This window comes from Lutjanus erythropterus, chromosome 8 (assembly GCF_056507025.1).
Source record: "Lutjanus erythropterus isolate fLutEry1 chromosome 8, fLutEry1.hap2, whole genome shotgun sequence".
Taxonomy (NCBI): Eukaryota; Metazoa; Chordata; class Actinopteri; order Lutjaniformes; family Lutjanidae; genus Lutjanus; species Lutjanus erythropterus.
This window is the reverse complement of record NC_139324.1, coordinates 30121371-30193459: the sequence shown is the minus strand read 5'-3', so window position 1 is coordinate 30193459 and position 72089 is coordinate 30121371. Positions and strand designations below refer to the sequence as shown.

Genomic DNA, 72089 nt, shown 5'->3' with positions numbered 1-72089 from the left:
GTCTGATGACATATCACGGTTATTTTATAATTTAATACAGTAAATATGTTTTGTTACTCCTTTAAAACTTTTTTTCTCTCATTCAGAACCTGCTGAGGACACAAAATCCATTGAGGTTGTTTTGTGTTACAATTAGTGTGAGGTTCACCCACACTTTTGGATAAAATGCCTGGGCAGCAGCAGTGTCTCACTCACTGTGGAACCAGTGAAACAGTTTCAGGCTGGTTTGTTCAAGCGCTTACTGATATTTCACACAGAATACGATGTCCCATTTGTTTTCAGCAGAGACGCGTGAAAGAGGTGTAAAAAATATACAGAGCAGACATTGCGCAGGCAGCAAGCACATTTCTCATGCCTTTTCCCCCACGCATTATTAGCATTCTGCAAACAAAAAAAAAAGAGGAGAGAAATCTGGAGTGGTGTGTGTTGCAATCAGTTGTTTTTGTGCTTTCTGCCCTGCTTCACATTCTTATTCATGTGAGTGGATCAGCATATATACCATACATCAATAGTGTAAACACCGCTCAACACTTTGCCTCGCCCTGCAGATGACGAGGATTGTTCTTAAACAAACTCAAATGAATAAATAATATGTCAAGGAAGTGCTTATACTCAGATCCATAAATTACCTCCGCAGCCCCCACGCTATCCTCCATGACACTGGTGTGAGTGAGAGTCCCGCCTGTGATTACGTCCCTCTTCTTCTTATGCACCAGACTGACAAGCCCGTGTCGGAGAAATGGGGGGTGTGAGTGGAGGAGGGTCGGGAGCGGAGGGGTAGACAAGCCCCTCGCTCTGAGTGCTAATGGATGATTGGAGGCAGGATAGGAGGCTTCAGTTCTCTCTTTCATCCTGGCCTGCTTTTGACCCGGAGAGCCAGCAGTAATCGGTCCGGCAGAGGGGTAATCATTCCCCGCGTGCAGACTCTGATAAGTTGGAACACCTTCCCCCGGCAGCGGAGGGAGCTCCCGCGGCCTCCCTGGTTATCGCAGTCCCCGGCACCCCTTCAAGAGGCTGCGTTGCCTCCTCTCCCAGGCTCAAAGGCTCCATCAACAGCGGCTCTCTGCTCCACTTTCATCTGACAGAGCACATAAGCCGGTGAAAGGGAGGGAAAAATAAACTGGGTTCTATCTCTCAAATTGTGATCTTATGAATTCGATTTGGCCACTTTTAAAATGTAACTGCACAATTTGTTATTTTCCCCTGTTTCCCTTTCTCTGTTAATATCTGTGGCGATAAATTGCTTCGATTGACAGGCTCATTTTATTTGTTGTGCGCCTCTGTATGTGTGATAAGGCGGCAAAACCGTGGTCACCTGAAGGGGCCGAGAAGTTCTCTGAGGCTCGAGCGCTGTTGCTCGACACCTTTCATGTAAGCCGCTGTGAAAATTGTTTGGCTTTTTTTTTTGTAGAGGAAAATCCCAATGTTGTGCTTGATTACATTTTGTTATGGTTTTCCTCCCATTTTTCAGAGAACTTCTTAAGCCTGCCGAGATTACTGTTTAATAGGGATGATATTGTGCTGGCTTTATTGGCTATTTGCAGCTGCACCGCCGGTTCATTTAATAGCCCCGTCGGTTGTTAAAGGGATTACACAGCTGCCACACTCTAGTGTGTACAGTGGGCCTCTGGTGTGGAAAAAAAAGCCTATTGCCTGAAATGGGAAGACAGAAAGAAAAATAATTTTCTGTAGTTTTTCAGAAATGTGTGATCATACATGCAAAGTTTGCCTGCCACATTCAAATTACCTGCTCGCCCCCATTGTGATCTGACTCTGATGATTTCCCATTCCATATCTAAGTGACCTTTAGAAGGCCAGAGGCACTACCCAACATTGATTAAATAAATTGATCCCCACACATTCAAAGGATATTAATTAGACATGGAAAACAAGTGAATGAACACAAATAGCTCTTAGTTTAAATGCAATAGCAAATAAAACATTGAGGGGGATTTGAGAAAGCCCAATAACAAATAAAGAGCCGAAGCCTCTTGTTGTCATTTGAATATGGAGAAGCTCGTGCACAAACTTCCCCTGTGTGGATTGAAAAACCAGTTGAGCTTAGCATGAAATCATTTTTAAAATGGCTTTGTTTTTCTTCATTCTTATGATTGTTTTATGGCTTCATGTGAATTATTTCCTTATCTACACTTGCCAACCAGTATTTATCTACACTTAAAGGCATAATAATGTGCAACATTTTCTTTAAAAGAAAAAAAAACATGTTTAGACTCAGAAACATAATCCATTTCAAACATCGCTTTATGATCCACTTGTACTGACTGTATCTGCAGAGACTCCATCCCCTGCCAGTATTTCTCATTATTTTGCTGTGTTCAGGATGTTTCACCAACCCAAAACGCCGGTATCTTTCCGGTGCGTTTACAAACAGCTCTGACAAATCCAACGATTCTACCTTTAAGATACTTTTTCTAAACTCTGAACACAACAACACACCCGCATTACACAATCAGCCAAATATTTAATTTTCTGCTCAAAACCACATTTTGTTGATTAAATACCAACTTGACGTTTAAAAATGCAAAAAAAAAAAACTTTCTCAACAGACACTAACTCAACAACGACTCAACATCAAATCTTTTTCAAAACACAAGCACAAGTTTTCTAATAAAGAGGAACATGCAGTCAATCATAGGATGACTGTCAAAATACTAACAGTTGATGTCGTTATAAATACTACATTACGTTTCATGTTTCAGTTCTACCCGTATACAATGGACAATATCACAATATGTTTTTTTTTAAATTCAGCATGTTTTATACTATAAACCACTTTACATTGTTTTGGTTGAATGTCGAATGTGTGCATGTTTTCTAAAAGTGAAAGAATTATCTTCACTTTGCCTCCAAGTTGCAATGTTCTGATCGCAACAAATAATGCAAATTCATCTAATCCCTGTGTTGTATTCTGCACAATCTTGTGATTTTCTCTAATCACAGCAACATTTCTGCAAATTTGACCAATCATTGTAGCTTCCCGTGACTTCCACCAATCATAGCAGTCTCCCATGCAGACATCATACATGTATGTTTCAGTGAACCGATGTTTTTCGTATTTTTTTTATTTTGTCATGAATACTGAAAACAACATCAGGTTTGGCATTTTATTGGCATTTATCAATACTCTGAACTTTTGTGTTTTGACTGAGTTTGAGCTCTAAAAAGATTTTGTTCCTTTTGTAAGGTTACTTAGAACTCAGAACAGAATGCAGTTTTATTCTTGCTGGTAGAAGCTACCTTTAATTTTTATTAATTTGTATCCAAAAAAAAAAAAAAAAAGAAAGAAAGAAAAGAAATAATCAACTTGCTCCAGCTAATTTCATTCTAAAAAATGCTCAGAACACTACAACAAATATCACAATTTACTGCTCTGAAATCAGGCAGGCATTTTAGGCTGCGAAACCCACCCCCCCACCCAAAAAAAAAAACCTGGAAAATCCTGGAGAAACTGAGTATTACAGAGGAGTATCTATAATTTATAGAATACAGTAAAAGCTTTACTGGCAACATGAAATCGCTTCAACAAAAAATTCATCATACATGGCCTTTGGTTCCAGATGTGTAAAAACACTGTAAAATACACAGATTTAGTAAAAACAAAAGTGCTCAGACCTGTTCTAATCTATACATTGTTCTGTATTCACATTCAATCCAAAAAGTCACATTTTTACGGCACAAGTTCATGTAATTGAAAGAAGTGGAACACCTGGCCATGTCTCCGGTGGAGAATGCAACCAGCTGTGGTTGGTCTGTTTTACACAGCTCACATAAATGAGCTGTTTGTCAGTGTTTGAATAATCTGTTTGTTCAAAAACGCTTGTCAGCTGTTGTTGCAAAGGTAGAGGCTTTATACTATACTTAAGGTTCTGAACATTAGGGTGTCATTGTGTTGAGTGCTTGCATTTGAAAATAAGACAAGAATGATCCTAAACTTATTGGGTGAGCTTAAAGAAAATTTAAGCATTTTATAAACATGTTATTTGACTGCATATTATTTGACACAACAACATGAATTGTATTAATGGTGTAGTCCACAACAGACGGATGTTGTGCAAATTGTGTTTAGAGTCTTGAAAATGTGACTACAGTTTGCACGGAAGGATGTTAGCTATTGTAAAAAAAACTGTGAATGGTTTGTGTCTACAGCAAAACAAATCAGCCTGATTACTGCCTTGAGATCAATACGTATCGTGACTGAATGTGTCATGTTTGAGGCAGGATGCATGCTGAGATGTCGTACTTTGGCGGCCTGTGACTTGTCCGTGTCAGCAGCAGCTGCCAAATAGGTTTCAATCGAGAGGGCAGAGTCATACAATATGTGCCAAAGCTAACAGCTGTTAACTATGCAACCTGCAGGCTATGAACTGCGGCTCTGTCCATTGTCAGTCTCTCCACAGTTAAATATTCCAGGAGGAATTTGTTACAACAAGGCCATACATAACGGGTGAAAACCCTTTACACCAATATTGCTCTCAAAATTGGCAGCCTGAGAAGGAGGGACATGAGGGATGCTTGAGAGCGGTACCCTATCCCTCTCAGCCCCCTGGGAGCCACTTGGCCAGCTTTCATCCACATAATTATAATAAATTTGACATTTCATAGATAATATTGATTTCTTTATTTTAGCATTTCACCATAGGTGACAGTCCAGTGTCAAGAATGAAATTTCTATTGATCTTCTGCGCATTAATCCCTCATGTGTATGTGATCATTTTTATAAGACCTTTTACTGCACATAAATCAATATTTCATATTTCCAGCCATGGCAGAGGAGATGTCATATTTGTAAACTGTGTCTTGACACTAGCAATTCCTTTCTTGTTCAGCTGCAACTGTGCAAGACCAGTCAATTTGGGGTGGTGGGAGCAGAGGCACAAGGGAAGAGGGGAGGATGAGGAGGAGGGGGGGTGAAGGAGGACAGGGAAGAGAATTTGCAGTCTGCGGCTTCGGTCTGGCTGGGAGGAGGAGCTGAGTCTTTCTTCAGATACGTATTGCAGCATTGATGAGGAAATATCATAGTTTGAATTAATTAGCCTCCAAAATGATGGGGGGCTGTTAATGATGAAAATAAACTGACAAATCAGTCAAACTGATTAACTGGGAACAGGATATTGAACATCACTTTAAATTTCTCTCATTTCTGGCAATATGTTTTCTTAGATTTTTTTAAAGTGCATACTGAAATTCCAGAAGTGTGCTGATGTTAATCAGGAAAGAAAACACACACGTCTTCTGCCACGTGCCTTACAGATATATCACTTATTCTTGAGAACTGAGACAAAGCTGTATTTTTATGGGGTTTTGAATTTCTGTCTTCAGTTATGGTGAAAAAATATATTTGAAAAGATCAGCCTCTTGGCTGTTGAAACTTGTAATGGGCCAACCTTCTTGTGATTTAATTTTTTATGAAATAGCATTTTTTTTAGTAGCTGAGGATTTGAATTTTGTCACCTCCATCATGCACACGAAAAGTCATAGTATTATTATATAAACCATGTAGGGATTTTTTTAAATGTTTTTTGTTGCATTAAATATAAGATTATTTTTTTGCTGACTTAAACTCGTTTCATAAAACCTTATGAACACATATTTGATGAATATAACTTCTCTATGACAGAGCTGACAGCCAAATGATGGAGGTGACGTCTCATACAGGGGCGTTACCAAATTTATTTTGACTGGGTGTACTGGGTAAACACACACATGTACATACTGTTGTCCCAGACAAGACAAATTCAAATAATTAAAAATGCATTTAATTCTGTTATAAAAATGTTTGTTTTAAAATTGATTTTTAAAAAGAAAATGTTGGTCCTTTAAAGTTGTGTCCCAGATTTTCTCAACTCAGGTCAGATTTTTACAAAAACATAATTTAATCAGGCATAAAAAAAAATTGAGCTATATCTCTGTCTTGCTTCCTGGTTTATAAAAGACAGGAATACTGCGCGAGCACTGGCAGGCTTTCTATTTTTGGACAAATTCATTAAATTATATTGCTGTCAGATAAATACAATATATTCATTCACTAGAATTAATTCATTTTTTCCGAAGAAGCTACACTTATTGGTGTGCTTTAATAATATGTACAGTGCGATCAAATTATTTTTAAACAAAACATAGCGGTATGGAATATTTCAAACACAGCAGATATTTTCAAGGGCTACGCGTCCAGTATGCCTTATATCTGGGACGTGTCAGAATGACTGACTTGTTTTCCGCAGTGATTTGAAATAAAAAATTTCCACACATACTGGAATGTTGCTCTCAGCTGCAGTATAACATGACAATAGCCATGGAGAATGCACAACTGTTTGGTGAAAAATATGATCACCTGAATGGTGCAGACACCTGACCTTTTCTCAGTCTCCCTTAACATGTCCCTTCCATACAATCAGTGTGAGAGCGCCGCACAAGAAAGGCCAGTCCATTAAGAGAATATGCTAATTTTGCCATCCGCTCCTAATTGATGCCATTTTACCAAGTAAACAAGACTTCTGTCTACAATGGATGTGTTTCTGCCAGTTAAAAGGATATTTCAGATCGGCTTTTTCCTGTAATTTTCTCTCTGAGAGCTACTGGTGTGCCATTATTGCAAATTATAAGTCTCTCCTTTTGAGGAGAGGTGCTATTCTTGCTGTGTCTTTTTCCCCTCCTTAAAGGCCATCCACTATTTTTTGTCAGTCACTGGAGAATCTTCATTCACGTGAAAAGGTGTCAGTGCCTGACCGTTTGAGCATGATGACAGACACCCAGTGGAAGTGTGAGTGACTGCCTGACACCATAGAGGTTTGTCAATGATGTCAACGGCACTCTGGCAGCTAGCACAGTATTGTCCCAGACACTCTACAGGACAGCATCATAATATGGGACGCAGACAGGGCGTGATGTGTTATCTCCACAACCTCTCTCCCATCCTTCAGCCTTTACCACAGGCCATGACTGAAGGTCTATGAGGATCCCCGATGCGCCGGCTCGCCCAGATTCATCTTCCCTGTCAGCCACGTAATGCTGTATGAGCTTGTTCCTCCATTCAAGTAATGCTGATGAATCTGCTGTCCAGACGCCGCTCGCTCCACTTTGTTGAAACAGGGGGATGGACCCATTACAATGTACCTTTTGGTCTGACCATACATGATCATTTCTCCCCTACTGCCAAATCATTCTTCAGCACAGAGGCTATCAAAGTGCAGGGTTGAGTCAGATTACTTTGAAATGTTATCAGTTAACTGCAAATTACATGGCAAGTTTTGTAACTAGTAACATAATCCAATAAATCATAAAAATGTCATATAATTTTTTGGATTACTTCATAAATGAAAATATTTCACCTTATACTAAAAAAATAGATGCAGCCACAAAAATGTTGTTTCTGTTTTTCTTTTTAAACTTTTTTTTAGTGCAAAATAAAATGCTTTTTTTTTGCACAAGGTTCTTTTTCACAGAGCATTATTCATGATAATCCACAGACCTTGGTTGTGCACCACTGTCCTTCTGCAGTAGAATCTAGTAGAATGTCCCTTAGATTCAACCACAGTTTCTACATGAAACTGCTCACAACAAGGTCTGTGGATTATCTTGAGTAACTGGATAATGATTTTTGGAAAGAGACACTGGTTTTGAATTTTTCAGATGTATTTTTTGGTGTTATAAGCACCACAAGCTCTGAGTGGCATTTAGTCCCATTATGTTAGAGAGAAGGCAGAAATCTCTGTGGCTGATATCTCCAAAACTTTACAACTCACACCAAAAAATTATGGATGGATCATGTATTTTTGATATTGGGGTGAACTGTCCCTTTAAAGATGTACCCAAAAATGTGATCAAGCAATCCCGCAATGTAACTATAATCTAATTACACATTTTAAAATTGTAATCTGTGCTGATTGTAGTTACATTTTTAAAAATTCTGATTATGTAATCCTGATTACATGTAATCCATTACTACCCAATCCTGTCAAAGTGTGTGCGTGTGTGAGAGAGGAGGGGGTGCACGACCAGGCAGGCGAGGTTGACTGGCACTCAGTGCTAAGCTGTCTCTCTGAGGAAAGGGCTGTTTAAAAGGCAGGAGCTGGCAGCGGAGCAGACCTCTCAGCTCCCTGTCTAAATACTGCTTCTGTGTGACTGACAGCAAGGCAACAGCACACTGGCATTCTCCTTTCAGCCACTCAGCAACCCTTTAACAAAAACCACAGGATTTAACATAAAACTCAGAGCAGAGTGTCACCTAATGCAGCATTGCTGCCTTCACAGCTCTTTAAATTATTTAACATGACAAGCTGTCCTTTTCTTGTTATTCTTGTGCGTGTGATATGACTTTGTGTGTTAAAAATGAGTGCTGTTGTAACACATGAATTCATTAGGATGATAATTTTTCAACTTACATTACAAAATATTTATAATTCACTAGAAGCTTGACCAGATGAGAATGGCTGGAAGTCGAGACAGGAGAGTCAGGGATGAGCGTGTCACGTCAGAAAGATTAAAATCTATAGAATAATTTAGATTGAAATCAAACTTTGATAATTTGTTAGTTAATATATAATTTGATAATATCACAAAGATCAGTTACAGATTCTGTGGACACAGATTCCTGGCTGTTTACAAGACGCATGAATGATACTATATATCGATCATTGGGGTATTTTTAAATATTTTTATCATAATTTCCACTGTGGCGGTGGCTCCACTCTCCCTCATCTGGTTTAAAACAGGTCAAATGACATCAACAGTCTGTTATATATGATAGTTTAATCGGTGCAATAGATGAGTGAAAACATCAATTATACTTTTACATATTTTACAAAAAGGAACAGGACATTTTTAACAACTAAAAGCAGAAATCATGGCCTACATAATTTGATCACTTTGTTACTTATATCTGTTACCACAGACTAACCAGTCCCTCCAGGATTTCACAGCCTGTTTTGAGGATTGTTGTGGCCTGAAATACCTGATTTCATGGCAGCTTTTTTTGAAGAATTGTGATGTTTCACTGTTTTTATGCTTCTTTTTTTTTTTAAATACGAAGTTGCATTTTTTTTATTACAGTAAATATCAAAGGCATCTTGTTTCAGACAGAATAAAACCTTACCAAAAAAGTAAAAAAGTGACCATACCAAAATGCCTCAGGATTATAAAAATTCTAACACAATATGGAAGTGCACCTGGGAGGTATTCCACAAAGAAGCAAAATCTCATTGGAGCTCAAACTGCTTCCTCGCAGGAAGGTATGATGATTGATCAAGTTTAAAAAGTTGCTGTGATTAAATAAAATTGCAAGGTTGTACAGAATTCATAGAGATTAGTTGAGTTTGCGTGAATTGTTGCAATCGCAACTTTGCAGTTTCCTGGAGTGGCTGGCCAACAGTTCGTTTTAGGGACAAACAGGACAGGATTCAGGATTGCTTTAAATATGAGCTATTGAAAAATTATCAGAGTATCAATACAAGGGTTGTCACAATACCAGAATTTTAAACTTCTAAGTAACACTGATATAAAAAGATACTCGGTACCTTTTGATACAATGACAGAAAGAAAAGGAAGTCCTCAGCACACAAAGTAGTATAATTTTTTTAGTTTTTAAAATTAACAACCTGCATACAGAAAAATTTACAGAACTCTCTCTGGTTTTCAGTGACTGAGAGCCAAATTTCAGGCAAGATGACAAAGACTAAACTAAACTGAGCTCTTTGAATCAGCACTTATCTTTTCTTTTTCATAGCTTTGGTACTTTCAATTCTATCAGATGTTGGTATTGTATTGTTTTAAAGATTTAGTATTGAAAAAGTATTGAAGTATCGATACGTTGACAACTTTATCCTTCACATAGTAAAATACGGTACGTTTCTGTTTTGTAATGATATGAGCTTATGAAAACTATCCCTGTGTACTTTGAATTCCTCTCCTTGGAAATGATACAAGTTTGATTTATGGTTATTTGTTTAGAGATTGACCTTTCTAAATTCAATTTTTGGATATATAAAATGTTCTTTTCCCATACAAGGGACAAACAAGAGTCATCAACAGGCTAAAAGAAGACATTGTAAATGTTGCAAAAGCTTAATAGCACAAAATTAACAATCTATGTGGTTTTGCTGGATTCAATTAGAGGGTTATCTTGCTATTTCATGATGCACTTAGGAATGACAAAGCACAGATATAAGTATTGATTTTTTTGTACCCATAACCAGATAAACAATATGTATATGTATGTATTTGCAGGGCAAATTGAATCAAAATGCACATATTACATTGAGGGCCCTGGAAGACTGACAACAATTGAATTTGTCAGTCAAGAATTTAGTTAAAGAGTTAAAGACCTTTGATCTGCCGGTGGGCAAAATGATACGAACCATCTGGAGTAAGAGATATTTATGGCATCTAGCCTCCGTTACTGCTGTCCTGCTTTTACACATGCATTCTTTTAGATGCTCATTTTCACTCAGTGCAGGATGCACGCCTCTTTCTGTGTTGAATCATGAATATATGTGTATTTTTTTTTTTGCGTCTGCGTTTGAAGGCGTGCATGTGCTTGAAAAATGCCTGTGTGTATCTATTCTTTATGCTGGCATGCGTGTGATCATGTGTGCGTGTGTGTGTGGCGGGGCAAGTGTGAAGGGGTTTGTCTCCAAGTGGCAGAGAGGTAGCAGAGAGAACGATAGCTATGTTTGTGGATTAATAACTATTAATTCTCCTTTTGACTGTAATTGATGCTTAAATCTGCGCTCTCCTCCTCCTCTCGGCAGACCTCTTGTCCCCCCGTCAATTCTGTCCTTCTAATAAGGGCATTATTCCAGGGGATTTCATGCATTCTGATAAATCAAATTAGAAAGCCAGTGACTTAGATAGATTGCAGCGAGTAATTAGAGAATCCTCAATGCCTTCCTCGCTGCCACTCATTTGCAAGAGTCTTTGTTATCTACCTATCTGGGCGCAGCATGAGGCGGTGTGTGTTTGCATCACTTTTCCCTCTTAAAATTCCTTCCTTATGTCACTGGAGAGACAGATCCCAGACCATATCTTGTCACCCGGGCTAGCACACGGCACAACGGACAGCGCAGTGGGACAGCCGTTAATTGGAGCAACTTGGGTTGGTAAGTACCCACGTGTGTGTCACTGACATGCAAGAACAAGGAGATGGGCTGACACATGGAGACAGGGGACACCCTGGGCTGGGCTGGGCTGGGCTGGGTTGCCCCCCCTTCCTCCACCCACCTACACACACACACACACATAGACACACACACCTCCACATGCCCCTCGCCCTCTCTCCTTGCCCTCTGGAAACAACACCATGTTCCTGATACTGAGTCAGTGGTCACTATCACTTTCCACGTCAGCTGAGCAGCCGTGTTCACACAAGTGTTGTGTGTGCTTCTGTGAGTGTGTGTGTGTGTGTGTGTATCTGTTTAGAAATTGAATACAATAATTGTAATTCTTCAAGAGTTTTTACTCATAGTTAGGGCCGCAACAAACATTTTTTTTTCATTAGCGATTAATCTGTCAACCATTTTCTGATTTAGTTTCCGAAAGTCCAAAATGACGTCCTCAAATGTTTTGTTTTGTCCACACACCAAAGATAATAAGATTACTGCCATAAAGAACTACAGAAATCAGTAAATACTCAAATTTCTGAAATCAATTTGGACATTTTTCTCAAAAACATTACTCAAAATGGTTCAAAATAGAAGGGCACAATCACACTCTCTTCTATTTCTTAGAACTGTTTTTCCAGGAAATTTTTTGGATATCATTGGAAATTACTTGTACATGTCAAATAAAATATTACCATAACCCACTGGTGCCCAACCTGGGGGTCCTGACCCCTACTAGGTACTGCCAAAGCTTCACGGGACACCACACGGCCTTCATGATTTAATTGGTATAGATTATTATTTAAGATAAATGTTTGAACTTGAACTCATCACTTTCATCCAAACCTGTCATTTTATGCAAACTTCTTGCACTTACTTCGTAAACTATTTGGATTATTTATGCAGTTCATCAGTTGTTCTGTGCCGTAATTGTTATGTATTTCTGTTATTGAATATAATATGAAATATCCATATGATATGTCAGGAGTCATCAGTTTACTCAGTGAGAGAAAAGGAGTCTCTGCAGGAAAAAGGTTGGGAACCACGGCCAGAAACTACAGTATAATACAGTAATAAATAGGTTTTGCTCTCGTCCAGTCCGTGTTTTCACTGGATCAACTGCATTTCTTCTGTGTTTTGACAGTGGTGGTGAAAAATGTCTGTCAGTACTTCCTAAAGTCAAGGTGACGTCCTCAAATGCCTTGTTCTGTTCACAACCCAAAGATATTCACTTCAGTATTATAGAGGAGAAAATAAATAAGAAAATGTGCACAATTTTTCCAAATGATTCAAATCAATGAATTTATTCTCAAAATAGTTGGTAATTAATTTGATAGTTGCAACTCTATTTGAAATCAGTGGTAAAGTGCATTTGATCAAGAACTGCACTTAAATACAAATTCGAGGTACTTCTTATTGACTTTTTCCATTTCATGCTACTTTATACTTGTCTTCCACGACAGTTCAGAGCAAAATATTCTATTTTCACTTTTTTTGAGAGCTTTACTGACTGATCAGTTTGCAAATTAAAGGGATAGTTTGGATTATTTGAAGTGCCGTTGTATGAGGTACTTACAGATAGTCAGTCAGTAGATGGCAGTCGGCACACCCCCAGTCTGGAGAAGCAGATAGGAGTACCAGTGCAGGAAGCTAAGCAATAAACTGCTGTGGACGGAATCAGCAAAAAGCCACTTATTAAGGTCCACTTATAAAATCAGTATCAGTTTAAGTGTATGCCATATTTAAAATATTTTTGCTGCTTCACATTGCAGTCCCTCCTCTCTGCTTGTCTGTGGAGGCGTGTAGATCGCTACACACATTAATCCAAACTATCCTTTTAAAATTTCCTTCACAAAACATGCAAACTTATAAAATAGAATGCACCAGTTATAGTTTAAACTGCCCGACGCTATCTAAAAGAGTTTAAATTAGCTCCACATCCACTTGCTACATGAGTAATAGATGATAATATACACACTGGGGCCATTTTTCTGCTTTATGACTTTAGATACTGTAGGTAAGTTTTTATAATCATACTGCTCTACTTTTACTTATTCTTACTGACTTTTACTTGTAATGGACTGTTTTCACAGTATGGTGTTGCTACTGATACTGAAGTAAAAGATACAAATACTTCTTCCATCACTGTTTGAAATTGCAATGACATATTTGTCAAACTTAAAAGAGAAATGGCTCAATAGACGTGACCATCTGTGTACGTTACAATCAGTTCAAAGTCCTGACAGCTGCACTTCCTTCTGATCTACCGCGTCCCCTCCATGGCATTTCTCTTCCTTTCTCTCCCTCTTCCCCTGCACCCCCATCACAAACCAGTCTGACAGAGTTCACTTTTCTCCTTTAAGAGGATGAATGAAGATAAAAAGCAAAGCAAAATGGAGCACGAGAGGCATCACTTGCTTTGATTCATGATGGCTGGGAGTTTGGCGGTCCTCTGCAGCCTGCCTGCTTGGCTGCCTGCCTGCTCGCCTGCCCGTCCGCCGCTTCCCCGGCGCTCTAATGGAGAGCTGCAGTCTGCTTGCAGTGACACCGTCAAGCCATCAGGAATGGCTGATTATGGTGCTAAATATTGATCTCTGCCTCACATGTGTCAAAATTCCCCCCACCCTTTAATTAGAATTTCCCCTTCGCGCCATACAGGAACTAACCGAATATATTAGAGGACTTCATGAGGAGGAGGGGAGTGCAGCTAGCGGGGCATAATTGTGACCTCTTGTCTTGCCTCTTCCCTCCTGAGTTTTGAGATGACTCCCAACTGTCTGTCTAATGCTGCCGGCTTCTGTGATAATCAGACTTATTTTCCTCTTCTTATCACAGGATGATCGGCCTCTTCTCCTGTTCTTCACTCCCCTCTCCCCTGTCTTGTCCTCCTACCCCTCCTCCTACCCACTTTGGTCCTGTCCTGCTCATATTTTTTCCCTTAATTTTTCATGGACTGTTAGAGACGGCTGCCTTGAAGCACAATTGTGTTTAGATTTGCTGAAAGAATACAAGCAAAAGCAAACAAGCAAAACCTTATTTATATAGCACATTTCATTCCAGGTGGGCACAAAATGTACGGCACAGAGAGTCAGCCACAAAAGTTGCAGCCACAAAAACAGATAAAAGATAAAAATACTAGAGTTAAAACCAATTGGGATACAGAATAAAATAAATTGAGACCAGCAATCATTAAAACAGTAAGACATGAGATTTAAAATCATTTAAAAGGAAAGAAAAAAATGAGATATAATAAAATAAAATAAAATAATTAAAGCCAACAGCTGACCAATAAGAATATAAGAGCAGTTAAAAATATGGTTCAGAAAAACTGCTTTGTCCCCTTGTTTCTTTGCACATCTCCATGTTTGTTGTATTTGTCCAAAAATCAGTTACACAAATAGTACTCCCTGATTTAGCATCACACTTCTATAGTATTAACAGACTCATGATGGAAGGTGTTTAAAAAGGGATAAAAATCAATTTAGCAGAACTAGACATACCATCTTTTTTATTCTATACTTTATTCTTCCCTGTTAGAACCTGGTGTCTCTTTAAGTTAGGAAAACTATCAATACTTTTTCATTATCACAGTGTTCAAGAAAATACAATACTACCATTGAATAGTATCAAAAGTACCAAAACTGTTTAAAAAAAGAAAAGAAAAGATTTAAGTGCTCATTCAGACCTCAGTTTAATTCAGTCTTTATTGTCCTGCCTGAAATTTGGCTTGCAGCAAATCCAGATTGTGTCCAGTGACTTTTTCTGCAACAGCACTGTGTGCAGGTTGTAAATGTTTAAAAAAACAAAAAATATATATATATTTCCTATGTTGTGTATGTAGAACTTTTTTCTTTTTGTCATGTTATCAAGAGAGTTATTGAGTTTTTTTTATTAAATACTTGTATTCAAGTTTGAAATTCTGGTCTAATTCTGGTATTCTTGTACAAAGTGCATCATGATTTGAAGCCAATTTGACGTAGTGGCCAAACTATGTAATGACAATGTCATGTGATGTGCTGCTCCTGAAAAATACTTTTTTCCCATAAGCTTACATTTTCTGATGCTCAGATCGATTGGCCACCGAATCGATTTTTAGTAAAACATTATGCCATCGTGGAATAAGAATTATTACTTTCTACTGCAGATTGTGAAAACAGATTAATGACTCAAAAAACTTGAGATGGTTCCCATCTGAGTTATTGTAGCATGCTAACTAACCTAAAGAAGTACTTCAGGCCCAAAATGATTTGTATATTAATTATGCGCATGTTACCCAAAATCCCTGAATACTTTTTTCCCTTGCTTGCCAATGCCTCTACATAAACCTAGAATAAATACAAATCACTCTCCGGACTTGTTGAAGTTGTTGGCACTCCCGTTTTTAAAATAGCAAAACTATATGAAAACATCTGTTTAAAAACTCACCTGGTCGACATCCAAAAACACTGCAAAGCAGTCAAACTGACCTGTAATACTGCTATACCAGCTGCTATAACAAATCATAAAAAAATATCATTAATGGCAGGGTGTTGACTGATGTGGCTCATAGACAGTTAGTAATTGGGATCAGTGACCAAAAAAAAAAAAGTAATCAGAGCATCCCTAGTCGTAACCTTGTGCAATGAATTGTTGCCGTAGCAGGGAATGATCCATTCAGTCCAATAACTTTTGGAGAGTCTGGAAGAGCTGCATGATTAAATCAGTTTATCCCCATTCAAGTTAGCAGAGGGCTAAACTGGAAGTTAGCCGTTCAGCTGGTGGAAGTCTCTGCTGGGTTTGCTATGGGCTGCATGATGCAGAAGCATATGCAGAAGATCTGGCACAGAAGTTGTCTTGTTGGGAGCAGCTTTCATAGAGATGAACAGAGGCCCACCAACACTTTATCCAGTTCTCCTTAATGTATTGATGACTCATGTGTGTTTTGCTAGTAGTGGCTAATGTCTTGTATTTTCCATTTTCAAACTTGTAGTGTTTTTTCACACATGCAGTAGGGCTCCATAAGACCTGTGAACACACTTTGATGGTGTAAGATTAGTGGAGTTCCCCTTGAATGTCTTTTAAAATTTGCAGTATGTCTGCCTTGTTTGCATCTGTTATGTATCAGTTATGTTCTTTTAGTTGATAGATAAACATAATGCATATTTGTGATTTTTCTTAGCACCCCTTCCTGGTGCTATCAAACTCTTTATGACCTATCAGACAATCTATTCTTTTTAAGCTTCTTTTCTGCCACTGCATAGTTTTGCTGTTTTCTTATATTAAACCTATTTTTCACTGCAGCTGATCTGCCCTGTCCTGGATTTCAGAGCACTAAAACCTTCCTTACAACATTTCCTCCACATCTCCAGCTCTAAATCCATCTTTTCCCTCTTTGCCAGCTCTCATGCCTCTCACCCCTCCAACCCCTCCTCTCCTTTCTCACATTTTTTGGTTAGGAGGCACCGGTCGTCATTGTAGGACGCTGGCAGGCTTGCCTTCAGCTGCATTCTGGCGAGAGTCAAGTGCCACAAGGTGCCTTTTTCTATTTGTTTGTTTCATGCTACACTGCACCAGCCAGTGACCTGTGGTCGACATGTCGTGCAAGAGGGAGGCAGGTTCATCCAATCAAAGAATGGCTGAAAATTAACACTGATCTTTCCATTCATGAAGAGGGACTGTGGCAAAAGGCAATTTCATGACCATAGTGTAGAATTCTTTTTACTGATATTTGAAAATGTTTTCACTCAAAACCTTTTTTTACTCCATCTGAAAACATGATATTCTGATTTCACAGATTTGTTTTTTTGTTTTGTTTTTTCACTGTGAATTCAATCTGATCCGCCGCAATTCAGTACATGCAATATTCATAGTTGATCCATTGACTGCTATTCAAGCGGGAACTATTTGAAGAGGGAAAGTTCATGTGCATTTTTGATGGATTGTGCATGTCTTCCCCTACTCTATATGGATAGAGAGCTTGTTTGAAGGTCAGTGATTCTCTTCAGTCAGTCTTCCCTCAGCACTCCTTTTTGGGGGGGAAGAAGAATATCTCCAGTCTTCACTCCATATTTTTCAAGTGCTTCTAGGATGACTAGGTTGGATGACCTTGAATCCTGGTGGAGATGAATCTCTTTGAGCCTCCCGTCTCTTCTTTTCTTTTCTCCGGGAACTCTGTCATGAAGAAAGACGACGACCTTCTCCCGTCAGACTTTTCATGTAAAATATCCACTTTTCCCACATCCCAACCTTTTCATGCCTTTGATATTTTGTGTTTTGCAGAGTGTGTGTATTGAACTACATTTTCCTTTAACATGCTCATACAAATTCCTCCTTTTTTGCAACAAGTTAACACGCTTATTGCTGTTTTCATTTTGTTTTCCACTGATCTCAAATAATATCCTTCAGTTCCTAAATGCATTAAGGAAGGGGATCAATATTTAAAAATTTGGCACGTTTATGTGTGTGTGTGTCTTTGTGTTCAGATGTCGGAACGAGGGGTTGAACAGGGGTTGAGTGGATCTTGAGAGCTGGCAGGTGCATTATTGCAGCAGGCTCTGCCTAGCTTGACATGTGTGTGTTCCTAATCTCCTAGTGATATGACAAAGCTGTGTGGGAGCCTGGGTTGGATCTCTTCTGACTGTTGTCACACACACAGACACACACACACACCCCAACACAACCCCCCCTTCCCTTCCCTTTTGTCCAGCGCACTCACACACATACACACATATCATCCTCCCCTCTTGACCCTTCAAGAAGCCACCACTCCTCTGTCCACTGGCACCCTCTCAGTGTAGATGTGCTATGAGAGCTTTGTAAAACCATCACTACCTGCATCTATTTTTTAATCTCACTCTTGCGTGGATGCTTATATTGTACATATTCCTGCACACACACACATGCACAAATTAATGCATACACTAGCAGCAAACAAGAGCACAGGCCTAAGACACCCTGTAGATGCAGACTAGTGAGTGAATTTCAGGCTTGTTTACCTCCTGAGTGTTTTGAAGGGAAAAAAAACACATTAAAGCAAGCTCTTTTATTTCCCTTTTCTCATCTTGATTTGATCTCCACTGGGCTTCAGCTTGGAAGGAAAAAAATACACAGAGGGGATGACTTTGCAACTAAAAAACCTTAGCAACCCTTTCCCAAGTCTGCTTGTTTAATCAAGGGGCGACACAACCGGGGTCTGAGGTTTGGTGCTCATAAGAACTCATTTTCTGGTTGAACCCTCAAAAATCCTTCAATAAATGACACAATAATTTATGTGTAGCTCTACATTTGCCCAAAGGGAGCACATAACTTCTGCTACACCCATGTTCTTCTAAATGAATAAAGCTTTGATTGGAATTTAGTGACTAATTTAGTGACTAAGTTACTGACTAGACATCTAAATAAGGGCAGCCAACACTCATATTCACTTATACTCTAAGGACTTTTATCTTTGATATTGTCGGACGTCCCATAATCAATATACACTGAAATACAGGGGACTTTTTGGAACAGTCTACCTCCAAGACTACAATCAACATTTACATTAACCATTCCACTGAATCTGCAAATTGTCTTTTTTTTTTTGAAAAAGTTAAGTACTTTTTGGATAGGTGTGCTTGTGTTGAAGCTGTCTTTCTCTACTTAAAAAAGGCGTTTAATACTTTTTATCTAAATTAAGACATTTTAATGTTTCTGAAAAAAACTCTTCTTTGGATGAAGTTAAATCTCTCTAAGCAAAAGCAATGTGTGTGGGTTGATAGGACCATTTGCAACAGGGGTGTGAGAGGATATACCCGCCTGCTAGATGTCAGTGTTGTTATCTATCCTGACTGTTCTGATTGCATTAAATAGGCAATTTCTTTAACTGACCATGCTTACAGCATTGCAGTAAAATGAGTAGTATACAAGGAATCGTGATACATATCATATCACCATAGCTTTGCCAGTACACAGCCCTAATGTCCAGACATTAATATTCAAATGTATGCAGACGATGCAGTAATTTTTACATGTGCAAAACATATCCATGCAGCTTCCACAGTTCTTACATCTGCAGTGAGCCATGTTCAGGACTGGCTGGTGTTCCTGAGAGGGGAGGAGCTTGACGTTGTAAATGACTTCAGGTATCTTGCAGTCACATTGAATTGTACATTAACCTCTGAGTCACATGAAAAATGTGTTGAACACCATAAAATTTAAACCACTATAAGGAACTTTCACATCTTGTTGATTTTAGAGGCCGCTGTGGACAATAGTAGTCATGTTCCCGCCGCCATGACCGTAAAATAAGCAGCCGTAAGTCATATATAGGTATCTATATTACAATGTGATGGTTTCTTAGCTAGTTAAACCTCATTGTTGTAGCTTTAATTTACAACATTTTAAGCAATGTAGGCCATGAATGCTGCCCGATATACATATCAAATACTGTCATTCTAAGTGGTCCCCTACAGATATAATGACACTTAAACCAATGGAGTCAATTGTCAAGAAAATCATTATAACATTCTTGAAAAACATAATTTGTTGAGATTCAGAATTTTTAAAAACTTGAAATATGTTTGTTCTGTGTATGAGGCTTTACATGGACTGGCCCCACCTCCTTAAAATGAATTCATTAAACAGAGAGTTGACAGTGGCATTGGCACCAAGGCCGCCACCAGAGGGGACTGTGAGGTGCCACACAGGTGCTCTATTGTTGTCTATTGCTGTATTGTTAGTAAAGGGAAGTAAATATCCCTCCTACACATCTCCCCTTTTAAAGGCCCACTTCAAACAAAGGCTTAAAGCAAACCAAAATTATGATCACCTTTAACTTGATATGTTGCACAGTGTATTTTGTCCCCTTTACCTTGGTATTGTGCATGTGTATTTGTACATGGGCATTTGTAATATCTCTGTTTTTGTTACCTGCCAGGGGACAATGGATGAAATTAGCTGAAAATTTTGAATTTTAGAACATCTTGTATTTTTTTATACTGATGTTACATGTACTGCCCCGATGAAATAAACAAATAAAGTAAAGTAAAAAAGTTTTCAAGTATTTGTGGGGATATTTTATGGATTTATTAGACAGTAGAGACAAACAGGAAATCAGAGCAGAGAACACTGGGCGAATCATTCTCAGCAGCTGGAATTAAATCAGGGACATTTTGTCATTACATTACATGGTTAGCACTCTATGTACTTGCTTTTTAATCTAGATTGCTTTAATTCAGCAAACGCACATGAAGAAAGCTGCAAAAGACTGAAAGGGACTCTTAACAGTAAGCAGATGATAGAAAACCAGACAGACACACACACGCGTGCGCACACACACACTCGATGTGACTCAAAGACATGAACAGATTACATGTGCATGGGTGTGTTTAATATGTTTCACTTCACATGGAGCAGCGGCACAAACCATAACACAGGACGAGGGCATATTCTTGCGGGAACTGAGCCAGTGCATCTGACCATGCTGACATTTTACACACTGACATCAGACGGGGGGATAGTTTGCAGCCCTGCGTTCAGTCACATTGTCACAGTGGAAGGTGTAAATGAGGAGGGGAGGGGGTGGCATTTTTTTAGAATCTAGAGAAATTAAAGTTTAAAAAAAAAAGCCAAATAATATCTGTCTAAATTGGATGTAATTGATTTGTAGCTGTGATTGTGAGAGGCATGATTTTGCTGTGTGCTCGGTGACACCCCACGTGCGTCATCAAAACCAGATTCCTCTTCTCTTCCCGTGTGTTTTTACAGTTCGCTCCTCAGTCTCCTCCGGCCTCGCCCCAGAGACCTAATGCATCATTTGAGGCTCATACAATTCACTGCTTCCCAAGCCACTGGCTCCTACCAGCCTGATAGAGGCGTTTTTCGCCACTTAGAAACACGCACTGTGTGTCCGATCCCTTCCTCCTTAATATGTCCTCTATTACCATCAGGCATTTATGCCTGTTTTTTCTCCTTCAGTAACCACTGAGCACCGGCTTCATTAAAACTAATTGAATCGGAAACATGTCTGCCCGAGGAAACATTAACTCTTTCTATTAAGGAAATTTCCGATTTCATTTTGTCAATAAGGTCAAAGGACTGAGCCTGTGTGTTCAATACTGATACATTCTGTGCCCATAAACTTAAACTGTAGAGCTGTTTAATTCAGGCACGCAGAGTGTTCATCTATCAGCATGTGTATGATTCAAACTCTTGTGGTTTCTGGTGATAATATGATCATTTGTTAAAATCATTCTACTTATTTTCCTGCAGAAACCTGAAGAAACTCCTCTCTAACATAATGTCCCGTCAATTTCATTGCATTATTAATCTCTTGTGGTTAGCATAATTGAGTCTTGGTACAAGCATTGCATTAATGGTTTTTACTGACCACACTTGAAACAATAATTTGATGGCATCCGTCAGAAATCAATGCGCAATAACAGAGCATACACAGCTGTTTAATATGAAGTAAATATTTATGAGTGATCTGACTAGGCATCAAGTCCAGTCAATCTTCTTTGAAAGGATCTGTGCAAATGATTAACCTCATTTTACTGGTGCTGTCTGGGCTGGTAATGGCCATTAGAGCTAAGAAGGAGTGAGGCCTTTGATTTTTGGCTCCTCATCATTCACAGCTTGTCGCATCCCTTCATCCTTCATACATGGCTGCTGAATTGATTGTCTGTTTAGTCCTATGAATGATAAAGCTGCTCTGGGCCACAGGCTGAGAGGGACAGACACGGCTCACTTCCATCTATATGCAAGGTGGATTTCTTTTCCTGCCTCGCCACTCGGAAATCCGCTTTTTGCATTATTTATTGGACAATCATCAGCATTTCAATATGGTAAATCAAATAGTCACAGTAATATAACTATAGGCAGTCATATCCAAAGGGCCATCATTCAGCTCATTATTCATTCATTTTGTTTAGAGCTATAGTCGGCAGGACTCATGAGATTCATAAGTTGTGTAATCAACATGTTTTACTGCGAGCTCGCGCAGCAGCAGCCTGCCTGAACCGAGGGAAAGGTAACATGAAAGGAAGTGATCCTGGACTGAAAGCGCTGAATGAATGAAAAGTAGCAGAATTAATGAAAAGTGGTACCTAACCGAGGGCTGCTGATACTACGGAGACTCGGTGGAATATAAACTCTTTGGGAAATAGCAACATGAAAAGCAGAGTGCACTGACATACTGATAAAAAAGTCAGATGAGTTGTTTAAATCACTTTCATTTGAAAGAAAGCCAGGTAATAAAGAGCATGTTGTAGTCACGGAGCAATGTGGATCTATTTCAGCTCTTGCTCACATGCTTTCTAATAAGATTTTCGCTCTGTGCCTCAAAATAACTTTTAATGCCACTCACATAAAATGTAAAGAAAGATAATACTTAACTGCAATTTACTCTAGGCTTTACCCAAGTCGGAGAAAATTACATGTTGTGTCCCAAACTCATATTCTGAATAGTGAGAAGATGGGATATATCACAGATGTTTGTGGCATTGCTTTATTTGTGCATCTTTATAGGTAGTCTCTCAGTATATCTTTCACTGACTGCTGCTGCAGTTGAAAATATCATTTCTACTTCATCTTCACCTGCAACAATTAGTTGATCAGTTGACAACTCTGAAATTAATTGGTTTGAGTAATTTTTTAAGAAAAAGGTAAACTCTGATTTCAGCATCTTTCTTTACTGACAGTAAACTGAATATCTCTGGGTTGTGGACAAAACAAGATGTTTGAGGACGTCATCTAGGGCTTTGGGAAACTGATGGACTTTTTTTTTTTTTTTTAACTATTTACTGACATTTTATGGACCAAAAACTAACTGATTAATCAAGAACATAATATGATCAATGTATTAATCGGAAATAAAAATAATCATTAGTTGCAGCAGTAAAAACAAGTTATATATTGTTTTCTTCTCTTTTCTTCTTGTGTTCATGTATAGTCATTATAGATTGTAATAAACTGCTGTAAAAAATGTACCGTTCTTCCTAAATACAGGGAAATAGCGCAAATTTTGACCATGTTTGGAGCCAAAAACGAGAGCAAACATTAACTGTAGACTGTCGTAAGATTTGACAGCATAGTGCAGTATTTTCAAATAAATCCAATCCCAGTAGAAAGTTCAATACTTCAGAGTGATTCCAGCTTCTTCAGTGTGAAAATTTTCTGGTTTCTTTATCCCTAAACTGTATATTTTTGTGTTGTGGTCATCCTGGGCAATCAATCAGCGTTTTTCTACATTTTCTGTACCAAACAACTAATCTATTAAATGAGGGAAAAATCAACAGATTAGTCAACAATGAAAATAGACCATAGTTGCAGCCCTAGTTCATCTAAACGTAATTCCTGCAGCAGTCTGAGTAGCAGTGAGTTTTCTTCTTCAAACCTCTGCCTCTGCCAAGTTCTCATTTAGTGCAAAGGTGAAAGGTCAAGTGCTCTCCCACCACAGGGATCAGATGAGGCAATGGTCTGGCTTATCTCGGCCTCCCGACGTGGTAATTAACAGCCAACACTGTCAACATACAAACCTTTATACCAAAAAAAAAAAAAAAAGACAGTCACACATTTAAATCAAAAGGAAGTAAATCCTTGTTTAGTTTTGTTGTTGGGGAACGACTCCAGACAGTCAGTTCAGACAGTCACCAGACTACACACACCTACAGCAGGGCTGCAGCGCCTCAGATCCACCGAGCACCACACGTGCAAACCTGTCAGCTTGCATCGCAGAATTAGACAAAAGTGCAGCAATGTGCAGCTGTGCATGCAACACAATCCACGATCGCTGCAGTGCGTGTGGTAGCATCTAATAGTGTGAATATGAAGCTGGAACTCAGTCTTCATAATCTGATTCCCTCCTCACTTTGTGCACAAGCACTTAGCAGCGGAGACACAGGTAGGCTCTGTCCTTGGAGGACGGCCACCTCCACCTGCCCGCCTGGCTTTGGTTTCTCTGTGCAGGAGCTGACGACGAGGCTGAACGACTGGAAAATGGTTTCTTTTCTTTCTCCTATAGCCCCACTTACGCTGACACGATCATAACCTTCCACTGATGTCAAGTGTGGGGAGGAAATGAAGTCATATGGGCTGTTAATGAATTTCGACTCACAGTCCTCCAGCACATATAATCATGCACAAACACTGACAGAAGTATGAAGCTACTTGTGTCATGTTTTATTGTGTCAGGATAGACATGTTTAAAACCTAACTGTACTTTGAGTCAATAGAGAGCACTTGTGACATTGTAATGCACCCCTTTCAACAGATCTGCTAAATGTCAGCAAACTGGTTCTGAGTGTAATCCCAATTTGCCTTGGAATTAGCACTTTACAGTGACGATCTAATTATTTAGACAATTTATTGCCTGCTGCTAATATCTCTCAAAATAAGCTGTTCCCTTCATCTTGATCATGTGATAAATGTTGGAATCAGTGAGGATAAAGTCCCAGACATGCCTCAGAGCCTGGCGTCACTTCTCTGCTCTGACAGACTAAAGGAAAGGCTTTGTGACAGCGGCACTGCTTCACTCCGTGCAGGCCAATCACTGCACATTTACACACACTTCTAATTTACTTTCATTTCTGCAATTGCGCACGGCAATGTGCAGATTTGGCGCGCAGCAGCAACATCGCAAAGTGGCATGAGTTGCAGTTGTATGAGGGCGATGGGATCAAAGGATGTACAGCCGGACTTTTTTACCTGACTGTAAACAGGAGCGCGCAGCCGGACTCTCCGGGGGATTATGGGAAGTGGACGGTAATAACAGGCTACATAAACCACAAGAAAACATCTGTGTTACTTTGTCTTTTCATCAATCGCCGGCTCCGGTAAAAAAAAAAAACAACAACTTTAAACTGCAGTGTAGCAGCAGAGAAACACGCGCCTGTGTGGCATCACATCTTTATTTTTCACTTAAAATTACAAGCGCAGCGCTGTGACGAACAAGATAATGATGTGCCACCTGTGCGCATGCAGGATTCACGTTTCACAATAGATTTCTTCTTTTCTCACTGAATGCGTTTTCTCTTTATCTGTAAGATCAGGCTGCAGGTAGTCGGTCTTTTAATGTCGGAAAAATCTAAGTTTAAGCTCTGGCTCTGGTCTGACTTGTCGGCGGGGTGAAATAGATCTGAAACGGTCCGCGTTTACACGATAAAGGTGAATGAAATGAAGCAGTTTAAATGATCTCCCATACAAATTAAAGTAACAGAGGTGGACGTCACATTTTTAATCCTTTGACTATTAGGCAACAAAGAAAGTTTGTCGAGAAAGACAACCTTAAACTTTTTTTGCGTCAACTTCGCACCAGTAGAAGAAGGTGATTATAAAATCCAATGTTCTTTTTAAAAAAAATGTTCGCTCAAAATGTCGCTATATTTTGAATTCAAAACGAAAATTAATCCGCTGTAGCCTTTTCCTCTTTGTCAAATACAAATAGACTTTAAAATGAAAAGAGGTATTGAAAGCCGGGGATGTGTTAATAAAAGCGTCTTTTTTTAACAATTCAAATATTAAAAAATATAGACACACATGCAGGGGAAGACTTTAAGGTGTTCCCCAAATTATAAATGGATTAAAATGTAATTCTGTCGACTGAGATATTCGCTCAGTGTAGGTTTAAATTGAGCGTTTAAGTGATCACATAATAAATAAGTGCAACATAATTTTGTGTAAACAAAATAGTGAATTTAAATGTAAATAAAACACGAGTAGGCCTGCCCCGTATTTGCAACATTAACTTACTTCATGAACTAAATATGTCCACACAATTCTACATTTAGTTAAAGTAAAAAAAAACAACAACAATTTATTATTATCATTATTAAATGTTAAATGTTAGATTTTGCGCAAATGGGCCTGTGCGCGCTGATCAAGATACTTAAAGAAATTAGAATAAGTTAGACCTCTAAAAAGGTATTTTCAAAGTAGCTCAATCTGGTCAGAGAGGTCTGAATTTAAAGAATAAATTAATTTCAGAGAAATTATTTAGCAAAGAATTGATTTAAAAGTTTTATTTGTAAACATTAAATATTTCTTTCTCTCTAAAGTTTTTTGAATTCGGCACCAAATGCGTTACAGAAGTTGTAAGTAGGTACATCATGATGTCAAAGATGTGGGCCTATTTCACACACTCATGAACCTCTTGATAATAAGATGGAGTTTTTCCATTTCCAAAAAACGTGTTAAATCAAAACTACCTAGACGTTTATAAGACATAAAACATAGACAACGTGCTCAGCATGAACTTGGATGGTTTTGAAATCGTTTAAATTGCACCATGCTTTAGTGTAGCTCTTGGCAATAGAAATAATAAATATATAGAAACGTTTATATTCAACAGCAACAATACTTACAGCACATACAAACAAGGAATGTCTGACAGTTTTACAAACACCATGGGTCCCTCATTTTTCTATACAGATGAAGATATTTTTCCACATATGCGTCATACATAAAAGGAGTGCCATAACTACGAATCTGTATCAAATCTAGCAGACTACATAGTGTCCGGTAATATATTATATATAGACATCACCTCAGCAAGTGCCTATAAAAAAAGAAAACAAAAAAAATGAATTAAAACAAAAGAAAACTAGAACATGCGTTGTCTTTTCTGGATACTTGTGGGATCCTGTCAGAAACACATAGGCACGAGTCAGAAAAGAAAAGAAAATTAAATCTTTTTCATTATAACAAACTTTGTACACATGTTATAAACCGATGCATCGGAGGCATCACATAATCTATCATAATATTATACAGTGAGTGTGTGTGCGTGCGTGTGTGTTCATATATTTATATATATATAAATGGAATATATTACATCTGAGTGTGCTGGATGAGTAGAGCCGATGTTAAAGCTACTACAAGGAACTTTTAATATTTTGTTGATTTTAGAGGTCCCTGTGGACAAAAGCGGAGGTGTTTCCACAGTAATAGCCACGAAATATAACATCAAAAATAAAATTCAAGAAATAAAAATCGCCTGCTTCATTTTAAGTGGCTAGTGTGGTTACTGGTTTCATCTGATTTCAAGAAGAATCTGACCCTGGCAGGCATTAAGAATAACCAAACAAAAATAGCCATATCCTCTCAATCATGGACTAGTTTGCTTATGTAGGTCATACAGATGCATCAGTATTAAATAGAGACGCTTTCATAACTAGTTATAAACTCCTTGTAGTAGCTTTACATAAACAGTAAGTGATTGCAAGACCGGATTAACTTTGTTGACATTATTTGTCCACTGGAGAGAAATTCCCCGGGATGATTCACTCGTTTGGCACTCAAAGAAAACAATTTCAGTGAATTAAAAGGCCTACACAACAATCAAACTTCCTGCCTCTTCATCTTGTTATTCTTTTTTCTCATGAATCCTTACTCGTTATATGGTTTCTGTTGTTCTATTAGCCTACGGAGCTTGCAAATATTCAGAAATAATAGCGTTAAAAATCTGCCCAAACAGTCTTTTGGAAGTTCTTTTTGAGGTCTCTCCATCAGAGTCAGACTCAGAAAGGTAGGGTGTCGAGGAAAAGTTTGTCAATTATTGCCGGCGGAGGGACTAGATCTTCTAGTTTTAGGTAAAAGATACGCTGCAGACCTTGAGTACATAGTGTGCGCAGTTCAGGGAGCTTTCCCAAGAGTTTTGACAAGTAGTTGGGACGATTCAATCCACCGCCATTGAATGTCACTTGATCTTTGAGGCAGTTGACGATCTTGTTTTGGAGATCCTCGACCCTCTTCGGTTCCTTAAGCCCGTGTCGCTCTGAAATGGAGAAGAAATGACACGGATAAATTATTATATCCCATGCGTTAACGCTCTGTTTTGCGTGTTTTGTAAGGCTCTCCAAATGGCGCGGCAGTCGCCTTTTACGCACCTGTTACCATGGCAAGGGCGGCGATGCAGGAGAAAGCTGAGATGTCTATGTTCATGCTCTGCAAGTTGGAAGAAAACTCCACGATGGCGTCCACCCACTCGCCAAATCCGCGGACGCACTGTAGCCTGTGTAACACCACTCCATTACAAAAAATAAGTTTGCCTTCCACCGGGTTGGACCTGCAATTAATAAGAAAACGCCATTAATTACGCTTGGCAATAAATGGGAATTTAAGAGCCTCCTTGTTATTGGGCGGCTAATAAAACCCAAAGCAATGAAGCTTGAAGGAGGAGCTGATAATTATCCAAAGCCGAGATTGTTTTGTTTAATAATTATCACGCAGCTCACCTGTACGCCAGCCGCAGGACGAAAAGCTCAAGGAAAGCGGATTCAAAGAGCAGATCCTGATCCTGCTTCGGTAGATCGGAAAATCCCGGAATCTTCTCCGCCCAGCCCCGGATGATCTCCATGGAGCCCGTCAGGAGATCATAGAACTGCTGGATGTGCTGAGTGTTGTCTCCTGCCATTTGGTAGTCAGGGTTTGCCTGGAACTGGAATTTAATTTAAACAGCGCCTTAATGAGGTCCTTTAAAATATATAATCCGTGAAATTGCAAATGCCCATTTTCCAAGAGTAAGAGGGTGCTTTTTTACCATTAAATTCATGTCTTCTCTTTTATTAACTTCTCTATTTCAACGCAATTTACTTAGGGAGAAAATATGCCACATTAAAAGCCTGACAAAGTTAGGAATTCAGCGAGGTATTACAGAAAACTTTCAAGGCAGTAAATTCTTCCCTTAAAGCAGGACTAAATTAAAAAGAGCGTCAATCTTGCCAGAGTAACAGTAGTTAACTTTTTTCCTTTCTAAATGTTGTGTGTGTGTATGTGTGTGTGTGTGTGTGTGTGTGTGTGTGTGTGTGTGTGTGTTTTATTTCTGGTACCTTACTTACTCTGGAGTAGTCCAAAGCAGACATGGAGGGGTTGGAGTCCACATGGGCCCTAACAAGTGCGCTTATGAGGCTCACCGGCGGCGAGGGTGGGGAGGGCTCCTGGGGGCTTTTGGGTTTGGATGGAAGGCGTCCTCTCCGACCTTTTAGATTATCCGTCCGGACAACTCGATTGGAAGAAACACATGACATATAAGTCACTCATATGCACTCCTGCTGCTGTGCGTAAAATGTTTTAAATAACAATCCAGTATCTATAATTACGCACAAAGTTTCCCAGGAAATATAAACGACTGGTGTAAAATAATGTAATACGTGGCCTAAACTTACCTTCTCTCACCATTCCTACGACAAGGCACTTCTGGAAGCGGCAGAACTGGCAACGATTTCTTCGGCGTTTGTCAACAGGACAGTTTTTATTTGCTAAACACACATATTTTGCATTTTTCTGAACGGTGCGCTGCAAAGAGGAAGAAAGAGAAAACAGTGTCACTCTGCAGGCCTGTTTCCAAAGCTATAAAACATGTATAACGCGGACTGTGAACAGCTGCACAAGTGATATAAAAATGAAAAGATGAAAACGATATAATATCTGTCATCTCATGTTTGGCACTGCGCTGAAAGGGAATAGACAGCCAGAAAACACACATTCTTTCATATTTTACTTAGTCCTTTGAGGATAAAGTATGTGTGGTTGGATGTGATTGGTATATGAAGTTATTTTATGCACACGTTTTAAGGTGTTTCTTGATATGAATTCGTGCAGCCCGCATTAAAAATGTGTTTTTATTAAATGTTTTTTAAAAGAAATTGTGCAGAATTTAACTCACTTGCGCCGTTAAATAACAGGCATATTTTTATGCAATAACATTTTCACTGATTCATGCTTTCTGTCGTGTCAGCCCACCTTGAAAAATCCTTTGCAGCCCTCGCAGGTCCTCACTCCATAATGCTGGCAGGCAGCGTTGTCCCCACACACCGCACACAGACCCTCGTTTGACGGAGATCCTCGGGACGGGGGCGACGGCACTTGGCTGTCCACCAGCTGGTGCCCGTGTCCGAGCTGCAGGGAGTGAGGGAAGGCCAGACCAGCCTGTTTCCGAATGGCGCTGGGCACCGCGAAGCTCTGGCCGTCCAGGCCGCGGTGCACGCCGGGGTTGTCGTGGTTCATGGAGACGTGCAGCGGCCCGTCGAACCGCATCTGACAGCTGGAGACGGGAGTGCCGGGCGGGGACTGCTTGAAGGAGAAGAGCGAAAGCCTCGACACCGGATTCTTGCGCTGGTCCATCATGTGAGACGTGGCCGCGACATAGTTCTGGTGGAAACTGTGGAGGGAGCCGGGGTCCTCCCACATGTGATTAGGCTGAACCTGGAAGTTTGGCGTGCTCGGGGCGTGAGGAGAGGACGGTTTGAAATACATAGGCCCAGAATGAGCCATCATCTCTTCCGACTGGGGAGGTAGGTGGCTCTGCTGATGGTAGTTGTGCATCTGGACGTCCTCCACCTTGATGGAGGACTGCTCTCCAGAGTGGGGCATCTGATACAGACAGGGCGGTTTCACGTCGTAACTGGTGTTATAGTTGTCCATGAATGTGCTGAAACTCGGGAGAGAAGTGGTGGCTGTGATCTCAGTGTTGGTCAAGTCCATGCTAAACTTAACAAACTCAGGTGTTAGGAAGTCGCAGCTGTATTCTCCTGCGGTGTGGTAGCTGTAGCTCTGGGAGGCAGGACTCGCTCCTTGAGGTGATGATCCATACTGAGCCTGGACGCAGGGCATGGCTGGAAACCAAGCGGGTAAAAACACATCAGAATCTCTAAAATAAATGTTTAAATTGAGGAGAAAATGTCTTAGAATTTAGTCTATTCAATATAATTTTACTCTAAGCAATAAAACTAAACAATCCTTTACATTTATGGGCAATGTCAGAATAAAATAACACGAAACTATAATACATCTGTGATTTTATTTGTAAATAATGTTCCATATCTCATACCTCAAGTCTTCTGACAGTTTTTCGGTGACACTTGAAATGGGGAATGTCAGGAGTTGTATGAGTGTCAGGATTCAAGAAAGCGGCTCTGTTCTGGTTCTTCCCCTAATAAAATTTATATTAAAAAAAACACATCACTTTGACATTTACTAGACTGTAAAAAATAAAACGATATCTAAAAAATGACCACAACATCCCAGATAAAGACACACTTAAACCACACGATTGCGCACAAACTGTAACCAAATATGTAATTACACATAACATTTTTTAGAAAATGTCATAAAAATGTGAAATGGATAACAACAAAATACGGGTTTGTAGAGATTTAAATAGCTTAAATCCTCGTTTTCTTTTTGTCATTACAAAGTATAGAGTTGTTCTTCATAAACTGACCAACTTCGGTCACTTGACATTAGTGGCAACTTGACAGTCTTCGTCAAAATACAGTAATACGCACAGATCTAAACAGTCTCACTCAGTTTTGTATAATTTAGCAGTGAAAAAAGAGTAAAAGTAAAACTGATTTAAAGGCGCTGCAAGTGAAGCGCACACAGATTATGTTGCAAGAGAAAAAGAGAACAGAACAATGATTCTTACCTCTTTCACATCAGGCTCTTGGCTTTCAATCCATGCGATAATCACGCAGGGGGTATTCATCAATTTCGGTAAAAGCTCCAAATCATGAGCGTCGGACGGTCCCCAACAATGCCAGGCGGGCGGGCAGGCAGACCGTGTGTGACTCCGCGCACTGACAGACAGCGACACCAGCTTCGACTACCCAGTCTGGCCAATGTGGCTTTGTTTATGTGAGCTCTGGATACCGTGGCCCACGTGTTTCACAGCGCGACGTCATCGGCGTCGACACAGACAGGGACCAATCCGCTCGGGAGCTCTCTCAAGCCCCAATTTTTCTGGTGAGTATGTTTGTCTTGTGGTATGTGTTCTATGTTGCTTCCCACATGGACATTAGCAGAGATGTAGTGGAGGCTAAAAACCCTTCTGTGCTCACTTCACACACCTTTGTGTTTGCACAGGACTTAAGTCAGGCTTGTTTTGGGCGGGCTGACATTAATCTGTGTTGTGATTTTATTGTCTTTGTCACAAATGTGCAAAGATGAGCTTTCTGCACTCACAGTTAAAGGCAAGTTTTCCTTAAAAAATACAATGTATTGACTCATACTAACATAATCCTCAGTTATGACCCATTAGAAGTGTTTAGTGGTGGCTGTATCTGCAGAGACCCTGCAGCCCTCTGCCTGTATTTCAATATTTTCTTCTCATTATTTTGCTGTACCAACCCAAAACTTTTCTATTTGACGTCCGGGGAAAGAGTATCAACAATCAACTATCTTTCTAGTGTGTTTATGACAGCTCAAAAAATCCTAGTGATTCTACCTTTAACTTTGATGTATACTTTTCTTCAGGTCATGCTGTGATTGCCTTTTGTTTTCTTCACCCACATCAACACACAAGGCCATTTTTGTCTTTTCATTTAAAGGTAGAATCAGTAGGATTTGACTGAGTTATCTTAAATGCACCAGAGAGATAACTAATTGTTGAGTGTCACTCCCAGGACGTCAAATACCGACATTTTGGGTTGATAAAGCGTCCCAGAATGATGAGAAAATAAGAACACACTTTCGGTTATAAATAGTGTTGGGCAAATTACTCAAATTTAGTAATTAGTTACAGTTACTTCTCTCAAAAAGTAATTGAATTACTTTACCAATTGCCACATTATACAAGTAATGAGTTACTGGGGAAAATAATATTTACATTATCCTTTTAAATGGCTGCTTTATTTCACTTAATGCACACAAAGTTGTTATTGTAATGTAATTTAGTGTAGCTATAGGCCTGTTATTTTAGTGTGTATATATATTGTTTAGTGTAGTTTTATTACTTTTGTGTAACAATCGGCCTATTATTTTAGTGTAGCTATATAATTTTAGTGAAAACTATCTGTCATTTTATCAATAATAAGAGTTTTTAATACCCCAGACCACCAGAAGGCAACAGTGAGTAGCGTCTACCTGTAAGCTGCACTTTTATTGCACATTTAGCTGTTATTTTAGCATTGTTATACCATTTTGTGTAGTTATATTATTTCAGTGATAACTGTCAATTTTTTATCTATAGTTGTACCTATTATCACTAATAGGAGTTATTAATACTCCTGACCACCAGAGGGCAGCAATGACTAGTGTCAACCTGTAAACTATACTTGTAATGCCTTTGTTTAGACTGAAAGATTTAGTAGAAGAAGACCACAAATGGTGCTGGATATACATAATAACCAAGCGTTGCTACAGTAGTTAATAAATAATAGAAATAGTTAATACAAATAGTTAAATTAAGGGCAGAATCAGTAGGATTTGTCTGAGCTGTCTGTGAAAGCACCTGAAATATAGTCAGTTGTTGAGTTTCATTCTCAAGACGTCAAATACCAACATTCTGGTTTGGTGAAGCATCACAACATAATGCAAAAATAAGGAAATACAGGTGGAGGGCTGCAGATACAGACACCACCACACACTTTTAGTAGGTCACACACAGTATTGGGCAGGTTACTGAAGCAGTAATTATAGAATAGTTATTAGTTACAGTTACTAGTTACTTCTCTCAAAAGTAATTGAGTTACTTTAGCAGTTGCAGCAGTAACAGCATTTAGAAGAAAGTAACTTTTATGTTACTTTTTAATGTCTACTTCAATTCCCTTATTTAGAGGCTTTCTCAACTTAGCACCTCTCACAAGAAAGAAAAAAAACAGGGGTCCCCAAAATGTATGTCCCTTGGAATAATCTGCAGTTGCCTATTAATTTACACTTCTGCTTAGTTATGTGAAAGTAAAACCCTAGAAAAAATGTATTAGAAATATATTGTGGCTAGATTGTTAGATTAGAATGTTATCTATGACCTATTACAGATTTTATTATTATTATATATTTTTTGTAAATAAATAATTGAATCAACTGGAAAACTTTTCATGGACCCCTTGGCAGAGTGCTGTTGATCCCTGTGGGGTCCATGGACACCTATTTTAGAACCACTGCCCTTATTAATGAATACACAGCTATATTATGTTAGTGTAGCCACAGGCCTATTATTTTAGTGACATCTGTCAAGTTTTTATCTATCATTGGACCTATTATCAATATAAGTAGTTATTAATACTCCCAACCACCAGAGGGCAGCCGAGACTAGTATCTACCTGTAAGCTACACTTTTACTGCCTCTGGTTTAGACAGTAGAATTTAGTAGAAGACAACCACAGACAGTGTTGGATATACATGTTAGCCAAACGTTTCTACAGTTGTGAGCACCGCAAAATAATGAAAAAATAAGGAAATAAAGGCAGAGCGCTGAAGGGTCTTCTAGTGGCTCATAAGCAGTGTCAAATTACTCAAATTTAGTAATTAGTAATTGTTATTACTTACTTCTCGCAAAAAATAATTTAATTAACTGATCAAGAAGAAAGCAATGACTAGCATCAACCTGTAAGCCTATGGTTTATACAGTAGGATTTAGTAGACCACAGTTATATATATTAAAGGTAGAATCAGTAGGTTTTGTCCACATTGTTCATGAACACATCAGAAAGATCGTTGTTTTTGGTCTCAATCTCAGGATGTAAAACACTGACATTTTGGGTTGGTAAAGCGTTGTGAGCACAGCAAAATAATGAGAAAATAAGGAAATACAGGCAGAGGACTGCAGGATCTCTGCAGATACAGACACCACCACTCATTTCTAGTAGGTCATAGGCTGTGTTGGGCAAGTAAAATTTAGTTATTAGTTACAGTTTCTACTTAATGCTCTCAAAAAGCGATTTTATTACTTTACCAATTTCCACATTATGAAAGAACTGCCTGCAAGGGAAAATAACTTTTGAGTTACTTTTAAATGTCTGCTTTATTTCTCTTATTAATACTCTAGCTATATTATTTTAGTGGCAACTGTCAAATTTCCATCTATCATTGTACCCAATATCAGTAAAAGGAGTTATTAATACTCCCGACCAACAGAGGGCAGCAATGGGAAGTGTCTGTCTGTAAGCTACACGTTTATTGTAGATACTTTAGACAATAGAATTTAGTAGAAAAAACCCACAGGAAAATAAATACAGTAAAAAATTAATTATATAATCAACAAATTATATTAAATTGAAATGGAAAAACAAGCTCATGTTCATGTCGACTGTCTTGTGCCACTGTGAGGTTGGATGACATTAGATCATAGATCGGGGAATAGGCGGCATTTGTCTGCTATGCCTGTTATTCCCTGCAGTTTCAGGAAAGTTGAAAGTAATGAAAGCCCATTTTAATTTCAATAATTCTAACTGTGTAAATTTTAGAAAACTAATTAGTTGCATGTCTAGTTACTGCCAAATGAAGTGCAATCAGAGTAATGTATTACTTCCGACACTGGTCACAAGTGATGATTGAAAAGGATTATATTTACATGAGTATACTTTTTTTTTTTTTTAAATGTTGCATATTATTCCTTTAATGTCACGGCAAACGTCTAGGTTGCAGCAGGTCAACAGCTCACAGGTAGAAATGTCTCTGCTGCTGACTAGTTCAGTGGTTATTTATGGCCTGGTAGTTGTTATTTTAGTCTAAAATCGAGATGAGTGTACATTGGCACATCCAGGCTGAGTTATGTCACAATGAGTCTGATACTAGACTCACTCCACTCTGTATGAAACAGGCCTAATGAAGCAGGGGGTCAATATTATTCTTCGTTATCTTCTGACAGGATTTTCTGTATTTCAATTGTGTTCCAAATTTAGACCTCAGATGGGGTGGGGTGGGGGGGCTGCCTATTCATAGAGCTGGTGTAGTGTATGTATGTGAGCTGCTGCACGAGGAGGAGGAGAAAGAGGGGTGGGGTGGGGTAATTAGTGGGCCTGTAGCCAGTTGTCATGGGGGACCCAATTTAGTCCCCAGAGAGGGAAGCGTGATAGGAGCGGGCAGAATGGAGAGTGACGCAGAAAACGCTCAAGTTGACGCAGTCGCCAAAATAATCTTTTGGCCTTATTGTTCTGCAGCTGATGGAATAACTGATGCCAGTGTAATCTTACACCAGCACCTTGTAGCCAATCAAGTTGGCCTGAATTTTTCTAGATGCATATTTTGGCCTGGGCAGGAGGCCAAGGTGAGTAGTAGAGATGCATGCCCACATGCACGAAGCAGTAACAGCAGAATCACACAGCAGCAGCAGCAGCAGCAGGAGCAGCATCGTGTGTTATTTCTACTGGAATGATGTTTTATTATACGAGCCACAGAACAGCCATCAGTCTCAGAGCAGATTATTTTTTTCATTTGGACTGGCCTGTGCTCAGTGCACACAAGGACAGAGTGAGCAGGAAAACTGCATATCATGGTTCCACTCACCTCTAGAGGACACTATTGTTCAGTAGCCATACATCAAGCAGCTCCTGTTTCTTACAATTAACCTTTTTAATTAACCTAACCCCATTAAGGCTGTGTGGTCACCGCCCAGTCGTTTTCAGGTGGGCTGTGTGGCAGGATTTGTAAATTACACATTACACACACTACACTGTGTGAATATTCAGGAGCTAAATAATGTAGGTATAGTTGGGTTGTTGTTTTTGATAAGTTGTGAAAGGGCCCAACCGATATTGGAGTCTTTGGACAATGCCGAGATGGATATAAGTGAGTGTAAGATGAGATTTATTTTGTGAGGACTTACTTTGAAAGAATCTGTATATTTTAATTCATGGTGACAATAAACATACTGTACATTCTGTATACAGTATACATATTCTTTAATTTAGATTAAACCTACCCTAGAGCTGCAACAATTAATCAATTATTAAATTAATCGCCAGCTATTTTGATAATAGATGAATTGGATGTTTGTAAAGAAAAGTCAAAATTCTCTTCTGCTTGTTAAATGTGAATATTTTCTGGTTTATTTAGTCTCTCTGAAAGTATCTGGGTTGTGGACAAAACAAAACATTTGAGGATGTCACCTTGAGCTTTGATTTCTCGACCACCACCGTTTGTGGACGGTGTTCAGTTGTTCTGCTGTTGAAACAGATATTAAAGTGGACTATGTGTCACAGATGGAGATGTCCCTGTGCTTTTGCTTTAGCCCTAAAGTAAGTTTAATTCAGTTATGGCTAAGAGCAGCCTTATAGGGAGAATCTGATATTGTTGTATTGGCTGATATGATTTAGACAGAATATAATATACAGAATATAGAATGTATACATAAACACACATTTTTGCAATGATCCTTTGTGACAAAGATATGTATGACAGGAAATATTACTGTTTAACAATAAACATTATTGTCTAAAATGTTTGCAGGCCACTGAAAGTGTAAACAAAGTGAATGTAAATATCAAAGGAGCAATATGTAATCAAGAAAGTGAGTTGGTGCTACAGACAGTATATTAAATAGGTTGTCTATGGTTGAAGCGAGTTGTTTCACCTGCTCCCGCCTTACCAGATTCAAGGAAGCGCAGCGGGCTGCTGGAGTGCAGAATGAGTGTAACATGGTAACAACAAGTAACAAGTGACGAAGAGTCCTACACTGCAAATTCATCAGCTGTTTATAACTGTCGTTGTTTGTTGTTATCCTGAAAAAAGCCCACTGCTCTGAAAATACACACTCTGGAGTCGGAGTTCAGTAACTGCCTGTCTCACTGCTCCTAAAAGATTATTAATGATTTCTTATAACTCATAAACAAATGTTCGGCATTGATTTGAACTCTAGTTAACATGAAACGGGCAAACAAGAACACAAGTTACAGACCAGAATAGAAATTTCAAAGGAGAACATGCTTGCTGTCGCAAGTATTTCAGTTTAGCCTGTTTCCTTTATCTGTGATGACATGTCGTGGTCAATCTATGATGTATTACAGTAAATAAGTTAAATATTTCTCCTTTAAACTTGAATTAAGAAAAGGGATCAAATATACACAAAATGCTGCCTCTAAATAAATACAATGTGCAATACCAATATAGACCAATATAGCTGTGAAAGGCCAATATCGGTCAAATGATATATCAGAGTTGTTGCTAATTAGAGACCACCCTTCACTTTCATTCTTTACAGGAAGTTTCTAGTTTAACAGTCTCACCGTGTGCTGTCATTTACTCATTACACACATTTATTTACATACATCCAGTGTCTGTGTGAAGCACCTCTGCATAACAGATTCAGACTGTTTTGTTTGAAAACATCAGGACGCTGTGTGGTCACACGGCATCTCTGTTATCCGTTTACCATTTAGAATTTGGAATGAAAACACAATTAGCAGTTAAATTGGCCATTTTACTGAAGAATAATTAACTTCCCATTTATATGCCCAATTAATTGACAGCCATTTGAAAGTGAGGAGTTAGTTTTAATCACACAGAAGTTATTTCTTGAGATTATATTTTTAACTTTGTTTGAAGAAATCTCTACTGACATTACCAGTTTTAGTGTGTGGGCGCACGATTGTGCACACCTGTATATTGTGTGTGTGTGAGAGAGAGAGAGATGCATATTTTTTCATCACTGTACAGACCTTCACATCTCTCAGTTATTAATTTCTCTGCAGGTACAATCCGTAAATCTGAAGGAAAAATTCTTTATCAGTGGAGAAGACACTGTCATTGTCTCAAGGTTTCGTGATTCTCATGAACAGTCAGACCATCCGCTACCTGAAGGGTCGACTCAGGCTGAGAGCAGGAAAGTGAACAGTAATCATGAACCAATCAGCCTACCTTTTAATTTGGCCCCAGACGAAATTTTGTTATTAGCACCTGTGAGCCCTACATGAAAAGTACCTCCCAAGTCCAGGTTTTGTCTCTGCGACACAGTGTGGGTCCACCTTGCATCAGGATTTTATGTCCTGCAAGCGCTTCTCATTTTCTGGGTCACCATCACAAAGAATAAGACAAAGAGATGTGACCATTGATGTGAATTTTAAGATAGTACATTGAACCATGTGCCAGGCTACCTAACTGCATTTAGCTCACTTAATTTATGAAGGTTTGACATGATTGTATATCAGTTCAGTTCAGCAGCTGGGGGAGACCGGGGACTCTTGCAACACCAGGATAGTTGTAACACTGTCAGTTTGACTAATCAGAAAAGAGCTGCTGTGATGTCATCAATATTGTACACTTCTATTTCCTTTTTGAACTCACAGGAGAAGTGGCATGTCTCCGTGAGCAAGATTGTGGATTTTACAAGTCACATTTTTTATCATGGGGGGATGGAAGTTCTCACTATGCATTTATGATTCCAGTGAATATTGCATAATTAGTGCCTGAACTGCATGAATTCTTGAGGTACCACCAAGAAAATGTGTTTAGTGAGGTCATGTGACCTTGACCTTTGACTACTAAAATCAGTCTATCAACTTGAGTCCAAGCCAACATTTGTACCAAGTTTGAAGGAATTCTCTCAAGCCGTTCTTGAGATATCATGTTCACAAGAATAGGATGACCCAAAAACATAACACTTCTTGTCAGACAATAAATGCAATTGTAATCCATTACAGTTACTGAGAAAAAAGATATGAAATTAAATTTAGTTTACCAATTAAAATGTTGGTGGGGGTAACATCCAAATATTCTTTTTGGGTTGCCTGGCGGAGATCTGCACTGAAGTTCACCCTGAACACCCTTGCATCATACCGTCCTGTCAATGGAAGTACTTGCACTTTTAATACTTTACAGTCATGTTGCTTATAATACTAATGCACTTTTACTCAAACAAGAGTTCAAATGCACAACTTTAACTTTTAAAAAAGTAGTTACACATTTTGTTCATTTTGAATTCTTCTTCCAGCACTATTGCAGCTGGTCCTTGTAGTGTAATAAGTTGGACTGGTTTTAAGCTGTAAGTAATTTTATATATAAGCTCATTAGATGTTTGTGCCTTACCTGTGAAGTAACGTGTAGAGTAAGAATTGTCTTCCTCTTTGAAGTGTGGAGGAGCAGACGTATAAAGTTGCAGAAAATGTAAATATTCTGTGAAGCACTGCTTTTTACAAAATTTTACTTAAACACATTACTTGACAAAAGTGTGAAAATATCTGAGAAAACTGAGAATATGTTTCAACTTCTTTTATTTTCTTAATAAAATTGATCCACTTACTGCTATGCATTAATTAGTCCAGGAAACCGGATAAAAACTTGGAGGGAATCGTCCCACTCTCCTTAAACTGAAGCCGAGGCAGTTTGCAAAATTTGCTGGTCTCTCGCACAAACCTCATTTCATCTCTGAGCACCAGCAGGTATCAAACTTTCTGAGAATTGAACAGCCCGACCCTGAAGGCATCCCTTTGCTCAGTGTCTTCTTTCCATTTCTAGATTCCCTCTTTACAAGCTTAAATGTCTACTTAATATGCTTTAATGCCTGCTCTTTAGAGCCGGGGAGCACTTCATCACTTTTATACACCTTTATATAACACACTGTTAACTAGCAATGCCTTATGGAACAGCTTGTCTTGCAGCTGGAAGGCGCCTCCATGGCATGATGGAGGTACCTGTTCACCATTCACAATGAGACAGTAAAATGGGAATAGAGGCCTCTGCATACTGCTGCTGTCTATATCAGTCAGCGATGAATATTCATGAATCACAGTGTCATGACATGCTCTGTAATTGGCAGCAACATTAGTAATGACACTGCTGGTATCAAGTCCCTGCATATTCATGTGGTGGGGCAATATTTCCTCGTGGTGCTGTTTTTTTTCTCCCCTCCTGAAAGTGAAAATGTATTCTGAAGCTGCAGGTGTCCCTGGTGCCACAATCAATTGCTGGCTGGATTGTGCCCCAGTGAAAATCAGACAAACCATTAGTTTCTTTGTCAATCTCTTTGATTAATAATATTTCTGAATTATAAAAGGTTGGGAGGACTCTAAATAGTGTAAAGTGGATTTCTTTGTAATAGTTATGAATGCGGGCCTTTAGGATTCCTATATAACATGTCGTTGCCACTGGCTATCAGTCATTAAAAGGATAACTGGTAAAATGTATTGATGACTTTTGCCTAAAAAGTAACACACCAGAATATTGAATTGCTTTAGTTACAGCAGGATGATACAGTTTATCTCTTATCCAAGTTGTCTGAGGTGTGAGTAGATTTAGCAGCTCATGGAGGTTACACGCCGATAGTGGGAACACTGTGGCTGATTTCTTTTTGTACTGGAATTTTCTGCGACTCCCTTTCGGCCCCACTAAAGTGTCCTAGAATGGATGATGAGGGAATTGGATAAAGCTTTGCCTAAGCTGCAAGGCTCTCTCCTCTAAGCAGCTGGATGGGAGGATTTTTTTTCTCCTCAGTTTAGTGAAGTGCACCATTCAAACTGTGGTGTAAAGAGGCTGATCTGATTCTACATCAGCAGACGGGGCAGCTTTGAAAGGGTAATATTGTTTACAACAAAGTAAATTTCGTAGGCACAGCATTTGTCAGCTGCAATGATTAGTAAATCAATTGATTAATCGAACAAGAGAAATTAATTCCAAACTATTTTGATAACTGATTTATCATTTCAGTCATTTTTCAAGCAAAAATTAAAATATTTGCAGGTTTCAGCTTCTTAAATGTGAGGAATTGCTGCTTTTTATGATAGCAAATAAAGAGTTTTGGGGTTTTGGACTGTTGGTCAGACTAAAGAAGGAATTTGAAGACACTTTGGGAAATTGTGATGAATATTTTTCACTGTTTTTACATTTTGTAGACTAAATTATTCATCAATCAATTGTGAAAATAACAGATTAATCAATCATTAAAGCCCTACAAGTCATGCTTCCAGTGGTGGATGAAGTATTCAGATTCTTTTTTGAAGTAAAAGTACCAATACAACAGTTCAAAAATATCACAAGCAAAAGCTACTTTAAATATCAAAGTAAAAGTACTCATTATGCACTTAAATATCTTCTGTTTATGTATGATATTATGATATCGCCAACACAAATGCATCAGTGTGTAAGCTGAATTAGACTACTGCAGCTGGTCAAAATGGAGCAAGTTATGGGTAGTTTAGTCAGGTGCATCCCAACATGCTACGTCAGCCTCCTCCCATGTTTCACATGATAAATCTGAGGGAGTTTGAGGACAGACACCTGAAAACATGACCATGAGCCTCAACAACACACAAGTCAAAAAGGCTGAGAACCACTAGTTTCACCTTTTACAGTGCATTCTATTTGATAATCTTATCATATGTTGTTTTATGTCAAATCTGCATCTGCAGAAAGTAATTATTAACTATGTGAAATGACCTCTAAAATAAATGCAGTGCACAACATTTTCCTCTAAGAATTATTGTTGACAGTAAGTATAAAGTATCATAAAATTGTAGTACACTTTAAGGGGTAAAGTGTTAAGGGGTCTACCCCTGCCTCGATCAGTTAGTTTCTTTGTTTTACTGTGTAACTTTGATGTTATAAGAGCTTAATTCAGATTCACTGACAAACAAACTAGCCAGTTACTGATTTTGCCAATGGAGTGTGGCGGCTTTGGAGAGAGTGATATTTGCCTTATATAACTGCAGGCTGACAGCAAGTTAAAACAGTGAAAATAGGTTAAATTTAGTGTACACTTAAATTTATATAAATGTTTTTAAGTGGCTAAAACACATTTTGCTGTTGACCCTGTCCACAGCAGTACATTATTCAGCTTCTGATGACAGTGCTCCTGCTGCTGCTCCAAACAGGGGGTCTGCCAATCATCATCTACTGTAAGTGACACACTGACTATAGAGCAGCACTTCATACAACGCCACTTCAGAAAATCCAAACTATCCCTTTAAGTACAGTACTATTTCCACCACTTCACGTCTCCATGATGAAGGCATGATAAAGGCCTGCAGACTTAGGGAGGAAAAGTAGGATAAGTTGGCCCTCTGTATGCACTTTGTTTCAGCAAAGTATTACCTACACTACAATCTTTGCTGCTCTTTTCCCTGTTTTTTCCTGTTGATCACCAGCCGAGCAGCTGTATCTGAGCATTGCAGGAGGAGGCACAGCCTTCCACAAGGCAGTAATGGGGGCTGCTGTCACTGCTGGAGGAGGCTTGTTTGCATTTTATAGCTTCACTCAGCTGCCAGAGAACAAGAGAAAACAGGTGAGATTCTCTCAAGTGTTGCAGAGCGATGTTAGTGTGCTGTGTTGTTAACAAAGTCTTATTAATATAATTAGGAGGCTTCAGATTGCGTTTGTTGAATAAAAATTTAAGGTGTATTAGATATGGATTATACTTGTAACATAATTTTACTTGATGCAACATGGACGATAAATAGGATAAATAATCAGAAGCTACTTAAGGACTAATTTTAGCATCCTGTTCACTATTCCTTCTAACAGATGGTGGATCGTATGGTGCCTCTGTAATGTGTACATGACTAACAGCGGCAGTGAACTTGAGAATGGCTGTCATTTGTCTTTTTCTATTTTGCTTATTTTAGATAATCCTGCGCCATCATCTTCTTTACTAACTACACGTCTCGCAATTAGTCAAGTTTGCTTGTTAACATGTGTCAGTGCAGCCCGTCTGTGTGCCACATGCAGATTTTGTGATTAATCTGGAAAGACAATATTTTGAAATGTTATTGGGCGTGGAATATAAATAAGCATGTGATGTATTGTTTTTTATTGCTTGATGGTGTCTGACAGCTCTGTCACAGAAAATGCATGGCTTCTTTTTTCCTAAATCCATCATGAGGAATATAAAGACATATGCATAATAATGAAACACATTTATTAATGTGTACTGTCCCCTGGAGTCACATGACAATGAAATGGATGACTGGTTTTCTTTTGCATGGATGCTATAGGCCTGTGTGTCGCATGTGGAGGCGGCTGAACAGGTAGAAAAAAAAAAAAAAAAACATCTACGTGGATGAGCTTAGATAGTGGCCTTACAGAGGTCTCACAGGAGTTTAATGGGTTCTACTGTGGAGGAGGAGCCTCTGACTCACGTTAGATGCACTCACTGTGAATAAGTTGGTTTTGTCCTTTGGTTTAAGAAAAAAAAGAGCTGGAGTTCATCCAAGCAGGAGGATATTTAGTTTGAGTCTGCTAGTGTTCAGTAACCTCATACTTGTATTAATAAATAGAAGAAAAGCTCTTTCTGATTTACATCGTAGATTTTAGCTTATATTGAAATTCTGTTCCAACCACATAAGTTTGTTGACATGCTATATTTTTGTTATTATGTCACCAAATCTTAATATATATTATTCCTCTGAGCCAAAAACCATCAACATTGTTTTCCAAATTAAAAACGTATCAGTGATGTTCCTTCATTACCTTGAACATGGGCACTGTAGATTATTTAAAGTCAATTCCTCATGCACCATCCTGCTGCTGTTAATACTCTTTTGAGCAGTGATCTCCAACCTTTTTTCCTTCTTCCCTACTTGTATCTAAGAAAAGCCAAGGTACCGCCTGAGGCCAATGAAGGCCATTCATTCAGCACCTGTTTTGCTGTTTTTGCAGGCTGCTCGCTTTGTAGCCATTGTAAAATCTATATTTTAAAGCCTCATTATGATGCTATTGAAGTTCTCTGTAATATAACACAGGGATACCAATGTTACTTTACATTCTCTCTCAGCCCTGGAACTCAAACCATTCTCTGATGCACCAAAAAATATATATTTAGATAATTAAAGGACCATTGTGTAGGATTCTGTGCCGTCTAGCAGTAAGCTTGCAGATTGTAAACACCTCATCTCCGTTCCCATTCGAAGCTTGTAGAAAAACTTACACTGCCGTCAAAGCTAGCGAAAATTGTTGTGAAAGACTGTATCCCCTGAAGAGAACCCAAGCCCTCTGTAGATATAAATGGCTAAATTTAAGGTAACAAAAACACAATTCTTATTTTCAGGTGATTATACACTAGTGAGAACATTCTTATGAATATTGTATCCCATCTCTGCCATAATCTGACAGTATATCCCCAAAAATCTTACACATGGAACTTTAAATTAATATGATAAACATGTGATGACTAGTAAATTATTGGCTTTAACTCAACAAATACTATTAACGAGGTAAATCTTTGGTTGGGAGCAGACCTAGTTGGCATCAAAGTGCTTAGACCCAGAGTCCCAAAAACCATGGTGAAGAAGTCAGAAAGTGATGAGAGACAAACTAACATGTTGCTGGTGTTAGTCTTTTATGGTTTAACTCTAGCAAATTACCTGCTTTATTTGTTTTTACAGAAAATTATGAGTATAACATCTAATCTGGTGTACTATGAATATGTTGAGGATTCATGAGCAGAGTAACTGATAAATCCCATTTTTTTCCCTCAGCTCCATCGTTTTTTTTTTTGGGGAGCAGCTTTCTGAGAGGATTTTTCATGGCAGACTCTTGTTCAGCCCCTGCTTGCAACCACAAATGGGCATTCTCCATCCTGGTGTTGCATAACCTCCTTGCCATTGTGATGGAGTTGCTTCCAAGCCGTCTCTCTGGGGCTCGATCTGTAAGGCGCTTCGCTCGTCTGCTGTGAAGTCTAGAGCAGCAGCAGCATGTTCAGACTGGGAGGATTTCTCCCCTTAACAAGTCCACGGGCTTTAGTCCAATCACTAAAAAAAAATAAATGATAACTCTTTTGTTCCCTTCCAGTGAGGGAGAGCAGCCTCTTGTGGTTACCATTACATACCAAATCAATTATCTATGCTGCTGGTTGGAGGCTTCTTAAATGTGTTTTGCCCCTTTATTTACTCGTGTTGTCTAATGGTGGGGTTGGGGGGGTTTCAAACCCTTTCTTCTAATCCTCAGTTATTCTTCCTTTCTTCTTTTCAAAACTGGGATTTACAGACCATCTGGGACGGCAAAGAAGCTTCTAATAGGCAAAGTAAAGAGCGATTTCAGTGTTAAAAATGTTATGAAAGTCATATGATTTCCCTCAAATCAAAAATGTTCAGAAGAAAACTGATGTTTTCTAGATATTCTTTGGTTTGTTTGGCTTCTATAACCGCGTGCTCAAAACATGCAGTTCCTTTTTGAGATTCATGCTGTCACACTGGTGGAAATGATTGTTGTTTTTAACCAATGGAATATGTATGGCCTCACAATATTGTTCTAGTCATGAATATTACAGTGGAAAGTTGTGCATATGTGAGTAGCATCTTGATCCATTCTAAAGATTTGGGACAATAAGTATCCAAATGTTGATGTGTTTCCTTGGCTCCTATTGTCAGATCTCAAAACTGCCCTCGTGCAGGGAGACGATTTCTCATCAGGCACCAGCAGCCGGAGCACCAAGCTCATTCACGGAGGAGTCCGATATCTACAGAAAGCCATCATGAAATTGGATTACAAACAGGTAAATGCTTCATTTTTTCTCCGCAGCTGACACTTATCCGCAGAATTCCTGGTCCCTCTGGTCATATTGCTTTATTTACCCTCCCATGTTCATTTTTCATTCACGGGAAGCAGTGACATGTTTGCCTTGAATGACTGCCTGCCTGGAATTTTCTGAAGTTGTTTTAAAGAAATCTTACAACTTGGCAGACTTCTGCCGTGATCACACTGTGAATTAATTCATAAAATTATCTCTCAGTAATAGGCAGAATGAAGCCCATGTGTCCTCTTTTGTCAGTGAATTGTTTAAGACGAGTCACCCAGGTTCAAACTGAAATGTCACCATTTTCTGTTACATTTCACAGTATATGAGAAATCTCATTATTCTCAGCTTGTGTTTTCTTTAGGTGCCTTATTTTGCTATCTGTATGAACATACGAGGGTCCTGGAGGTGAGCAGCAGAGGAGACCAATTAGTGTGATTGCAGGAAACGCAACTGCCTAGTCAGCAGCTCGACAGTAAAATGTAGACTGTACTACATGTCGCGGATGAAACAGAGGGCAAATTAAAGCAACAGTTTATGGAGATGGGAACTTAAGACTTCTAGTCACAATAATATTTACCCCTAAAACCTGAAATCTATGTCAGGCATCAAAATAAACTAATAACCAGGCCCAAACAGAATCTGCTTATTTTCTATCACAGTTTTCAGCTGTGATCCAGAACAAGAAAATGTTCTTTTTGATTGTAATGTGACAAAGACAATATTCATTTATAATAACAAACATTATTTATGAACAAAAATACGTACGCAATACGTTATAACAACCTAAAACTAAAGAAAAAAAGAAATATTTAGTAGATCTTGGTAGAACCTTTAAATTTGTTTTTATTTCAAAATTGGTGGAAAACCTGTGTGCAAAAGTGCAGGGAAATTAAATTCTGGTACTTATTAAAGGAATAAAATGCTCAGATACCAGCAGGACGAGCTAAATTGTAATAGGTTGCCACTGCTATTCAACTACGTTCATAGATTGTGTTTAATTTATTACTTTAAGAATCTAGATTAAAGGCTGAATTGAAGTCAGAATTAAAATAGAGACACACAATAATATTGACATTAACTAATAAAGGCTTTAAAATTAAATATCATTAAATATTAAACATTTCTGCTGATATGACAGGCCGATAAGATTACACTTTCATTAAGCACAAACAATATGAATATATCTGAGGCGTGGAGGTTTTAAGTGTCCAAAACTGTCCAAATAGCAAAGTTGCTATTTGTAATGATCGCTCACTCTCGGTCATGAAAGGAGGAGCCAAATCACATTCCTTCACCAATACAAATTTATTTTCTCATCGTAAAAGCCATCATTCTGATCATCACGACAAACTTGTGAAGTACAAAGACAAAAAGTCTCCAGTGAAGCAAACATTAAAATGTTTAATTCCACTACAGGAGAGAATTGATGTTCTCTGTAATTAGATGAGAAAAAAATATGTGCTTCAGTCGTTATCAGCATTGGCAATCAGTTCAAATGAATTAAAAAAAAAATCTGAATATCAGATATCTGCAAAAATCCAACATTGAGCATCCCGAAATTAAAATTAGAGCTGAACAATTATGTCATTATGAACAAAACTGCTTAAAATTTGCTTGTTTCAGCTTCTCAAATGTGATTTATTGGTGGTTTTCTTTGTCTTCTGTGATAGTCAATTGATTATCTTTAGGCTTTAGTTGGGGAAAAAAAAAAGGATTTAGTGGCATCTAGTGGTGAGGTTGCAGATTGCAACCGACTGAATACTCTTTGCTCCACTCTCCACTCCCAACCATGAAGAACAGGGGCCAATAACCTTTCCTATCAAAAGAGCCATATTAGCCAAAAAAGAAAAAAAAAGTGTCACTGTCCAGAACTAATAAATTCTCTATTTTCCTCTGAGACTTTTTTTTTGGGGGGGGGGGGGGGGGGTTTGGCATCCATACCAAGCCTAGAGAGACTGAAGACTAGCCACCAGCAAAATTCAGAGGGAAAAGTGTTGCACCATAGACGAAAGCTGTGAAAAACATTTTAGATGACAAAATAAAGTTTTTAAAATTTGTATTTGTGTGTAGGCTATACATTTTACAACTGGAGACTGTTAGAATCACTTTAGGCCAACAACAGTAGTAATTAATGAAAATTAAAATGTTAAAGAAAGCACCGTTTTGTCAAAACCACAGGGATCCACTTGAAAGGGGCAAAAGAGCCACATGCAGCTCTTGAGCCACAGGCTGCTGACCTCTGTTGTAGGAGAACCTAAGATGATTTAGGGAACTCACAAAAAACAGGAAAGGCCAGCTCAGGAGCCAGTGTTTGTCCATTCAGGGCTACTGTAGAAACATGACAGTTCAACATGGCGGCCTACATGGTAGAAGACCCTCTCTTTCTGTAGATAGAAACAGCTCATTCCAAGGTAACAAAAACACAATTATTATTATTTCGAGGTGATCGTACACTAATGACGGCATATTTATGATATATTCTATTCCTGCTATATTATGCCAAAAGATCCCACTAATTTTTACACATTTAAACTTTAAATAATTTATCAAGACACGGTAACACAATTCATTAAATTTTTCAATAATGAGAAAAAATTGAGAATGAGCCCACGTCCAGTCCAGTCGGTTGACTATCACCTACAGTATCTGTCAGCACCCCTGTCCTTAATGCTTCAAGTGTACAAATAAAACCTCATTTCATCTATTCTCTGATCATTTTTCACCTCATATACTAGGAAAAGAGCAGTAAACCTTTCCCTTGATAAAGGCATGGCATTGGGAAGATGGAGAAGTTCAGGAGAATGGTAGTAAACTTTACAATCACCTTTGGGCTCAGAGGCCCATTGAAGTGTACAGGCAGGGGAGGAGAGTGGTCCATGGCATCTCTGCACCATCTCGCCTTTGCTCTCGCAGACTTGGGTGAACTCAGGGGCCTTGATTTGATTTGTGCAGCCTTGAATCATAAGCTTTAATTGCACCTGACATTTAAAGCTTCTCTCTGGTATTTAAAGCAGTGTACAGGTGTGGCTCATTACTGAGAGGGGGGGATAGGAGATTTTCTGATTTCTCTCTCATTGCTGGGCCGTGGCAGCGTCTTAACTCATCACGCTGCCTGTCACCATCCCAGAACCCCTCCTTCACTCGCACAAAGCCATATCTGACCCAACGACCATCAGTCGCACCAGAGTTCAAGCCTATCATAAAATAAAGTCCGTTTTAGAGCTGCAAACACTGTCATAGAGAAGAAAGCTGCAGACAGGATCACAGGGAATAAAAGAGTGTGGTAACATGTCGTATTTCTCCTGGTATTGCAAGGTGGTGATTCTTGTACTCTTCCTCCTCATTAAAGACAAACCCTTGTTTATTATGATGCCCAGAGCCTTGAACAGTAGTGTGCTGCACGCATTACTATGCACCATGGATGTGTATGAATCACTTTGTGCAATGTTAAAAATTATAGCACTTATCACAGCTGGAGACGCTGGAAGCAGCAATCTGGCTGCAAATTGTAGAAATCTCAATCTGTCGTGTTATCTGTTTGGTGTGATTACAAAACTTTTTTTCTCTTGTATTTCCTGAACAACAAGTGTGAGGAATGTATGTTCTGTGATTTGACTTTTAGAACATCATATGTTTGGTCTGCAGAGATTAAAAGATTTCCCTAAATATAACACATGTACGGAGCTGAGTGCGCATTTGAAGGGCTCTGTGTTGTCAAAGAACAGTTAGGAAGATGTACTCAGATCTTTCACTGAAGTAAAAGTAGGAAAAAAAACAAAAAACCTGGCAAAATTTGGTTCCCAAAATGTTTTAGGAACGTTTGTTTTTGGTTTGGGAAATGTCAATTGAACATTCCTGTATTATGATCTCTGAATTTTAAGACTAATTTTTCTGACATAAAATCAACATTTTTGTTCCGTTCCCAAAACATTCTTGGAAGGTTAGTTGAAGGTTATATGAACGTTTCCCTGTAATGTTCTCTAGATGTTGAAACAGCAAGTTTTTCCTATTTGAAAACAGCATCACTGGTGTATTCCAAAATGTTCCAAAAGATTACTTGAATGTTCTAGGAAGGTTACTTTAACATTTCCCTGTACGTTTCCTACTTTGAATGTTCTTGGAAGGTTTCCTATTAACATTTCCCAGATGCTAAGATGATGTTACAACAATCTTGTTATTACAAAATATTCCCAAAATGTTCTGGGAACGTCAGTAGAATGTTCCAGAAAGGTTTCCCGAATATTTCCCCATAATGTTCCCTTGTTGTTAAAATGGTAAGTTTTTCCTACTTGAAAAAAACGTTACATTCCTAAAATTTTCTGGGAAGGTTGGTTGAATGTTCTAGGAAGGTTACTTGAATTTCTCTCTGTAATGTTCCTTATATGTTAAAGTGGTTTGTGTTTTTTTTCTTCCTTTTTTTTTTTTTGAGTCATCCAGGAAGGTTAATTTCCCTGTAATGTTCCCTTGATATTTAAACGACAAGTTTTGTTATGTTCCCAAAATGTTACTTGAACATTACCCTGTAACATCCCTTAGATGTTTAAAAGTGTGTCTGATGTAAAACCAAAAGTTGTTACGTTATTAGAACATTTGGGGAAGGTTAGTTGAATGTACCAGGAAAGTTACATGAATGTTTCCCCTTAATGTTCCCATGTAGTTCTAATCATGAATTTGCCTCATGTAAAACTAATGTTATGGTTATGTTTCCAGAACGTTCTGGGAAAGTTAGTTAAATACTCCAGAGAGGTTTCTTGAACATTTCCCCTTAACGTTCCCTGGATGTTAAAAGGAGTTTTTCCTGACAAAGTTATGTTTCCAGAATGTTCTGTGACAGTTTGCTGAATGTTCCCCTTCACACTTCTTACAGCAGAAAGTTTTGTTATGCTAATGTAAAGGTTAGAGTCCTGGAACATTAAGTACATTTGTGCAGCATTCTTAAAATGTTGTAGGAGGGTATTTTAAAAGGCAACAAGCAAGGAAACGTTACAAAAAATATCCCCCAAAAAACGTTACTTCATGGGTTAACAGAATATTTTGGGCTTTTTTACATTGCACCAATACATTTGCACAAACTTCTTAAAACGTTGTGGGAGGGTTACCAAATAGAAACATGTAAGGAAGGTTATCGGGATGTTATGTGTTAGCTGGGATCACAGTGTAGAAATACTCTGATACAAATTAAGGTTTTAATTATTGTTATTCAAAATGTGTTAATCAATAGTAATCAAAGGTAATCCAAATGAAAAGTACTCAGTTTCAGAATCATATATATAGTATATATGTTATTAGATTGTGATCACTGTTGTATTAATGTGTTCATGACTTTAATGTGTCAGCTGGTGAAGGTGGAGCTATTTTTAATTATTTTATAAACTGCTGCTTGTGAATTTCCTTTCTGAGGATCAGTAAAGACTTATCTTCATCTACGACAACCCATCATAATTAATTGATTATATTTTGTATTATCAATCAAAATCTGCAAAGTCATGAGTATCTAAGGGTATTGAATGAATGTAGTGGAGTAAAAAGTGCAGTATTTGCTTCTGAGTAGTAGTGTAGAGGTATAAAATAGCAGAGAATGGTACAATACTAAGTACAATACTTGAGTAACTGCACTTAGTTTCTGAACACCACTGCATAAACCTTTATAAATTTTAGATCAATTAGGTGTTAAAGTGAGAGCAGCAAGGTGTTTAAATGACAGTCTGTGTGGCACCAGGGAGAAAAACTACATTTAAAAATGGGTTTATAGTTATTATTTGCCAGTGATCTTAAATTCTAGCTCATACCTTCTAAGTAAAACATCTTGTGTCTCACAGAGCCGTGTAATTGCTGTCTATGCGAGCGTAAACAAATTAGAAAGAGCATTTTTTTTAAAACAGAAAATAGCCAGTAGGCATCGCGTTCCAACCAGTCCCAGGATCCGTCTTTCTCCAGGCTATATGTGCCTCGTGTTGGCATCAGAAAAACAAAGCATATGTTGATTGTTAGCCAGGGTGTACATAGCATGTCCTGTTCACTCAAGGTCTCCCTTGTAGCTGCAAACTCCCAACTTTGTTTCTCTAGGCTATCTGTCAGACTTCATTTAGCATTTGAGGATATGTGGATTCCCATGTACTGCAAAAAGGCAACATACTTCTGAGGGAATATGGCCACTATCTGAGCAGTGATCTGTCAACCTTATTCATTTAGCAGAAGTAAGTAGGAGAGGGGGGTATTTTACATGAGCTATTTATATTTGTTCAGTTTTATACTAGCAGTTTTTTTCTTTTGTACTGCTATAAAGCAGCAAAATGTGGAGACAAAACATGAAAAGCTATTTGCAGTCTTATAATATTAATTAAAGAAATAATTGTATTGTAATCAGTGTAGAAGGGACAAAGGAATAAGAAAAATTAAAAACATTAGACCGCTTACATGTATTTAATTTTCCTCGAGCTGTCTTTTCCACCCTTTTCCCCATACGCAACTGGGTACATTATGGCAGTGACATTTTCCGTCCTGACCTTCTTTACTGGGGATCGGGCTTTGACTGCTCGGGTTCATCTCCTCAGGTTTTTTCAAGCCATCATGGTCAGATAGTTTCAACATGTAGACATCCTTTAGCCTTAGAAAATGTAGTCTTTGCAAACACAAAAGTAGGTAAGAAATGACAAACAGATTGTCAGACTCCATACACATAAATCACAAACGCTAATATTCTCATGGAGCGAGCTGATAAACTCAGAATCAGGTTTGTACAGAGTGCTGGCGATGAAGTGATTTCAAGGTTTGAAATGTGCTTGGATTTTGGATAAAGTTGCATTAATTTCATAATGAATTGCTACCTGACTAAATAGTTTGCTTTTTAGATAAAGAAATAAAATACGTCAGGTTATATAGGATGTCATGTCTACTTACAGACAGGTGACACATTTTGAATCATGAAACTGTCCTTAAACTTTTCACTCTTTTGAAGAATGCTATCAGAAAATATAATTTGGGTTGTTTATAGCACCAAAACATCTGATTCAGCTTAAAAAGCACCTTGAATATCCTTGAAAAGTGCTTGAATTTGACAGAAACTGTGAAGGAACCTTGCAAAAACAAACAGCAGATGTTGTCTGAATATTTGATTATCAAATCAGTTTTGATGAAGTTGACTCGTGGTGTCCCACAAGGTTCAGTTCTAGGCCCTAAAATCTTTGTACTGTATATAAATGATACCTGTGCAGTGTCTAAATTGTTAACATTTGTTTTATTAGCTGATGATACTGATATATATTGCTTCAGAAAATTGTCTGGAAAAGCTTCTGAATGTAGGGGAAAAGGAATTCAAAGTCTTAAAATGGGGGTGTCAAACATGTGGCCCGCAGGCCAGAAACAGCCTGGATGACTTTGCAAAGTGTGAAAGTCATTCATTAAAAACTGGTCGATAAAATGCACTGATATTCCTGATTTATACTGTTCAAATTACTGTTGCTATTACTGATCATCATCTGTTTTATAAACCTTAACCCTGTGAATTTTTTCAGAATGTTCTTTACACTTTAAAAAAAAATAGAGGTACTGTTATTTATAGGTTATTATTCAGTGGTTTAACTTGTCCCGCAAACTTGACATCAAATTGGGCTGCATGTGGCCCATGAACTAAATGACTTTGACGCCCTTGTTTTAAAGAAATGGCTTGATATCAATAAGTTACCATAGAACTTAAGGAAAACAAAGTTTATCGGCTAACATTTGGTAATCATGACATAAACAATCAAGGCAAAATTAGGATAAATGATTATTAACTACAGTTAAATAATGTAAAAGCAAAACTGATCTAAAACCATTGCAATATTATATAAAGCCAAAGATATCTTGAACTAGAATTCATTATACATACTGTACTGTTCATCATACATTACCTACTGTGTGGAGATGTAGGGAAACCACATACAAAACTTAACACAAATCCAATTTAATGCTACAGAAGAGAGCTATAATAATAACAAATAGATCAAATTATTATGAACCAAGATAGTGTTTTTACACATTTAATTATTTCCACTGTACTCAGAAGCTGTTTAAAATTAGAGAGAGCCAGTATGAGCTCAGGGGAGCAGGTATGTTTAAAAAACAAAGAGTAAGAACAAACATGTATTAAGAAAGATGTGCATTAAGAATGTGTAGTTCACTTTGTACATTTTAAAAATGTCTAGAAATAAGGTTTTAAACCAGCATAAGGATGAGGTACGAACATTATGTATGAAATGTCTGGAACGTAATTTCATTCTGTTTTGTTTTTTGAAACTTCTACTTTTGTTTGTTTTGTTTGTTTAGATTAAGGTGTTGCCCCTTAGAACATGATATGTAAAAAAGGTACGCTTATAATGAGCTAATGCTTCACCCCACACATTTTCGCTCAATTTAATGATTTTTTTGTTACCCTCTGTTACGTATTTATATTTTTGTGACTGAAATAAACTACTACTACTACTTCTGTAGTATTACACACATTATAAATCACCTATTCTAATCACTCTGTCACCCATATCCAAATGCTAACACTCTAATTCCAATTTTTTGGGGGTCAAAATTTGTTCTTTATTTGTCCCAGATAAGAATTCATAAATTCAAACAATTTAAAAATGTTTTTAAAGCTTTCAAAATCTAAAATGAACAAAAACTACTGATAACATATGTGTAAAAATGTGCTTTCATAATCACCTGTTTTTCACCTTTTTTTTTTCTTTTTACGAAAAAGTTGTCCCTTTAAAGTTGTGTCCCAGATTAATGTCTACTCTGACACATTTTTACAAAAACGTGCTTTTATTGGGCATAAAAAGAGTTAGCTACACCCCCCAAGGACCCCTGTCTCACTTCCTGGTTAAACTTTCTATTGTTTGACAAATTAATTAAATAATATTGCTATAAGATGTGTCTCAACCAAAACATGTAAACTCTGTTGCCCTTCTAAATCAAAGCTAAATAAAAATTATAGTTTAAAAATGTGTATTTCAGTTAGTATTAAGAGAACTCTTAGCAGTTTGTAACAAAATGTGATTAAACAAGGTTTAATAGCTGAGAGTTTGATCTTTTAAAATATATTCTCCCAGCATAATTCAAAAGTATAAATCAAAACCCCTTAAAATACGGTTTGGTCCCAGTTCTCGAGAATGAATGAAATATTGAGCCACAATTCAGCACTGTATCTAAACTCTTATAGTTTGGAGGAAATGTTGCCTCCTGTTGTGTGTTTATATACCATTCAACTGTGCCCTTCTTCTTTGTGCTAGAGGAGTAATTGACAAAAGCATCTGGGATAATAACTTAATCTCCCACTCTACCTGTAACAATTTAATTGGACGAGTCAGCCCAGCCAAGCATCTCCTGCTCTATGACTGCGAGACATGAAATTCATTGTCATTATTGTCCCTGTCATTTTGCAGCATTTTGTCCAGCCGCAGAGTTCCTCTCACTCCACTGAGTTTTGTACCTCCAGGAGGCTGGAACGAGTGCTGGTGTGAGCTGAGCCGAGTGGAGCGGAGGTAGGGGTGGGATGGCAGGGAGGGAGGGAGGAGGAGGAGCAGGAGGAGGAGGAGGGGGAGCTGTTCCTCAGGGAGCTTTGATGCTCATTTAGCTTTGCTCTGTCATTCGGCCATTTTAGCTTTTAATTGCTGATGATAATTATCATCATCATTATTGTTATCTTCATCAGTGTGTCAGGTTGTTACAGCCTATGCGCTATGCCGTTCATTCATAAATCCTGCCACCGCGATCTGACTAATCCTTGAATTCCTGACATTTAATGTAGTATTAATGCTCCTGTTCTTTGCCCGGTGCCAATCTGTGACAGGCTTGCAACAGAGAGCTGTGAATCACGGGGTCAAAGGTCATCAGGAGGCTCAGCAATCACCAAGGATCAGACACTGCCTACTGGTGCCGATCCCCTCTCAAGCCTGGGCTGCTCGCGTGCGTGTGCATGCGTGTGTATGCATGCAGACGCACACCACCGGTGGCATGAGTTTGCTAACCACATACTATAATGGTCACATTCACCCTACAGAGATGAAGAAGTGGGTTCCATGGTCTTCCTAATACATCATGGCAGGGTGCATACTCTTGTATGTAATTCATTCTAAAATGTGGCCTTTAAATCTGTTGTTTTCTTGGGGTTTTTTTTGTGTTTTTTTTTTACTCTTTGCTTTCAATTTATTTATTTATTTCCCGTAGTGGGGGGAATGGCTTCCAGCATGCCGTAGCATTAAGCAGAGCCCACCAGCTAGCTAGCCTCAAGTCGCTCAAATGTAAAATAAATCAGGGCACAAAGGACCCTGCTCATTCCTGCAAAGTAGCAACATTTTCCCCGGCCAACAATGAGGACTTGAACTTCCCCGGCAATAACAAATAGAAAGAAAGTCACCCGAGACACCAACATTAAAAGTGATTAATCATCTCTATTCTCTCTTTACTTTTGAACCAAGGGATTGTCCAGCAATAAATCTTCAAAGATGTACATAAGAATCACTTCCTAATGAAACCGGGCTTTGTTCATTTGTCACCTTTTAGACCCTTTCATTTAAATTACAAAACTTGTGACCTTGTGACTCTGAATATAGATCTCTGGTATTTTAGAGCTGAAGAGGGATTAATCCATAAATCTTGATATTAGATCTCTCTGTTCATTAAAAGGATTCTGCCAGGGGATCTGCAGCTGGAAAAGCAGATCAGGCGCTGTCAAGAGCCGTTTTCTGTCATATTGACATATTGAAGAATGTGATTATCAGGAGTGGAAGTGATTGTTTTCAGTGATCATTTGATGTGGGTTTCCTTTTTAAAAATGTCTGTTGTTTGTACTTATTTTATTCCTATTTAAGTTAAATGTGGAAAAAAAGGAGTTATGTGAACATGAAGATGGAAGCCCATAGAAAAATATTCATCTGTAATAATTATGGATGCACAATAATATTAGCTGGTCATCTGTATCAGTGGTTAAAGGCTGAGTTGCACCAACAAGGATTATTTTTTAACCTTGATTAAATCATGGTTTAACTTTAATTTATCTAGCACCAAACTTTTAAACTAGATTAAAATGAAAAAAGACTAAATTTAAACATCCTTTTAATTTCTTAAATTTTTTTACAAAAAATAATTCTGTTCATTTTAAACTGTGACCAAGTATTAGCTTTAAACTTACACTTGAGGAGGTTTAACTTCTAAAATAGCTGCCTTTTTTGACATGGACTGAGCAAAATAATTCTCCACCGAGCCATCATGAGCAGGCTAGCTAACAAACAATGTCATGTTTTGTTAGGGATTAGCCCCCAGCCCAGCCCTCCCTTCTTATACCCACAAATTTATTTTAATTTGGGTAAGCAAGTATCTCCATATTGATTAAACTCTGTTTAGTTTGGGTTTCCATCACTAAACTTTGGATTTACTAAACTGAAATTAGTTTTTCTCTGTGCATCAGAGTTCTGCTCATTTTGAATCTAGTTTTGCTAAACTCTGATTAGCAATAATATTAGATTAAGTTAATCCCAGTCTTAGGCTGTAAAATGAAATATTGGAAATGAACATTTCTACTCATTTGACAGGATGATAAGATGACACTTTACTTATGCACACACAATGCAAGTATGTCTGTAGTGTAGAGGTTTTGTGAAGGTTCTGAAACACATAGCATAGTTGCCATTTGCAGTGATTGCAATTTTTAAAAGCCTTGCCTTTTATGTCTGCATTTGCCAGTGGGCTATCACAATATGAGTAGGTGTGATAAAAGCAAGATAAAGTTCTCTGCAATTAGGTGGAAAAAATATGTGCAGCTATCTGCATTGGTAAATCCAATATTGTGCATCACTGATAATAGCAATAATAAATCATAATTTAATGTATTAATAGTAAGTGAGCATCCTCTAAAGGCAGGAACAATCGTGTGTTACAAACAAGAGCAAGAAAACACACTGTCAGACAACAGGTTCGTCAGCTCCTACCTCTGCACTCTGTATATTTTAAGGCTTTGATGCGTCTGCTCCTTATCCCTGCATTCCCTGCCTTTTCCCGAGGAGCAGCTCCCCTTCCCAGAGCAGGAGAGGAGAAGAGAGGGGAGGGGAGGGGGCGGTCGGGGGGCCCACTCTCAGGCCAAAGGGCCACTGTGGCTTTAAGTGTGCTCCTTGTGTGGCCAGAGCAGCCATCGCGCTGATGCAAAGTGACAGGGACAGATGTGACATATCGGTTCCGACACACTTCCATACCACCAGTCACAGGCTCGGGGTGACTCACATCCCCCTGCTCTGGTCCTGTCCCCCCGCTGCAGGACAACACAACGATGCTCGAATGAACCTCGCCATCGCCCTCACTGCTGCCAGGTATGGGGCTGCCATAGCCAATTACACTGAAGTGGTGCACCTACTGAAGAGGGCAGACCCTCAGACGGGGAAGGAGAGGGTCTGCGGAGCGCTCTGCAGGGATGTGATCACAGGTAAATCCAACAAAAGCCGCTTCCTTCCTTCCTGCCTCACTCTATTCCCACTCTCACAACGGGGGCCCTCCTAGCACTTCTTACTCAGTGCTAGTTTGCACATAGTCATTGCACATCTAATGCAGGGGCTTTTAATATTTTATAAGCGTTTTATGGTGTAGAGGGCTGCTTCAGATCTTGTAGGGAGGAACATAAGACGGAATTAGCGTACTCCAAATGGCCTTACTTACCTTTTAAATGTCATGCATAGGGCTGGCTTTGGAAGAATAAAGCAGTTAAGGGTAAAAGATGGTATTCTGAAACATTTCATGAATAACCAAGATTTGAGGATCTCAACACATGACCACCCCCTGATGTTTTAAAAGATGGAAGTGTGCTCTTGGAGGAGATGTCTCACTTTAATAATGCGAGAGGAGGGCCTCACATAGGGAGGGCTTAGACTGAAAGGATAATAGAAACAGTTTTGTCATCTGTGCTTTTTTCTTTGTCTTTTCTTCTATTTTTTTTTCTTCTTCCTCCTTGCAAAAAAAATCTGTGAATTTTGGACTTATCATTCCATTTCTCCTCTTGTTCTCTCTTAGCAGTGGCGGCACCTCGTGTCAAATTAGAAAGGGTTGTCCGTCATTCATCTTCTTGTCAAAACAGATCATTTGCTATCCTCATGGTATCTTTTGATATGCGTCCCATTATATACTGTAGCTCGTCAACATCAAGCATCACATTAACAAACATTTCCCTTCCACAATTTCAAAAGGCTCCCTCAGTCACTGCCACTGAGCTACTCTGTGACACAAAGAGGCAAGAGGGAAATTAGGTATGTCTGTTTCCTATTAATTACAATCCTGGGAAGTCTCCCATGGACACACTCGAGCCACTCTATTACGGAGAGAGGGGGGCGTTCGCTGATAAATTAATAATCCGGCTTGTCACCAGCCACAGATGAATAGCCCCTGGTGATTGATGCTGTTTTCTTTCATAGGGCAGGAATTTGATGTCAGAGCCAAATGTGTTATCAATGCCACGGGACCTTTTACAGACGCGCTGCGGAAAATGGATGATCAGAAGAACCCCGACATCTGTCAGCCCAGTGCTGGGGTGCACATCGTCATCCCGGGCTATTACAGGTAACTAACGGTGGGCCCCTACGTCTCTGTCACTGTCCCCCTGTATCACCTGCTCCTTAGCGCTGCCGTCTCATCAGTTCATTAGCTAGTAGCACCAGTAGAGAGTCCTCATCCTCTGGCCACAACAACCAGGCACTGTCTGGCAGCTCTGTTGGTTTGGGTGGTTCAGAGCAGGTGCTTTGTAGAAATGACAAAAGTCGTAGCATAATGAAATAATTTTTGATTGCACTTTTTTTTTTACAGTATACTTAAACACAACAAGCCTCACTTTGTGTTAAATTACACAAAAACTAGGAAAGATATGTTCTATATTACCCTTATTGGACCTTCCTACAGGGTAGTGAGGGAAATATTAACAGAACTGTACTGTAAACTAAAGTGTATTATTTCCTTAGACCCTTGTTAGACTTTCTGAAATGGTATTTAAGGATACATTACAGCAGAACTGTACTTTAAACTAAAATGTGATATTTACCACTGTTAGACCCTCGTTGGACTTCCTTAGAGGGTAATTAGAGACACATGTGTGACAGGTGTATTGTCTCCCACTGTTAGACCCTTACCCTCTAAGAAAGTCTAATAAGGATCTATCAGTGGGAAATAATACACTTTAGTTTGCAGTACAGTTCTGTTGTAATGTGTCCCTAATTAACCTCTAATTTAGCCTAATAAGGGCCCTGTGCTGTCTAATAACGAACATAGTATTTCTAGTTCATGTCTAATTTGACACAAAGTATGACTTGTTATATGTGTACTGTAAAATAAAGTGCAAGAATATTTACATCGCCTGCATCTCCTGAGTGTCATTCAGTGGTCCAGCCTGATCAAACATCATTTCCTCTTGTGGAGGTTGCAGCTCCGCTCTGATTTGATTCCTCCCTGCCTCGGCCAGAGCTGGGATTTCTGCTTTCTTGTTGATGCATGTTATTTGTGTTTGCAAGGGAGGAAGGCAACTCCTGTGACCCAGCCTCCCCCCTCAGCTATGCCTGTGTTAAATTGAGTCAGTGCCACGTGCATGTGTTTTAAACAGGACAATATGTGCACCCCGGGTTGAGGCTAGGGGAGCAGCGGCTGGAATTGAAACCAGCTGAATTAATCTCCTGGAAACAGCGCTGACAGGAGCCTGATTATGGGGTGTCCCTTCAACCAGCCCGGCCCGCTCGTGCCCTCCCCTCCCCAGCAGACCAAAGGTTAATGCAGTCTTCTTGTTTGTTCCCCCTCCTTACCCCACACTTCCTCCCATGCACATAGCATGAACACACCTCCAGTCCTGACATACATGGAGCTCCTGGATCCCGTCACGTCATCGTCTTACTGGGAAAAGGATGTTCAAACACACCCACACACAGCAAGGCGTCACTGTGGAGGAGGACATCAACTTCATCCTGACTGAAGCCCTCAGCTACCCAGCTACTTCAGCCAGGATATAGGAGGTGATTATGACAGTGATTATCATGCAGGCTTACCTTTGACCTGTTGCATAAAACCACTTAGGCTAAGGTTTCTCTTAAGGATACCTGATGAAAAACTAATTGCATAAAACCATGAGGATTTTCTGAGGATGTTATGAGGGAAAAACCTTTAATCTCTTAAGTGTTTGCCCTTAACTACTGTATTTTCTTATGAGTTTCGAGAAGGTCCTTAGTGACCAATTTCCCCAGAAAACTTTAAGGGACCCACAACAGTCTCTTAAAAGTAAAATAGGACATTTTTCAGGACAGGGAAAACTCCCTGAACACTATGAGCAAGACTTAAAAATGCCACCTTCCGATTTGAAATCTGGAACTCTGGAACTCTTTTGCAGCCCACCCAAACCTTTAATCACAACTCTCATCGACACACAAGATTAAACGTACTAATGACGAGATATAACAAACATTCAGGTGTTAATGTGACAGGTCCCAAACTACGATCTAACACCTGTTAAACTCACAAAAATGAAGAACTACACATAATTTAAATCCCATGGCTTTGTTTTATTAGTTCTGATCCTTTTTTTTTAATTAATTAGAAATATTTTATGGTAATTTTAAACTTACAAAATGTAAATGTTTTATTTATTTTTTAATCACCTATTTTGGCCCACCACTGTCCATTACTGTCCAACACAGGCTAACTAAGTGTTACCCAAGCTAGCTAACAACTGACAACAATGCTGCCTAGTAACTAAAGTGCACATGCACTGTATTATAACACTAACTGCCATGAAAACAAAGTGGGATGCGGGCTTACGCATGGAGGCTCCAAACAGTTTCAAGAGAAGTTCAGTGAATGGAAGTGAAAAAAAATTACATTATTTATCAAAAGGAGATCAGATAGAATAGCCTAAATGTGTGATTTGGTTAAAGAGATAGTTTAGTGACACTATATTATGGAATTTTACTGGTTTTCTCAGACTCAAAAACTAATTAAATACCTTTGGACAGACCTTTTTATGTATTTGTTGTAGTCTGAAGGGATGTAAAACATCAATATAGACTGTCCAAGACATCTAGAAATTGAGCAAAACTAAGCAAGTAAACTAAGGGGTGTGCTTTTATCCAAGCTTTGTCTGAGAGGAGGCCCACAGTCTCAGACTCTGAAAACCCTGGTCCAAAAAAATGTAAATCTGAAGATCTTCATGTTCTCCTATGTGTGTCTGCAGTCAGTCTTACAGCACAGTGAACAGCTGTGATGCTAAAGTATAACTAGCACAACAATGTCAACATAACATTTCTCCCAGGAAAAAAAAAGAGTCATCACTGTGCACTTACACTTGCGGCACTATAGCCTGGACGTTTGAATCAGACCTAATTCATAACAGCCATTTATGATAATAAATACACGTCCAACAATCTCAACACCCCCCCTATCCACCCACCCACCCTCTCTGATTTACAAATAGCTGATAGAGCAAGCAGCTGACAGAAATAAATGAGCTAATCTGATGGCTGTGTAGGACTTCCACCAGATATTAATTCATCAGGAGGCCACAGAGTGCAGACAGATACAAATTCCAGCTTTAATTATGTATGGGAGCTGCGCTGGAAACAGGAGACACCTCTACAACCAGGACTATTTCTCAGAGCAACTTTATGAACCCCTTTGATTCCATCGTTATTTTGTTTTCCTTTAGATATAAGACATGTCCCTCCTGTTTTCCCCAAACACTCAAGACAAAATAGATTTTTCCCCCCTTTATAGCAATGCTTTCACATGAGACATTTGATAATGAACAAGTGGAAAAATAACCTTTGCCACATTAAATTATATTGTTTTCGATTTGCAATTTTTATGAGGCCTTCCTGGAGCCTGTTTGATGTATTTTGTTCCCACTCGGAGCCTCAAATGGCCCTTGCCGACTGGCAGGCTTATCAAAACCCATGGAGCCTTTATTGAATGAGTGACCAGTGGGTATCTAAACAGAATGCAGGGCTATTGATTTTGGAGAAGTGGTCTAATTGTTTCTAGTAGACAAGGGCTTGTCCCGATTATTTGATTGATTAGCTTGATACTGGTCTGCCTCCTCATCCTCCTCCCCTGGCCAGTTAATAGCACTGTAATCCCAATACACTGCTGTATTTCTAATCCATCATCATTATCATGGCTGTACTCAGCACAAGATTAGTCCATGAGGGTTTTTTTTTTTTTTGCATTCCTCAATATTAGCTCTGCCTTCTATATGCTAACAGAAAAATATTGAGGAAAAAAATCGGCTGATACAATCTGTTTGATTTCCTGTGAGGTGCAGGGGAGAGACTGTGAGGCAGCTATTGACAGACTGATGCGCACGCAAGAGAAAGATGGATAGTTTGTAAGAAATTAGTTAAGTATTTAAGTGCATATACTCTGCACCTTGGTACAATTTCAATTACAGTTCACTTTTCTGAAGTCCCGCCCCTCTTTGCTCTGTGCTTCAATAACAGTTGAGCAGACTTAGCACCCAGCAAAACCTCCGTCAGCTTTCTCCTTTTCTGTTTCTTAGATATGCTGTGTGCCAAGACAATGTAGATAGTTTGTTTTTTAAAGTGACATATAAAGTACAGTCACATCTCAAGATAGCTAATGTTAGCCAAATGCTAGTTAACTAGCTGGCTAATTATTGAGGTAGATTAGCTGGGTAGTTAACCAGCATTTTGCGAACTTAAGCTTTCAGATTGATGTACATTATCCAAGTGGTTAGCAAGAGTTTTGCTATGAAGCAAAATGCTAGCTAGCTAACAACTGATATTGAGCAGATAGCTAGTTAGCTAGTGTTTTGCTACACATAGAAATACAAGATAACTAACTAGGTAATAATTGATGAAGATTAGCCATTTAGTTAGCTAAGATATTAGCTAACTTAAGATGTGACTGTTCTGTATATCACTTTTAAAATCAAAATTTGGTTTTCTCCTCAACACGAGCCTAACATTAAACATATCTAAGTACAGAAAAGGTTCCAGAGGTTCCAAAAGAGTTGGCACTGAGGAAGGATCATATTGCACTTTTTACTCCTTTACATTTATCTGACAGCTATAATTACTGGCTACTTTTCAGAGTAAGATTTTACATTACAAAAATATGTTATAAAATATAAATATGAAAAATCTAGTGCATTATTATAGAATAAACCAGTGGTTTCCAACATTTTTTCATGTTACTCTTGCAAAAATGCACTACTTTTATGTTTAATACTTTAAATATATTGTGCCAGTAAGACGTGTACTATCACTTGAATGCAGGATGTTCACTTGGAGTATTTTTTTCATAGTTGCATTGGTACTTTTACTTATGTAAAGGATCTGAGTGCTTCTTCCATCACTGTAAGAGATAGAGAATTAGACAGAAAAAGGCTTGTTGGGGATGTGTCACAGTGGTTCTCCACTTCAAGCCTCAGACTACATCTGGCTTCAGGCAGTGAGGCCGCGGACGGCAGGGTGACATGTGGCGTATGTCTGGGCGAGACCCTGGTAAAAGTCCTGTAGTCACAAAATGAGCAGAGAGTGCCTGAAGCCTGAGAAAAAAAAAAGAGAAAGGAAGGGTATGGAGGAGAGCACGGGGGATATAAGTGTGAAGTGATGGAGCGAGAAGCCGTGACTGGCGGAGTCCATGCGGTCCCCGTCCTTGCCTGTGGTAGTGCCCGGGACGGGGTCTTCACTCAATTGTCTAAGAACGTGGAAGAAAGGGGATGGGGGAGTGTGAAGAAGGGTCACACCAGAGGGGTTTGTCACATTGTGTGGAGGTGACACCTCAGAGGACCTACTGGCCCCTACAGTGGACAGCCAGTGTCTCCCCAGTCCTCCCCTTAAGGGAGAAGGGTCTCCATGGCTTCTCACAGTCACACCAGAGTCTGTGCATGTCTAGCAGCAGATCTCTACTCCACTGTTTGACTCTACTGGACTCTCCGCTGCCTGGACTGGGATGTTTAAAGACTCTCTTTGTTCAGCTCCTGCAGCCTGAAGTGGACTCTCTTCTCTGTTTTTGTGGTGAAATCTTTCCACACCACACAACAGTTCCCATTCCCCAACCATGAGTCAGCCGAACAAAGGAGGCATCAGTGTCGCTCACTCTGCCTCTGGAATTAAAGAATGAAAAACTTTCTTTTCACTCAGTATTTCCAGTCCAGTCTTTTGGCCCTCACATCCAGAGGAACATCTTCCCTTTGTTTACTGTGATGATCATAATGGGTAGTCATAGATTAAATGTAACAGAATTAATTGCGTAATAAGAAGACAAAAAAGGTAACTGCAATCTATTACAGTTACAGAAAAAAAAGACATCAGATTACAGATAATTAATAAAAATGGGGACACTTAATGAAGTCTCACAGCATCACTCTGGTCTCAGTGAAATCAGCTAATTTTACAGCTAAAAGTTTATGATTGTGGCCTTTGGTGAAAATTTCAACATTATTTTGCCTTTCAGTCAGAAAAGAGGAACAACATCACAATACAGACAGTTCTGCCTTCAACTGTGAAAACAAATCACCCAAGAACTCAACATCAAATTTAAATAAACATTTACAGGAAAGACCAACCGCCAACGTTAGCTACACAGACCAACTGCTAATCTTCGCTACATAGACCAAACCTTAATGTTAGCTACACAGATCAACTTCTAACATTGGCTAAACAGACCAACTGCTTATGCTAGCTACACAAAAATGTAGTTAGCTAGCTAACCAATACTATGGCTGAAAACTATATTTGGACTGTAGGTGGTGATGCTGGCGACTAGGATGGTGTGTTGGAATAAGTTTATGTGTGATTGTTAAGTGTGAATAGCAGACTTAACAAAGTACATTTAAATGCACATAATTACTGCTATAGTTGGACAAACAATAACCCTACAACATAAAACATTGTATTTGGCTCAACAGTTTCACCATATTTGGTATTAAGGGAACCCAAAAGTAGCAGATAGTAATTAAGTTACATTACTTTAATATTGTGATACTTGGATGAGACTACATGTCACAAGTAATTAATAAGTGTATTGGAATACATTAAAATTCAAAAAGATTTGTTTTATTGTCTGAGCTGCACACAGTACTGACTTGTAAGCACTCAGAGAAGTGTTAGTTGAACCTTTTCACCCAACAAATTAATCAATTGGACCGTTGAATCCATTGTGTCAGGTCTTCCAAGGTTAATACAGCTCAGGAGACATTGTTTATCATGCATTACTTTCGTTTTGAACAACTATAAATGGGTATTGTCTTCATCTGCGTGCTTTTTATTGCCCATGTGAGGCCTTCTGCTCCACAGCTACTCCACTGTCATGAATGTTTAAAAAATGCCCTTTGATAACGAGTTTGTCATTGTTTTATTCAGAAATATCAACCAGCCCATTATAGTGGCAGGTATTTTTTCAATCGATACACAATAGCGCATTAATATTTAATTCTTTATATGTCACAACGATATAAGAAAAAGTGGATTGTTGAGAAGCAGCAGCTGGAAGTCGTTTATTTTCCTGCTGTAGCAGTGAAATGGAGAGAACAGACAACTCATGTCAGGGTGTGCGTGTGCCCACACACACACACACACACACACACACACACACACACACACAGCATATATCTGCAGGATGTGTGTGTCTTCATACCGTAGGTGTCCACATGTACATGTTAACCAACGTGCCTTTCCCTGCTGTCTTTGTCTAAGACAGGAGAGGAGATGTCTCCGCACCCTGGAGTGTTTTCTGTCCCCTAGTCATAAATGAAAGCCCAACTCCAAGGACGATGTCAATCTGCAGGAACAACAGTGTCGACATTAGTGACAATGAACTGGTGACCATAATGTCTAACTGTGTGTTAACACATGATTGAAAACATTTCATGGACTAATTTTGTTTCAAATCCATTAATACTAAAAAAAAAAAAAAAAAGTTAATTCAGTGTAATATTTTGTGTGTTTTTAAGTCACACCCAGTACTGACAGAGAAAGGCAGACTTTTTCTACCTCTTTCTCCATGACACTGCCAGCAGAGATTCTTGGTGAACTTTCAGGGCGTTGAAACAATCTTGACTGACTCCACCTCCCACCTACTGAGCTTGAGACCAGTTTAAGACTCACTCAGTAAATGTAGCTATAACAGCATTTCAAATGTCTATGAATTGTTAGCAGTTCTACCAAAGAGAAATTTCCCCTCTTAATATCTCAGATAGTCTGAGTTTGAAATACAAAAAGTTAAAAGTATCTAATATTGTACTCCCAAAAAGGCAAAATTAGAGATCCAGACAAAGAATAGAAATGGCAGAACATTGTTGTTTTATATTTTCTTTTCTGAGTTTTATACAGTAAAATTAAGATTTTATCATATCACACACATAGAGACCCCCACAGACCCTTACAGACGCAGACACACGACAGAACAGGACAAATTAAAAACAAAACTAAGAGTTTCTGAATGCTGAGTAATTTGTAGCTCCACTCAGTCTACAGAGCTTCATAAATTGTGCTCCATATCAAAAGAGACAAATCATTGGTGAAAATTCAACTTTACAGTTAGTTGTTTTTAAAATCCATTCTTCACGTTTCCCCCAAGTTTTTCAATCATCATTTTTATTCATGCTAGCAGCATGGCTCCAGTCTTGGGATAGCAATGGCATTCGATTGTTTGCTCCACCACTATGGTTGGGGGCTGAAATATCTCAACAACTATAGGATGGATTTCCAAGGAATTTTGTACAGACCTTCATATTTCCCAGACGATGTAGCCTTTGTTGATTCTCTGTTTTTTCCTCTCACACCACCATGAGGTGGACAATCTTTGGTTTTCAGTGAAACGGCTCGACAACTATTGGATTGATTTCTGCGACATTTGGCACATTAATGTCCCTCTCAGGATGAAATGATAAACCATTCACTTTCATCTAGTGCCACCAGAATTTACATTTGTACAGTACTTTGATTTATGAACAAATAAGTATTGGTGAATCCAAAGTCACCTTTGAGAACTTAGAAGTCACACAGTAACAAAAACATACTAACCGAACAACTCCTGTGCTCTGCGAGGTGAAATTGTTGATTTTGCCAAAGGAGTCTGGTTACTTTGCAGACAGCAATATTTCCTGTCAGAAAAGGCTGTTTGACAGCAAGCTGAAAATATTCTAAATGTAGTTTGCACTCAAACTGATGCAGATTTTTTATTTTTTTTTTAAGGTGGCTTCTGCTGACCCTGTCTACAGCAGTTCATTTAACTTCCCACACCAGTACTCCTGCTGCTTCTCCAGACTCGGGGTGTGTGAGCTGCCATCTACTGAAGGTAATACACTGACTAAAGATAAGTGCCTCATACAACCCTGAACTACCCCTTTAACAGCCACACTACTCAGAAAAATGACATGCTATTATACTGTTGACTTTATTCAAGCACGTGCAGTTACACTTTCAGTTAGTCAGATCTTCTGTTTCTGTTGGCACTGGTTGTTTCCTTTCCAGTTTCTTTTCTTCAACAAACCAGTGTTGGGGCACCTGGGTGGAACGAGGGAAAAAGAACTTGCTCACCCACCACCACAGCTCACACAGTACAGCACCACACCCAGTCAAGCACATCTGCTAATGTTTGTGGGTGGGAAGCCGGTGAGGGATCTTGTCCTTCCACACCACTAAATCCTACTGTGCAGAAAGGAGTGGGTGAATATATTTCTTTACTTTTATAAATGCAATAATAATTACATTTTAAATGAAATATACATTATAAACTATATATTGTAACAATACACATAATAATACCAATTTGATTTTATTTTGTAGTTGTTTTTTTTCTTTTTAACATTTTCCCTTCATCTTCCCTCCAATTTGTTGAGCCCCTATGGCAGTCCATGCACTTTGAAATAGTTTTTAGACCACAATAGAGCTCTATGGACAAGAGAAATCATATATATCAGGCTTTGGCTACACAAACGATGCTTGTTACTGGAATTAGTTATCCTTTAATAGCAGTAACAATAATAATTATATTAATATTAAGAATTTTATTTATATAAGAATAAAAAAGTGTCAGTTTGCAAAACAGGTACAGATGCAACTTTAAATATGAATATAAAAATAATAAAATAAATGAAATAGCCAAAAGTAAAATAAAACTAGCTAAAATAAAACACAAATAAAAGCATCAGAATCAAGAATTAATAGCAACTTTATACAAATGTGTTTTGAGGAGTGATTTAAATTGTGGCACTGATTAAGCGAGCCTGATCTCCTCCAGCAGGCCGATCCACAGCCTGGGGGCTCCACAGCAAATACACAGTCACCTTTATTTTTTAGCTGTGACTTTGGAACCGATGACAGAGTTTTGTTTGTGGATCTCAGGCAGCGTGTTTGGAGATACAGCGTAAGGAGGTTTAAAAGTTATTCCATGTATTTAATATATTTAAATTCTAAAACAAATGGGTAGCCGATGTAAAGAAGTTAAAACAGGCACAATACGGTCACATTTTTTCGAGGTAGTTCAGAGCCGAGCTGCAGCATTTGTATGAGTTGGAGACAATGGAGAGACTTTTAGGAGAGGCACGTACAGGGAGTCGAGACATGATGAAATAAATTTGGGAAAAACTTTGTCCAGGTCAGTGAATGATAGAAACAATTCAATTATTGAAGCACAGTAATCCAGAAAAAATAAGACAATAGATAAACAGCAGACCAGCTGCTGAAACAGCATCAAAACTTTCTAGAAGAGACGAGAGTTAAACTGTGACAGATGTCTGTGCTGTAACAGATAAAACAAGATTCCAAGATTAAAGAAAACATAAAAGTATACGGTAAGTTTTCAGAATCAGGCTGCAAACACGGGTGATGACACCCTTGCAGGTGTTTGGACTGTGAGTGAATAAGCTGCCGGTGTGTGAGTGTGTTTGAGACATGAACAGATCAACTCAAGTCATAACACAGCCCGCTGTCATCCTGCACTGTGTCTCTGTCCTCCTGACAATACACACATATCGTCAGGACAGTCCATGCCATGTTACACTTCAAATGAACTGTACAATGACCTGGAAATGACAAGCACAGAGAGTTGCAGCCCCCTGCGACTTTGGTGTGAATGAGTTTTAACCCTTTGTTGGCGAGAAAGAGGGGAAGAAAGCATAATCTATGATCCCAATGTTTCTGGAATGTTTAAAAAGGTCAATATGCTGATATTTTTGACAGCGCTTGACCTTTTGTGAAAAAAGTAACAAAACCATTGGAATTGAAATAACTTCTTTGTTTAGTTCTGGCACATAATGTATCACAGTCAAAGCATGCTGTCTCCCCGCAGCATCTGCCCATGAGTGACTTGACTGTTAATCCGTCGTATTGATCTAATATCAAAAGGTGCTATTTAAATGCAGCATAACTCCCCAGGAGCCATGATCTGTCAGTAGGCTCTGTTTGGAGTCTGGCTGAATAACTAATGCCTGTTTTGTCTGTCGCTGTGTCCAGGTGGCCCAACATCTGGCCCCTACCTACAGAGGCAGGACCCTATGAAGAGGTCAGAAGGGCTCATATTACCAAGGAAAAGTAAGTCAATCCATTTATATCTCAGCTTTCTAGAGAAGACACAAACTATTTCACAATAAAAACAAACAGGCGTGAGGAGAGTAAAAAAATGAAAGAAGTAAAAATGAATCCAAAGTCCAAAAATGAGAGAGTTTAAAGTTCATCAGAAGATCTCAGAGACCTACCGATGATGCAGAACTGCAGACAGTCCTGTAGCTCTTTAATAAGGGCAGGTGCTTGACCATGCAGAGACTCTTACCCCTTGTCTAGACTGCAAACATCATCAGCATCATGCTCTCGTGACAACCTCATTCAGACAAAACTGAAGTGTTTGTTTACATAGGATCTGCCCTGCCTGTGCATTTCAAAGCATCAGCAGCAAATGAGCAGCCAAACTTTCTGTGCAGTTTTTGTTCGATATGTGTGAATATTCCTGATCTATTTTCCATCAACGCAACGCATATGATTACGACACAGCAGAGAGAAAGGAAAAACAGAGAACCGGTGGCTGTGCTCAGGACAGACAGGTGTTAACGATCAGAGCAGAAGGATTTAAGTCGACCTGTGAAGTTGCCTAGTGGCAGGAAATGTACAGTTTGCCCGCAAATAAACCCTTAAGAAAAGAAGCCCTGGGTGTCTTGTTTCTCAGCTGCTGAGTAAAGTGAAGGCAGAGTCTGTGGGACTACAAACCTGAGCCAAGTGAGCTGCTCTTTGGTTCTGAGGCAGACTGTCCTCTACCTTGGTTACAACATGTGGATAAAATATGTATTCAGTGCTTTTTTACTGGGAACCACCCATGTTTATGCAAATTTTGTTAAAAAAAACTGACCTGATGTCTAAATAAAGGCTTCAGGTCAGATGCAGCTGAGACACGAGATGCACAGAGCTGATGTGGACAGATGCATGGAGTAAAATGAAAGTGTTTATGCTGCATGAGACGTCCAAAAACACATCTGATTTGCTTGCGGTCGAGACGGGGGTAAGAAATAAAGTTTCTTACTAGAATCATACAGGGTTCTTTGGCTTGTCCCCATTGGAACATCCTTTTTGGGTCCTAGCACAACCTTTCCTGTGTTGGGTTCTAAGTGGAACTCCTAGAAAGTGTTCCAAGTGGAACCATTATATAAAACATAAAGGTTAATACCATCTGTGAAAGATTTCACCTAAAAGTCCTATGAAAGGTTCTACAGAGAACCCTATTATGGTGTCATAGCTCCACTCTGGGGGTTCTGTAGAGAAACCTTCTACCTTCAAGTTGCCTCCTACAGCTTCTAGTGAATACCATGACCTGGATGACTGAGAATTTTAACAGACAACGCAACCATGGGGGTTCTACCAAGA

At 38.8% G+C, this 72089-nt stretch overlaps 1 protein-coding gene and 1 pseudogene across 2 annotated transcripts; one reads left to right on the top strand and one right to left on the bottom strand.

Moving 5' to 3' along the window:
* Positions 1 to 26074: 26074 nt before the first annotated feature.
* On the bottom strand, positions 26075 to 31677 carry LOC146323044 (nuclear receptor subfamily 4 group A member 2). Of its 2 annotated transcripts, none has more exons than XM_084725245.1 (8): positions 31495 to 31677; positions 30898 to 30999; positions 29811 to 30682; positions 29234 to 29363; positions 28898 to 29070; positions 28304 to 28506; positions 27956 to 28134; positions 26075 to 27843 (listed from the first exon to the last, which is right to left on the bottom strand). In XM_084725245.1, exons 3-8 carry the CDS (start codon positions 30678 to 30680, stop codon positions 27587 to 27589), a joined length of 1812 nt encoding a protein of 603 aa, XP_084581371.1. In that variant the 5' UTR covers positions 30681 to 30682; positions 30898 to 30999; positions 31495 to 31677; the 3' UTR covers positions 26075 to 27586. The 2 variants fall into 2 exon arrangements, with proteins under 2 accessions (XP_084581371.1, XP_084581372.1); XM_084725246.1 differs by having other exon boundaries at positions 28907 to 29070.
* A 10881-nt stretch (positions 31678 to 42558) lies between these two features.
* LOC146323043 (glycerol-3-phosphate dehydrogenase, mitochondrial-like) lies at positions 42559 to 61232 on the top strand (annotated as a pseudogene).
* The last annotated feature ends 10857 nt before the right edge of the window (positions 61233 to 72089 follow it).

What these genes read in the sequence shown, in the direction of transcription:
- LOC146323044 (XM_084725245.1), bottom strand. Translation starts at nt 30,680, where the DNA reads ATGCCCTGCGTCCAGGCTCAGTATGGATCATCACCTCAAGGAGCGAGT. An exon ending in ACTACTCCAGAGTAAGTAAG is followed by an intron (nt 28,507 to 28,897) that starts GTACCAGAAATA and finishes ATTAAATTCCAG; the next exon opens with TTCCAGGCAAACCCTGACTA. An exon ending in GTCCTGCGGCTGGCGTACAG is followed by an intron (nt 28,135 to 28,303) that starts GTGAGCTGCGTG and finishes TATTAATTGCAG; the next exon opens with GTCCAACCCGGTGGAAGGCA.